General features: G+C 40.9%; 1 protein-coding gene and 1 long non-coding RNA gene across 4 annotated transcripts; one reads left to right on the top strand and one right to left on the bottom strand.

The window, feature by feature from the left end:
* Positions 1 to 22,258: 22,258 nt before the first annotated feature.
* LOC134295992 (uncharacterized) lies at positions 22,259 to 24,682 on the bottom strand. The gene is made up of 2 exons (XR_010002539.1): positions 24,241 to 24,682; positions 22,259 to 23,122 (listed from the first exon to the last, which is right to left on the bottom strand). It is a non-coding gene; the product is annotated as an uncharacterized LOC134295992 (long non-coding RNA).
* Positions 24,683 to 24,710: 28 nt separating this feature from the next.
* On the top strand, positions 24,711 to 60,420 carry eif4e3 (eukaryotic translation initiation factor 4E family member 3). Of its 3 annotated transcripts, none has more exons than XM_003217822.4 (7): positions 24,711 to 24,939; positions 48,161 to 48,233; positions 52,302 to 52,396; positions 53,823 to 53,883; positions 56,364 to 56,430; positions 58,094 to 58,249; positions 58,350 to 60,420. In XM_003217822.4, exons 1-7 carry the CDS (start codon positions 24,776 to 24,778, stop codon positions 58,394 to 58,396), a joined length of 663 nt encoding a protein of 220 aa, XP_003217870.1. In that variant the 5' UTR covers positions 24,711 to 24,775; the 3' UTR covers positions 58,397 to 60,420. The 3 variants fall into 3 exon arrangements, with proteins under 3 accessions (XP_003217870.1, XP_062825777.1, XP_008103576.2); XM_062969707.1 differs by lacking the exon at positions 24,711 to 24,939 and adding an exon at positions 38,827 to 38,978; XM_008105369.3 differs by lacking the exon at positions 24,711 to 24,939 and adding an exon at positions 38,833 to 39,193.
* Positions 60,421 to 72,089: the final 11,669 nt, after the last annotated feature.

The following is a 72,089-nucleotide window of genomic DNA, read 5'->3' as shown; positions in this document are numbered from 1 at the left end:
GGTTTTGTCCCTGAGAGTGATGCTGAAACTCCAGTGTGGGCAAACTTTGTTCCTGGAATATTTTAATAGCCCAGAAAAACTAATCCAGAAATGACCAGAAGTGAGTTCTGTTTGCTGCTTTCTACCTAGTTTGTCTGTGCAAATAGTAAAGGAATTAACATCATGCCCTGTTTCCTTCTGTAGAGAGGTCCACAGTATTTTCTTTCCTTCACATATTATATATTTGCAGCCAACAGGCCAAAGTCTTCTAGACATTATAACCACAGCAAATATGATATAATTGTGTTAAATTGGAAACTACAAAGAAGTTACAGTTAACTGAGTCAGATTGCAGCCAAGAGGTCCATCTAGGGCAATTTAGTCTAATCTGTCATGTAGCCTAAATAGGTTTCATTGACCCGCGGCTTTGTTCTATAGGCAGTCTTAGGTATTGCAAGTGTTACAAAAGTGGGAAAACCCTGCTAGCAAAATCAAAGATGATTTAATTCGCCCTTTTCTTTCATTCTTTCTGTTCATATATCCTGGCTGGCGTTACTTGTTAGGCTTCTCATCTACACACAGGCTTCATTCTGACAACGTGTTGCTACTGGGCCGATTAGGATTTGTGCAGCTTTGGAGGCATTTCACACCTTTTGCATGGTTACCCAAGTGCGTAGCAAACGTCATCTCTCTCTTCAGGCTAGATAGTTTTCCAAAGTTTTCCGAGTAAACAGTGCATTTCAGAGGTGATCCTCATAGCCCAACACTTCACATGTGGAAACCAGGTCACATATGGCTAGGCCACCTCTGAGCATGGCCAAAATGGCAAAAAGTATTACTGAAGAGGAACAGACAAGCAAGGAGAAAATTTGCTTTTGTCTAAGGCCCCTTCTACACTTCCATATAAAATCCAGATTATCTGGATTATATACCAGTGTAGAATCATATAATCCAGTTCAAAGCAGATAATGTGGATTGCCGGCTTTGGTCATCTGGATTATATGGCAGTGTTAAATGGGGGAACTAATACAGATATGCACACATACACCTTCTTAAACAAAACAAAAAAAGGACCACACCAGCAAAGCTAACATTTAAAATACTGGGAAAGAACCAGTTCTTGGTGGAACTGACCCAGGTTGCCCCATGAGTCAGGTTGTCCCTGCCAACTGGTTCCACTAATTCCTCTCTGGAACTCCATATCTATGCAGCCTCAACCTACCATAAAATCTGGATTTTCTGGAAAACTATGTGAAAGGCAAGGTTTTAAAAAACTGGATCAAAGCCCAAAGAACAAAGTTTCAAGTGACTTATGAAGAACAGTATGACTCCAGATTGAATGACTATGAGGTGATCAGTGTAGTATAGACAAGCCCTAAGGCTAAGAGGTGGTGTTTTATTTTTTTAATTGTGTCAGGATTTGGTTGCAATGTATTTGGATATCAATATTCTTCATCAGCAATGCTGCTCCTATTAAGTATCTCAAAAGCATCACAGAAGAAGCCCAAGAAAAGTCAAACACTGCGCTCAGAACAAAATATGCATATATAAATGCATTAAAATGTGTCCATTACATTAACATGGTCAATTTGCTTCATTCTGAATATTGTAATTTCCGTATGGTTTGGGATAATCTTACAGGCAGTTTTGTCCTGCAAATAGAGACTTGTAATTGTAGGATTTTCAGTGTAGGACTACAAAATACAGAGAAGCAGTGTACATGAAGGCAGAGAAACGTACTGTAAACGCTGGAGATTTTGTTTATGTTCACAGCCCTTGTACACATTCACTGTGGTTAGGAGCACAGACCCCCATGAAAGTGAAAAAACATGAATAAGGAAACAGCTAACGTTTATACCTGAGAAATCACCTCTCTGTGAATATTTTCTAGGTCTTCCAGCATGGTTCTGTGGTATCAACTGCTGCTGAAAGCTGATCAGAAAAAACATTGGAAGATCTAGAGATTCCAAGAGAGCTATTTTCTTTAGAGATCTCTAGCTCCTCCACATTTGCAATTTTGATTTCTGCAGATTAGGGTATTCCTGTATTTGATTTAAAATGATATCTCTAGGAATCTCTTAAGTCTTCCAGCATGACTGAAGGAAGTTGACCTGGAAGTCAAACTAGATGATATAAGGATTCCTACAGAGAACATTTTTAATGTGCAGGGCTCTGTGTGTATGTGTGTGTACACACCATTAGCATACTCTAGCGATTGGTTCCAGGACCCCCTTTAAATTCCAAAATGCATGGATACTCAAGTTTCATAATATACAATGGCATGGTAAAATAATAATAATAATAATAATAATAATAATAATAATAATAATAGATAGACCCTGAAGAAGGAGACAGAAGGCCTGATCCTTGCAGCCCAGGAGCAAGCCATCAGAACAAATGCAATTAAGGCCAAGATCGAAAAATCAGCTGATGACCCAAAATGCAGACTGTGCAAGGAAGCTGACGAAACCATTGATCATATCCTCAGCTGCTGTAAGAAAATTGCACAGACAGACTACAAACAGAGGCACAACTGTGTGGCCCAAATGATCCATTGGAACTTATGCCTCAAGTACCACCTGCCAGCAGCAAAGAACTGGTGGGATCACAAACCAGCAAAGGTCGTGGAAAATGAACACGCAAAGATACTGTGGGACTTCCGAATCCAGACTGACAACACACCAGACATCACAGTTGTGGAAAAGAACAAGGTTTGGATAATTGATGTTGCCATCCCAGGTGACAGTCGCATTGACGAAAAACTACAGGAAAAACTCAGCCGCTATCAGGACCTCAAGATTGAACTTCAAAGACTCTGGCAGAAACCAGTGCAGGTGGTCCCGGTGGTGATGGGCACACTGGGTGCCATGCCAAAAGATCTCAGCCGGCATTTGGAAACAATAGACATTGACAAAATTACGATCTGCCAACTGCAAAAGGCCACCCTGCTGTGATCTGCGCGCATCATCCGAAAATACATAACACAGTCCTAGACACTTGGGAAGTGTTCGACTTGTGATTTTGTGATATGAAATCCAGCATATCTATCTTGTTTGCTGTGTCATAAAATAATAATAATAATAATAATAATAATAATAATAATAATAATTTTATTTATTACCCCCCACACACCCTTGTGGCTCAAAGACATAGCTAAAAAGACATAATCATTATAAAATTATTAAATACACATATTCAAATGTGTTTCTACAAATACATATATTAAAATACACAGAACAAAGATTAAAATATAGTGAACAGAATGCACAAGTTTAAAATTCATTTAAAATAGTGTCCCTTATATAAAATACTAAGATAAGATTTACAAAATCAAGGTTTACTTTTTTTCCTTGGTTTAAAAAAATATATTTTCAAGCTGTTGATGGTTGAATCCCTGGATACAGAATATTTGGATACACACACACACACAAACACACACACACAAAGGACCTATCTATATATATATATATAAAAGAATGATGGCATCAGGGCAGCGGACAAAACAACAAAACTACAGTCCCCCCAACCTCGAAATTTGACAACACAACCCATCATCCACGGCTCTAGGTTGATACAACAAAAAGAAAAGAAAAATAAAGTCCTAATTACAGGGAGAGGAATAATTGTTTTTATCCAATTGCTGCCAGTTTGAATGCTAAGCTCCGCCCACTTGGTCTCCTAGCAACCTCCTCAGCCCAGGGGACAGGCACAGTTAGGCCTCACTTAGGCCTCTTCCACAGATTATCAGATTTGAACTGGGTTATATGGCAGTGTAGACTCAAGGCCCTTCCACACAGCTATATAACCCATTTAGAATCTTATATTATCTGCTTTGAACTGGATTATCTTGAGTCCACACTGCCATATAATCCACTTCAGTGTGCATACTAAACATAAAGACAACCATACAACAGACATTCAATACCACCACTACCTCAACAATTTCTCACCAACACCACCAGACAATGCCACAGCAAATGCATGGCCGGGCACAGCTAGTACTGTTATATAATATAGTTTGAAACTGCATTATATGGTCGGTGTAGACTTATATAATGCAGTTTAACTGCATTGAACTTCATTTTATGAGTATACACTGATCATATAATGCAGTTTCAAACTGCATTATATGGCAGTGTAGATGAGACCAAAGTGTCTCACTGCAATTGAGATGTATGTATAGCCATAAACTAATTGAAGATGCTAAAATAAGTTGATGCATCACAAAACAATGAGTAAAATAAAACAATTCAAACAACACATGCTGAGAATATTTTTATATTTCCCAAATTGCCACAAAACAACAAGATACAGACGTAGCCCTAAAAGAGATATACAGTATTACCTCTGTATATGCAGAAGATACTTTTATGGACTTTGCATGGATATGTGAAACTGGATAAAAGTGAGTCATATTTAACTGGACTTCCAGTTAAATACAATTCACTTTAGATTACCACAAAGTAATGCTAAAGGAAAATGCCGAGAGAGGGTGTATTTTTTCCGACATTGATAAATGAAACCACAGGTACCAGTCCCACAGCTGAGAAGAGGGGGACAGTAATACAGTAACTACATCTAATCAATACTGAGACCGACACCAGACCAATTTCCTGAGAAGAATGCATTTCCTTTGTAACCCTCCTTTCCCATAAAAGTCCTCTGGCATTAACAATTGTTAACATGCCCACAGCTCCCTAACTCATGGTAATCGTATGCATCACCTCCATCCCCCTGAAGCGCTTTAGCTTGGCAAGTAGATAGCTTGACACAGGGAAGCAGTTCAGTGTCATTTTTAATGAGAAAGTGCATGCAAGGATATGCAAGGCTGCTGTCATCACACGGTGGGTCTGCTGTCAGTGCGAATTAAGGCAACAGTTCTGAAACTACACCTCATCTAGACATTTCAGTGATTGTAGAAGGTGTATCATGCATGCACCTAAAGAAGTTAGCAGGGAAGCTGATCTGTGTCTGCCTTCGTGTGTTTTTTTCGGAATGCAAGGTAGGAGCCTGATGTAAAAAAATTAAAAGGAAAACCATACTCAAAGGTGTCATTCAACTAACCTTTGCCATGAGAAACATATGTTAGATCTACCCTGCCAAATAATGTAGTTTGAACTGCATTATATGGTCAGTATAGACCCATATAATGTCATTCAATGCAGTTCAAATTGCATTATATGGATCTACACTGATCATATCATGCAGTTCAGACTACATTATTTGGCAGTGCAGTTAACCATTTCGCCTGCGTAGTCACAACACTGTAGAGCACATTACACCATGGCAGAAGATTCTGGAGATTTTAAAAACAATACTATTATATAGTTTTTCTTGCTCCTCAACAGCTCTACTTCTTGGTAGGATTCAATATCTCCACCATGAAAAGGAATGGCATATTTTGTGCTTTCTTTTCTTTTTGGCAGCCTTTCCATTACAAAGCGTCTTTATGGCTGTTGCAGTTCCACATTTCCATTTTGCCATCTTCTGAAAGCTTTCATATTTTACGCAAATTGACAATGTCAAGTTGCAATTTCAGAGTAAGAAATATTGTCTACTTTTCTTTGCTTTTTGTTTTATTTTTATTGTATACAAGTGACAAGCATTAAGCACAAATTGTATTAACTAGCCAAACAGGTACATTGCAATATTTTAACACATCTTTTCACTCTTACCTCTCACTCATGAACCCACTACCCATGACCTCTGTCATTACACACTGTGAATCCCATAACAAATAAAATCTGCCCTTATAACTAATTTAGTAAATTCCCCTTGTGACTACTTTAAAGTCAACATTTGTCTTTCTTTCCAAATATTCAAAGGCCAACCTCCATTTTTAAGCAAATTCTTCATTATTTCCTCCTTGGATACCATTAGATAGCTTGGCCATTTGAATATAGTCTAATCACTTTTTTCTCAAATCCTTTTTAGATCGTTCTTTTTCACCTTTCCAAGATTCCATTATTGTCAATCTGGCTGCAACAAATTTCCTCATCTTCTTTACTAATTCTCTCCATAAATATTCCTAAAAGGCACATTTCTGGATTTCTCTTAACTGTATTGGTAATCATTTTATTTGTTTCCTTAATCACCTTTTTTCCAAAAATCTTGGAGGGCTATAACTTAAGATTTGGATGCCCTACTTATCTATGATACCCTGTTTCCCTGAAAATAAGACATCCCCGAAAAATAAGACCTAGTAGAAGTTTTGCTGAATTGCTAAATATAAGGCCTTCCCTGAAAGTAAGACCTAGCAAAGTTTTTGTTTGGAAGCATGCCCAGCACCTGTCAAACAGAACACCAGAGCATGCAGGATTGGTAAATGTACATACTAGTTGTACATGGAAATAGTGGTAATAACAAGAAATTCTTGATAGGATTCGCAGTTTGTCTGGTTATGTTGGTTTGTGATGACAACTACTGTAAAGTATATAATAAATGTTCATTTTTTGTTCAACAATAATGTGAATTCTTCTTCATAAAAAAACAAGACATCCCCTGAAAATAAGACCTAGCACATCTTTGGGAGCAAAAATTAATATAAGATACTGTCTTATTTTTGGGGAAACACGGTATGAAAAAGATAAAGTAAATAAAGAATCTAACATACATATAATAAGACATAGTCTCCTAGAAATTGGAAGAGATACAAGGAGGGGATGGAATTGAAAACCCCTCTCTGTGTGTGCCCACTGGAAGCAGTACTCAGGCCAACATGTAATGCGGAAAGAAGAACCTATAGGGAGTGACTAACTAAAGAAAAAAATCAATGAAAATCAAAAATGAGAGGAGAGATAGGGATAAGTGACTGGTTCCATTATCACCAATTACATGATTGATTCAGGAAAGATGTTAATGCAGGGTTTGCTAATAGAAAATTGACATTGGACTGAGAAGGGGAATAAGGACTTAATCTCTAGATTATATAAATATATCTTAGAATACAATTTAGAAGATAACCGAATAAATATTGCTATGATTTATTGGGCTAAAGACTTTGGGGTAAAATTGATCTGGAGAATTGGGAGCATCTATGGAGAAAAGGATTTAAATTTTCAATAACTGGCTCCATCAGAGGATATATATGTGTGTGTGTGTGTGTGTGTGTGTGTGTGTGTGTGTGTGTGTGTGTGTGTTATATAACACCAAAGGAAATAGCCAAAATGGGTAAATCACATTGAGGAGGTATAAGATGCAGAAAGGCACATTCTTAAAGGTTTGGTGGACTTGTAGGTTAGTACAAGAAATTGTGTCTTCTAACATCCTCTACAAGTAGAATTATTGGAACAGTTACGATCCTGAGGGATATTTTTCAACTTCAAATTGAGGCTTACACCCAGATCTGTTTTCCATCCCAAGCCAAGGAGGCTGACTTGGTTTTAAACCAGTGCTTGACATCAGTAATGGATGAGGTTAAACAAATTGAAACTTAATCCAGACAAGGCAGATGTGTTCTTAATCAATCAAAAGGTAAGCTAGGGAATAGGAATATATACTATATTGGATGGGATTACAGTGTTCTTGAAGACACAGGTTAGCAGTTTGGGTATTTGAGACCCAGGTTTCTCAAGTGACTAGGGGTTTCTTCACACATTTAAAGCTAGTGTGCCAACTGTGCAAGTTCCTTGAGATGCCATTTCTGGCCACAGTATAGTATGTGCCTTAGTTGTGTGTACTACCATTTGGACTACTAAACTGCACTTGTTTGAAACTGAACTTTTAATTTTTGGGGGGAAAAAATAGTTGCACTTTAGGCTTTTAACTAGAGATATATTGTGACCACAGTAGTTTAATTCTACTTTAATGTTTATTCTTAGTATTTTTAAAACTATTACTCTTTTAAACTGTTAGCCAGTTTGAGTCCCAGTTTTGTTGTTGCTGTTGTTGTTGTTGTTGTTGTTGTTGTTGTTGTTGTTGTTGTTATGACATGCAGTATCTGTCCTTTTAACAGCCATCCAAATTGCAATAGCAATCCCCTCTCCTTTGTGAGTGGGTGTGTTTCCTTAAAGATCTAGCTAAAAATAGTTGGAAGGCATCTTGTTTTTTAAAAAATAATAATAAACACATTACACCCTGTATCATGGGATTTCAAGATGGAATGCAATTATATCTATCTATTTAAAGTAGTAAAATGAATTTAAGGTTATCTATTTTTACACAGAGCCCAAATTCTATGTTGCTATGTTGACTGTTTAGCTGTTTATTTCTTATGACTTTGAGTCTTCCCCTGTTTTAAAAAGAAAATTCTTTGATTTCCAATGAAAGCTTTAGGCAGCAGCTTTACCACCCCAAACAAAAAAATTTCCAGTGCAGATCAACCCTCACATACTAACTCAAAGAATTTGTGCTTTGAGGCATTTTTCTTATATGTTGACTCAGAGTAAACACAAGAGGTGAACTCTAGTTTTTGACTCTTTAAAGAAAGAAAATAAAACATCACAAAACCTTAGTGGTGTCATAAGTCATAAACAACTTGAAGGCACACAACAACAAGAACATTGAACTTACTTTATTCTCTGCTGTTGAGAAAAGGATGGATAAATTGTTATAGCCTTAGTTCTCACTGCAAATGTATTAGAAAAAGGATACAAAATAAAGAAAACTTCCAATTTTGTAATGCCCTATACCAGGGATCCCCAAACTATGGCCAACAGGCCAGATGCAGCCCTCTAAGGTAATTAACGCCCTCCATGCTAAACTTTAGACTTGGGATCATCCTAAATCTGAAATGACCTGAAAGCACACAACCACAACAATTCTAATTAATCTTAGCAGCCAAAAACAGGCCCATATTTCCCATTGAAATACTGGTAATTTTTATTGGTTAAAATTGTTCATCATTTTAAATATTGTATTGTTCTTTCATGGTTTTTTGCAGTACAAATATGGTATGTGCAGTGTGCATAGGAATTCTTGTTTGTTTGGTTTTTTTTCCTTCAAACTACAGCCCGTCCCCCGTCCCCCCCAACAGTCTGAGGGACCCTGAACCAGCTCTCTGTTTAAAAAATCAGTGTTGTAATACTTATGTGGTTCTGGTCAAAAGGACATTGCAGAGCTGGCAAAGGTGCAGAAAGGGTAATCAAATTTATCAGATGGATAGAGTCATTAACCTAGGAGGAAGTGTTACAATAATTGTATATGTTTAGCTTAGAAGAACAACTATGCGTAAGAGGCTACATGAAATGACAGCACCATTTATAGATTCATACATAGTGTCAATTTGCTTTTTAAAAAGGAAAATAGCTGGGAATATGTGCCATGCGCACAGGATAGCATGCACAGAATCCACGCAAAAATCCAGTCACCCAGATAATATAGCAACCCTAATAGCATAGAAGGGCCCCTGGTGGTGGCACAGTGTGTTAAAGCACTGAGCTGCTGAACTTGCAGACCAAAAGGTCCCAGGTTCAAATCCCGGAGCGGAATGAGCGCCCGCTATTAGCCCCAGCTCCTGCCAACCTAGCAGTTTGAAAACATGCAAATGTGAGTATATCAATAGGTACCGCTCCGGTGGGAAGGTAACGGCGCTCCATGCAGTCATGCCGACCACATGACCTTGGAGGTGTCTACGGACAACGCCGGCTCTTCGGCCTAGAAATGGAGATGAGCATCAACCCCCAGAGTCGGTCACGACTGGACTTAACGTTAGGGGAAAACTTTTACCTTTTAATAACATAGAGAAAGTGTCTCCTTTCTTTTATGATACTCAGACATGTCACCTGGTGAAATGAAGACAGGATTCAGGACAGGAAAAAAAAACATTCTGCATGCTCAGTGTTTCGAGAAACTAAGGATTTCACAGCAACTTCAAATAAATTTATGGTGAAAGTCTATTGATGGATATTTCATTATGGCTATGCTGCATCCTCTAGAAGAGACAGTATTTTTCTGAATACCAGTAGCTGGAAACATTAACTGTTGTGCTTCTGTCCTGCTGTGCGCATCCCATATGTGCCTAGTTGACCATTATGGGAGATCATGCTGGACTAGATAAACTTTGGTCACTCCCAGCAGGGCTCTCCTTATGTGCTTATTTATTTCCCTGTTGCTAACAAGAAGCAAGTTAATAAGCCATACAAATCAGGATCAATCTTGTGCTGTGCGCAAAGAGACACGGTAATTGAACAACTTCACACGGTTGTCAGGGACGAAGCCTCCCATACTTAAAACACTATTTCTTTCATAACTCCTTCATTACAGAATACATTTACACAGCCATGATTCAGTTTGCCACTCACCCCAACTGATCTATTACTTCATTGGCCAATTATTTTTGTGGAACGCTAATGCTAAGCAAATCGCTAACGCTATAATTAGTTGGTACATTCTAACACAGTGACCATTTGAAACCTGACAATCTGAGAGGGGAAAGATCAAGTGATAGGAAAGAAACAAACAAAAAATGTGCTTGCAATTTGAAGTCACAGTCCCAATTCATTCGTTAATAGAATGATGTGTTTGCTGGAAGAAAGTGTCCTGTCTTATTCCCAAGTCAAACCATTTCTGGGGCCCATGTGATTTGAGCAAATTTGGATTCAGCTTGGTAAATCTCAGTTCCAACAAAAATTTCCCTGCATATTTCCATATCACCAAAAGACCATATTATACCCATATGTAAATTGGTCACATGTATAAGTCAAGGGCACATTTTGATATGACTTGTGGATAAGTCCGGGTTCATTCCAGCATTGCCTCAGAGGGCATACCGCCCCGGGCCTTCACCAACATTTTTCCATCAGGACATACAAAATGGCCAGAAGCAGCACCATGGTGGAGACAGAAAAGGCCAGAGTTTCTTTTAGATTCTCCCAGAATGGAGTAAGCTTTTGCTTTTTGCCACCCTACTCAGAGAAGGGGATGGTTCCTTTAAAAAAAAAGAAAGAAAAAAAAGAATTAAGGTACAATACTAACCTTGACTGATGGCTGAGTTGACCCTGGTTTTGGGGGACAATTTGTGGGCTATAATGTCTAGACATAAATGAAGTATTGGACTGTGGTCCATCCGCTTTGACTCTTAAGCAGCAACACATGAATTGAACTGTATTGTAAACTGAGCTCCATAAACAGCTTTGTCTTTGGGTGCACCCTGCCTTTTCTGTAATTATACCAGCTTTGCTTTGGATTTTACCTCGCTGATTTCTTAAAACCAATACTCTTTGCAATCCCCCTTCCTACTTTTATAACTATCTGATTCATAGAACTCCTTCTCTAAATCTTTTAATAGCAAAAACAGGGCTCCTATACATTCACCTGAACTAATTTAAACCAGAGGCCAGTGTAGTTAATAGCAAGCAATGGCCTGCAGCTAATAAGCTTGTGGAGATACAGAGTAAGCTTCTTAGTCCAGTTATAAGAAGCTTGCAGCTGTTAGAAGCTCTGCTGCTTTGCTCTAAAGCTATTATTCCTCTCACGTTAAATAAAATCCCATTCCCAGAATGAATCACATGTGTTACTCACATAAGCATACACCTCAGGACTAGGAATATTTTATGCATAGATGAGAAGAGAGTTTGAATATATTGCTACTGCAACAACATTGAGGATCCTCGGTCCTGTTTTATAATAAGATTCAATGTGATGGGCTATGGTGGGTTTGCAAACAGTGAAATGACAGACCACAATGGCTCAATCCTATTTTTATTTTAAACAAATATGGGAGATGACTGAATTTTAGTGACAAAAACACGCTTTATGGCCTGAGTGGGGTTCATTTGGTCCTCCAGATTTTGGATCCTGACATTTGTAACCATTGGCTATACAGAAGAGGGATTTCAAGAGAAGTCAATTAACATCCACCGTTTACCACTAAGATTAATGCCTAGGAAAGTTCAGTAAACAAGATCGCAAAGAGCCACTATTAATCATAGTAGAGGAGAAGGCAACCTGGTGTCCTGTAGATATGTTGGTCAACAGCTGTGGTTGTGGCTGGATCTACATGGCTGCATTATATAGCCGGTGGTCCCATATGAGGGAATATGAGTTTTAAAGGCCATTTTAGTGTATTTCTTGTATTTGAATTCTGTTTTTACCATAGTGTTACTATTTGTTTTTAAACTTTTGTATTGTACTCTTTAAACTTGTCTAGTGTGGACTGTTAGCCGCCTTGAGTCCCCACAGGAAGAAAAGCAGGGTATAAATAATTATGATGATGATAATGATGATAAGAATAAGAATAATAATACAATGAAAACACCCACATATATTTCTTAATGCCTTCAAAAACATCTTTAGCTAAGGTAGCATGCCTCCTCTGAATAAATGCTTGTAGGAGGTAATGGGCTGGATGAAGAAAAAACAAACTGAAACGGAATCCTGAAAAAAGAGATGTGCTGACTGTTAAGGGTGCTCACCTGGAGCTAGAGGTGTGTTAACCAATTCTGGGTAAGGTTAGACTCCCCTGATAGATTGTTTGCAGCTTGGGAGTGCTCCTGGATCCATCTCTCCAAATGTCAGCCCACGTAATGTGACAGTCAGAAGTGCGTGCATACCCTGTTTCAGCAGATCCACCAACTGAGCCCTTTCCTAGAATCAGAGGTCCTAAAGATGGTAGTGCACGCTCTAGTATAATGTATAATGATGGTTTTAATCTTATGTTTATGTATTTTTAATGTGTTTATGTGCATTTTTAGTTTTCTTTTTGTATTTTAATCTATGTTATACCCTTCTGGAGCCTCCGGTGGTGCAGCGGGTTAAACCGCTGAGCTGCTGAACTTGCTGACCGAAAGATTGGATAGTTCGAATCCGGGGAGCAGAGTGAGCTCCTGCTATTAGCCCCAGCTTCTGCCAAACTAGCAGTTAAAAAACATGTAAATGTGACAAGATCAATAGGTACCACTTCTGCAGGAAAGCAATGGTGCTCCATGCAGTCATGCTGGGCCACGTGACCTTGGAGGTCTCTATGGACAATGCTGGCTCTTCGACCTAGAAATGGAGATGAGCACCAACCCCCAGAGTCAGACGTGACTAGACTTAATGTCAGGGGAAACCCTTTACCTGTACCCTTCCTTGAGCCTTGAGAAAATGTGGATAAGAAATAAAATGTTATGTCATTGTTATTATTGTTTATTATTATTGGAAATATGGTCTACAAATTGTCTACCCCTATGAAACAGACAAATTATTTGACCTGGTCTAAAAAAGCTAATATTCTTAATGCTGTTGTGCACTCCTTCTGAATATCAACAATGCAAAGCTAAGAGCGCATTTGGGAACTGCAAGTCAACCAGCTGCAAATGTTTGATTTGGCTGTTATGGAATACAGGTAGAGTCAAGTAGCAGTTTTTTTCATAAAAATATTGTTATAGACAGTCCAAATTTCTCTCCCTTCCACTGTGCTTCTGAACCTGGACCAGGGAACCTGCTCAAAAGGGAAATGAATGGTAGGCAGAAAGGCCAGCATATAAACATGGCATATTGCATGTATATTTGAATTTTCCAAAACGTAATTTTAATGTTTTAATGTTTCATGTACAAATAATTGAATACAGGTTGAGTATATGAACATGGTAGCAAACATGATAACGTGATGATTCTTTTCAGATTACTGGTTTGTTGGGCATATGTTTTCATAAAGTGCATGTTGGTGTCAGAAGATGTCACGCTTAGTATTCTGAAATCTGACTTGTCTGTACAGGTACAGGAAATGATTGTTTTAGTAACTGTAAAATCTTGATGAAAGCCAGAGCAAGGAAGTCAGTTCTATGTCATCCTTTCCATTGATAAAATGATTGCGGCTCCCTCTAATGGCCAGTTTCTATAATAGTTTGTGCAAAGTTTGCTTTGCTTGGTGGCTCACTAGGGGAACTTTGCAATTTGGCTTGCCCTAAGACTAAGCCTTGAACTAGATATAATCCAGACGTCGCCATAGAAGGCAGTCCCAGCATGGCATGGAAACATAAAGTTTAATTAATAGCAGAACTGTTCAATTCTGAATTCTTTTTTCAAGATACATCTACATTTCTGGTACTCTGATCCAGGCCCCTTCCACACAGCTGAATAAAATCCCACATTTTCTGCTTTGAATTGGGATATATGGCAGTGTGGATTCAGGTAACTGAGTTCAAAGCAGGTATTGTTATATCATTTATTTTTGTTATAATGTTCCTGCTTTTATGTTTTTATGTTATTGTTTATGCACATATTATGTACTATGTATGTACTTTGTGTGTTCATATTTTATATTTTAACTATGTTGATTGGGCTTGTTCCCATGTAAGCCACCCCGAGTCCCTTTGGGGAGATGGAGGCGGGGTACAAAAATAAAGTTGTTATTATTATTATATTGTGGGATTTTCTGCCTTGATATTCTGGGTTATATGGCTGTGTGAAGGGCCCCTAGAGATAGGCTTTCTATGCTGAACAATTCTGTGGATGCTTGCCTGGAAAGATGTTTCAGTAGAGTCAAAACAACTTGGTCCCATACTACTAGTTGAATATCCATTATCTAAAATGCTTCATATCAGAAATGTTCTATTTCTTGGATTTTTTTTTAAATAGAGTACAGGAAACTTGTACATACATAATGAGATATCTTGAAGATGGAACCCAGGTCTAAACAAGTATGCATTAATGCTTCATATACACCTTATACCCATAGCCTGAAGGTAATATGATGCAATATTTTGTGCATAAAACAAAGTTTGCTTACATTGAATCATCAGAAAGTTGTCACTATCTCAGTCACCCCTGTGGGCAATTCTGGATTCCAGAGTATTTCGTATAACAGATACTAAACCTGTCAGTGTGTTTGAGATGGCAGATGAAGCCATTGATTCCAATAGTTTTAGATATTCCTGAATTGGCACAGTTTATGCCTCATAGAAGAAACTATTGAAATAAGAACCGGGAACAAAAACATAAGGAATTTGGAAAGTGTGTTAAGCAAGAATTAGACAAGATACCTGGAATTAATGTCAAGCTCATATTTGGATAGTTGAAGCAGCAAGTATGCTGTGCACATTGCTGTGAGCTGACCCAGGGAGTCTATTTGCCCATTGACATTTTTCATAAAGGTGTGCAAGCACTCAATTTACTTTATAAATAACTATAGCTATTTTATCTTCCCAGAAACTGGTTACTTCCTAATTTCAGTTCTAGCCCTAAGGTAAGAATATTATATTTTATTTTCAGCACACTATGGTAATGACTTATAAAACCAAATCAAAGTGAAGTGCAGCCTAAGAATGGCCGAGGGAGCAAATGCTGAAAAATGATGCAGTTCTCTGTGGTGGCAGTCTGAAGATATGAGAAATTCAAAAAGAGTTTTATCCATCATAGCCCAATGGCTCAATTGCTAACACCTCCAATCTTGAAGGGGATCAGGTAACACTTGTTCATGGCAGCTGTTGACTAAATCAGTTGTCCATTTTCTTGAGTCTCCAAAGGATGTTGGACTTCATCTCTTAGCCATTTCAGCTCCCATCACTAATGGGGCCGAGATGCTATAACTTAGTACCATCCAGTGGCCAAAGTTTCACAGAATCATAGTTGGAAGAGACTACAAGGGCCACCCAGTCCAATCTCCTGCCATGCAGGAACATACAATCAAAATACCCACAACAGATGACTTTTCCAGCCTCTGCTTTAAAACTTCCAGAGAAGGAGATTCCAGCATACTCCAAGGCAGTGAGTTCCACTGACGAACAGCTCTTACTCTCAGAATTTCTTCCTTAGGTTTAGGGGAAATCTTTTCCCCTGCAATTTGAATCTGTTGCTCTGTATCCAAGTCTCTAGAGCAGCAGAAAACAGCTTGACCCTTCCTCCATGTGACATTCCTTCACATATTCAAGCATGGCTACCAGGTCCCCTCTCCATCTTCTTTTCTCCAAGCTAAACATAGCTCCCTCAGCCGTTCTTCATAGGGCTCAGTTTACAAACCTTTGATTATTTTAGTTGCCCTTCTCTGGACACGTTCCAGCTTGTCAATATCCATCTTTAATTGTGATGCCCAGAACTGGACACAATATTCCAGGTGAGGTCTGACCAAAGCAGAATAGAGTGGGACTATGATTTCCCTTGATGTTGTTGACCTCATTGGAAACCAATGGCTAGTTTAGGAATGGGAAAGGTGTAGCCATCCAGATGTTCTTGCAAAACCCAATAGTGAATAGTCCAACACTCAATCGGTCCATGAGCCAGCATAGCCAGTGGAGAAGAATGCTAGTAGTTGCAGTTCAGCATTCGGTGGCTATGTGACTCTGGGCTAGATGCAAACATAGCTTCCTATTCTCCCATAATACAAACATGTTTGTGTCTCACTTATACGGCTATACATGCAAGTGAGACACAACTCACATGCAATTATAATTCCCAAAGTATATGAGATCTTTTTCTGTTTTCCTTTTTTAGTATTAAAGCTAACTTAAGAATTCTAGACTAGTGTGGTGCTGTGGCAAGTGAAAGAAATACAAGAAACCCGAAGAGTCTCTATATACAAATTGTATCTTGCAACTTATGTCCCAAAAAAGTCTAGTTATCTATGTCTATTTCCCTGGGATTACTTGTTGTCCAAGTCATATGCAAACAAAAGTCTTCATTAACCACGAAATCCAAATCCTTAAGCTCTATATTCTTGACCAATGACTGAATAATTTATTACGATCAACAAATCAGACAAGTTAATGACCATGATTCCAGAAGACGGCACTCCATGGGAAGGAGAGGAGTCAGCCTGCAACCTATTCTTTTGATGAAACCACTATAAAGTTTTAGATGCCTCAGGGCAGAATATAAATAAATCATGGTTTTGTAATACCCAGCTCTAACATGTGATGGAAAGAGCTGGCAAGGTTTTCAGACTGGGCCACCCTTGATCCAGCACATCCAGCTTGTTTACTGTATTCATTGCACCTTTTGTAACAACCGCTGAAGTTATGTAAGAGATGCTGTTATTAATAAACTCCTGCAATTAGAATGCACAAAGAATCTATTACATATCGGATATCGCACCTCACTCATGCTGATTACCAGTAAAGCCCATTCTGTTTCCATGACAACTTATCCCGAAAATCTTATTTGATATGAGATCTTCCCTGGATGGGGAAAATCCTGCAAAACAACTCTAGAACATGCCTGTGTGTGCATACACAAGTAAATAAATGCACCCTGGGATTATCTGAAGATATTTTGCTGTGTTAGGTGGAGCATGAATTTGCATAACACCTAAAGTCAGATGTGGCAGAAAATCCTACAGTCTTCTCCCATGTCCCAGTAAGAAAAAAAACCCAAATAATTATATAACTAACAATTTGCTGCCTTTCCATGACACCCAAAAATTTCTTCCTTGAGGCAGTCACTTTACTCTGACATGCCCTCCATTGACCTCATTCATCATAGTCCTTACGGCAGTGGTTCTCAACCTATGGGTCCCCAGGTGTTTTGGCCTACAGCTCCCAGAAATCTCAGTCAGTTTTCCAGCTGTTAGGAATTCTGGAAGTTGCAAAATAAAACATCTGGGGACCCACAGGTTGAGAACCACTGTCTTACAGCAAGATAGTTTAAGAATGATTTCTTGAATATGGTTCCACATTGTTTTTGACTTTGCTTTGGAACACACTAGAACCGCAAACCATTTTGCACTGGTGCCTTCAAACCACAATGCTTGGTCCATCATGAATTTTCTTCACCAGTTTATCCCCACAACATTGAAAACTATGTACTGGGTAAGCTAGCAGGAAGGGAGATACCCAAATGATATTCAGGAAGCTGAATTTCAAAATAGGGCTGAGAAGGAATCTGAGAGACCTTGTGTCCATCCATGTGGACAATACTAGGGCGCATCTACATGTTAGAATTAATGCAGTTTGACTCCACTTTAACTGCCAGAGTTCAATGCTATGGGATTATGTGGGTTATAGTTTTACAGGGTATTAGTCTTCCTTGCTAAAGAGTGCCGGTGACTCACCAAACTACAAATCATAAGATTCCATAATGTTGGGCCTTCCTGTTAAAGTCGTGTCAAACTGCATCGCTTCAACAATGTGTTGTTGTTGTTGTTGTTGTTGTTGTTGATGATGATGATTTATACCCCACTTTTTCTCTCCACAAAGGAGACTTAAAAAACCCCTGGATTAGAAGCACCACACTCTGATTCAACACTTTCTGTGTTCCCACGAACAAGCAACTCATTTTCTTTCCAGCTGGTTTCCCTATGCAAGATGAGTAAATAAACACTATGTGGAAAGGGGGTGGGTGACCTTCACCCCTATGTACAGATAAAAGTTCTTTTAGCAGGCAATCCACTTCAACTGCTGCTAAGTGGACTGAACAGCTGACTTGGCTAATTTCCAAGCTCTGACATGATCCCAAGCTCTGTTCAGGACACCCTGCAACTCACAAGGTATTCATGGAGACAGAAGGCATACGGTGTTTCCACACTGAAAAAATGCAACAGGAATTTCAACTCTTTCTTTATTTTAAATATTTACGTCCTGCCTTTCTGACTGATGACAGGCCCTCGGGGCTCCTGAGAACAAGTGAGAATGAATACATTATAACATATAATAAGATTATTTCAAAGGCAAGGCTACGAGGTGTGAATATTATGGGGGCATGCTGTTGGAAAATATCCATTTCCCAGGCCTCTGATATTACTTCTGATGCTGATGTGTCAACTGCTGCTCTTTCATGTATTCTTAGGCCCCACCTACGCTGCCATATAATGTAGTTTGAAACTATTACTGCCATCAAACAAAGCACAAATAGAGACAGAAATCTAGAGTTTTCCATATAACCACTATCTTATGCCTTCTATTTCAGGATGGGTAGATTTATTTTTGTAAAAAAATAAAAATAAAACCAGTGCTAAAGGTTTTATTCAATTGGGAAGTAATTACGATGCATCAGACAGTTATGATTTTGTTTACTTCCTCTGCTAACACTTTTTTTTTTCTTTTAGAGCTGGTTTATGGCCCTTTTTGTTGACTTTAGTATACGGTGCAAGAAAACACAGTTTTGTTGATGACTGCTTGGGGAAAAGGTATACAGGATATTGGCCACTTCACACTATATATTGCCAGAGTGTTATATTATTTATTGCTCACTACTGAAGTATTTTCAGGTACCCTGTGACCCTGCTGAAGCTGATTGAGTTACAATAGCGGGAATGGTGTTGGCAGCCATAATTGTTGAACAATGTACAGCAGGGAGTAATGCTTTTTGGGCTGACTGATAGGAGACATTAGTTTTCATTGTCGTCGTCATCATCAATTTAATTTGTTACCCACCTCTCCTCACAAGGTGAGGCCCAGCATAGCTAAAACACATCACCACAAAATACATAGCACAAAGTACATACATTAAAATACATAGATCAAGGATTAAAAAAACAACACAAGTATATTTAAAAATTAATAGAATGTAAATTTAAAATTCACCATTTAAAATTGACTGGGTATGTCTACCACAAGAGACAGATTTTCAGTATTCCAGGGAGCAACACTACATATATTACTAAAACTAAAGACTAAGGCTGAATACTAAAGTTAGGATGGCTCATGCCATCGTATTCCTTATCTCTATGTATGGTTGTGAAAACTGAGCCATGAAAAAAAAGCTGCTAGGAAGAAAAGCAACTCATTTGAGATGTAGTGATGGAGAAGGGTTCTGCAGATACTGTGGACTGCTAAAAGTACAAATAAATGGGTCCTAGAGCAAATCAGGCCATAGGTAGGTAAAGGTAAAGGTTTTCCCTTGACATTAAGTCTAGTCATGTCCGACTCTGAGGGTTGGTGCTCATCTCCATTTCTAAGCCGAAGAGCCGGTGTTGTCCATAGACACCTCCAAGGTCATGTGGCCAGCATGACTGCATGGAGCGCCGTTACCTTCCTGCCGGAGCGGTACCTATTGATCTACTCACATTTGCATGTTTTCAAACTGCTAGGTTGGCAGGAGCTGGGGCTAACAGCGGGCGCTCATTCCACTCCCGGGATTTGAACCTGGGACCTTTCGGTCTGCAAGTTCAGCAGCTCAGCTCTTTAACACACTGTGCCACCACCAGGGACCCCCAATCAGGCCATAGAAGAGTCAATAAATGCTTGATAAAGTAGATACTGGTCCCTTCTACACTGCCCTATATCCCAAGATCTGATTCTAGATTATTTGCTCTGAACTGGATTATATGAATCTACACTGCCAGATAACCTGGGATTAGCAGATGATCTGGGATGAGATCCTGGGATATAAGGACAGTGTAGAAGGGAGCACTGTTGTATTTTGAGCATATCATGAGGACTTGGCTCTCTAGAAAAGGCAATAATGCTTAGCTAGGTAGAAGCCATTAGGAAAAGATAGACTCAATCATGGAAACAACATACCTGAGTCTAGAAATCCTGAGCAAATCTGCTGAAGAAAGGGTGATTTAGACTCCATCTACACTGCCATATAAAATCCAGATTATCTGCTTTGAACTGGATTATATGGCAGTGTATATAATGTGGATTATATACTTTGATAATCTGGATTATAAATAGTGTATGAGGGTCTTTCCACACAGCTGTATAAAATCCACATTGAACTGCATTATATGACAGTCTGGACTCAGATAACCCAGTTTAAAGCAGATATTGTGGATTATCTGCCTTCCTATTCTGGGTTATAGGGCTGTGTGGAAGGCCTCTAAACTGCTAGATAATCTGGGATAAGAACAGAGCCAGCCTTAGGTATTTTTCAAGTGTAGGCGAACAGAATTTTGCCCCCCCCCCCAAACCAATCACTGAAAAATAAAAGCGTTGGATAAGTGAAAATGTTGGATAATAAGGAGGGATTAAGGAAAAGCCTATTAAACATCAAATTACATTAAGGTTTTACAAACTAAGCATCAAAACATCATGTTTTACAAGAAATCAACAGAAAAAGCAGTCTTGACTGCACCCCCCGTATGTTTTGCACCCCAAGCGACCGCTTAATTTGCCTCATTGTTGGACCGGCTCTGGATAAGAAGATAATCTGGGATCAGATCCTGGGATACGGGGCAGTGTAAAACGGCCCAAGACATATCTAATTGATAGGGTTACCAAAAATGCGACACAGACTTGAAGACAGTTACAATGACACTATGGGCCCCTTCCACATTGCCCCTATATCCCACGATCTGATCCCAGATTATCTTTTTATCCCAGATTATCTGGCAGTGGAGACTCATATATTCCAGTTTAAAGCAGATAATCTGGGATCAGATCCTGAAATATAGGGCAGTGTGGAAGGGCCCTATATTTGTGTCCATTGGCACAAATGTCTTTTTCCGGAAACTCACCAGGGACGAGAGTCAGACCAGGGAACACTACTTTGAATAGCATTGGTGTAAAGCATAACCTCCCCCCAAGTTGATGTATAGTACAGTTCCACAAAATCAAAGAAATGTAATATTCAATCAGAAATGGTAAAACGGAACTCTCAGGCCGAAATGTACTTGTTATCCCTAATTAGAACAGACCCATGGAAGCAAAGGGAATATGGCTAATTCAACACTTAGTGCTGTTAACACTTCAGTGCTAATACATTCATTGATGCAATGAATGCAAGTTAGATTTTGGCCTTAGAGATGGAGAAACTGCTTGCCTCTTCCCACGGATCAAATCTTGAAAGAAACAGAAAAATGGTCCTACCATTCCAACTGGCCAGCACCACACTCCAAGAACGGTGACTATGGAAGAGCAGAGAGATGCATTTGGCATCACCCTGTTTTTTATCTTGGAAAGTCTTCCCCTTCCTTCCCCTCAGTCCACTTGGCCATCCATCTTAATAGGCAGCAACCTCTCTGAAGACACCAGAACAACAAAGAATGACGCTAACAAAACAGCACTTGCTAAGAGAATAAACACACAAAAAAGAAGACAAATTGAATAGGTCAGGGGAAAATAGAGAAATCTATCAGCATATTCCTATAATGCACAAACATTTTATTTGTGTTACTATATATTTATCGGGTTGCTGTGAGTTTTCCGGGCTGTATGGCCATGTTCCAGAAGCATTCTCTCCTGACATTTTGCCCACATCTGTGGCAGGTATCCTCACAGGTTGTGGGGACTCTTGGAAACCAGACAAGTGGGGCTTATATATCTGTGGAATGTCCAGGGTGGGAGAAAGAACTCTTGTCTGTTGGAGGCAAGTGTGAATGTTGCAATTGGCCAGTTTTATTAGCATTGAATGGCCTGCAGCTTCAATGCCTGGATGCTTCCTGCTTGGATGAGCAGATGGCTGCTACTACCGGGTTTCCCCGAAAATATGACAGTGCCTTATATTAATTTTTGTCTTATTTTTCCATGAAGAAGAATTCACATTTATTATTGAACAAAATATTTGAACATTTATTATATACTGTACAGTAGTTGTCATCACAAACCAGCATAACCAGACAAACTGTGAATCCTGTCAAGAATTTCTTGTTACTACCATTATTTTCATGTACAATCTATGGTATGTACATTTACCGATCCTGCATGCTCTGGTGTTCTGTTTGGCGGGCATGCTTCCAAACAAAAACTTTGCTAGGTCTTACTTTCGGGGGAGGCCTTATATTTAGCAATTCAGCAAAACCTCTACTAGGTCTTATTTTCTGGGGATGTCTTATTTTAGGGGAAACAGGGTAGATGGCATATGTTCTGTATCTAAAACTAGAGCTGATGTGGTCTATCCAATGCAATTTTCTTTTCTTTTTTCAAAATCTTTATTAAGGGTTTTTTGCCTTACTCTAAGTGGGCGGAAGAGGAGGGGGAGAAGGGAGGGTGCAGGGATTTGAAAAATAGAGAGGGGGGGGGGGCTTGGCTACAGCCCTGATCAGAAAAACCCATGCTTGGCTGAAAACTTCTTGCTAATTTACAGTGGAAAACGTTTTAATCATCATCATGATAAAGGAAATCAGAAGTTAACTGAATGGCCACTAATAGCAACAATTCCACTTACAGTTAAAGTGCTCACCCACAGAAAACCATATTTAATAATCTAGAGCTGATGTGGCCTATCCAATGCAATTTTCTGAATCAGCACCCAAAATAACCCCAGGAACACATCTAAAAACGAAGACACCAAGGTGCCCCACTTCCAGGCACCACATGGACTGGCTCCTCTCAGGGGGAGGAAGGAGGAGGAGAAGCAGCAGTCAGGAGGTTTGTTGTCACACCTTTCATAGGTAGTCAGCCTCTCCCTGGAAGGAAGAGAAGAAGCAGCAGTGAGAAGGCTTGTTGTTGGCCTCTCCCCTCCTGACATCCCCATTGCCTCAGCACTATAAGAGGGTTTTGTGAGACCAGTCCCTCTCCTTGCAACGGTGTAGTAATAGTGAGGCTGCAGACAATATTTTAGTTCATGGGGAGCACTGATGGTTCACAGACCACAGGTTGGGAACCACTGGATTAGATGAGCCAGTGGGAGACACCTGTTTCCACTTGCAATCCAGGTCAACTCCCTCCCCCTCTACCTCATGCCTTAAGCTGCAGGCAGACCAGGCATGGGCAGACTTGGGTCCTCCAGGTATTTTGGACTTCAACTCCCACGATAGGCTGTTAGGAATTGTGGGAGTTGAAGTCCAAAACACCTGGAGGACCCAAGTTTACCCATGCCTGGGGCAGACCAACTTGGAGACTTCAATTAAGTCAGCTATTTCTGCTACTGAAATGTAAATTGGTAGACAAAAGGTAGGTAATGATAGTGTGAAATGAATAATCTAAATGGAGCCTCCGATGGCCTAGGGCAGGAGTCCTCAAACTTTTTAAGTGGAGGGCCAATTCACAGTCCCTCAGACTGTTAGGGGGCCGGACTATGATGAAATAGTCCAAAATTAGGATTGTTGTTTTTGTGTGCCTTCAAGTCATTTCAGACTTAGGTCAACCCTAAATAAAGTTTAGACAGAGGCCAGGTAAATGGACTTGGAGGGCCGCATCCGGCCCATGGACCTTAGTTTGGGGACCCCTGATCTAGACGATCTCATAAGACCATAGGTAAGCAAATAGACCTCCAAAGACCATCTAGACGGTCTCATAGGACCATAGGTAAGGAAAGTGACCTCCAAAAGCCATCTAGATGGTCTCATAAGGCCGTAGCTAAGCAAAGAGACCTTCAAAGACCTTCTAGACGATCTCATAAGACCACAGGTAAGCAAAAAAGACCTCCAAAGACCAGGTAGACTTAGGTCAACCCTAAGTCTAAAGTTTAGGACAGGGGCCTGGTAAATGACCTTGGAGGGCCGCATCCGGCCCCCGGGCCTTAGTTTGGGGACCCCTGGCCTAGGGGATAAAAGCCTCGTGACTTGAAGGTTGGGTTGCTGACCTGAAGGCTGCCAGGTTCGAATCCCACCTGGGGAGAGCGCGGATGAGCTCCCTCTATCAGCTCCAGCTCCGTGCGAGGACATGAGAGAAGCCTCCCACAAGGATGGTAAAAACATCAAGACATCCGGGCGTCCCCTTGCAGACGGCCAATTCTCTCACTCCAGAAGCAACTCCGGTTGCTCCTGACATGAAAAAAAAATCTAAATTTGGTTGAGATAGTGCTTGCAGTTCTTAATTTTTGCTTCTCATAGACTTGGCATGGGGATTTGGTTCACCGGGGAAAATTCATGAGCAAACCAGGTTGCTGTTTTGGTGGTGGTTTGAACCCCTAACCCGCCCCCTTGGCTACGGACTGGGAGGACACCTAAGATTCCCTAGCCTAGAGCCCTTGAAGTGGTGCGTGTGCGCCCTCCGAGGACCCCTGCTGGCCGGCGGCGGGGAATGCAGCGAGGCGGCGCTGACTCAGCCGGAGAGAGAAAGGAAGGGAGGGAGGGAGGAAGGGCGGGCGGTCGGTGGGTCGGACGGGCAGGCGGGCCATGGCGCTGAGCGGCCCCGAAAGGCAGCCGGAGCCCCCGCAAAGCAGCAGCGGCGCCGCCGAGGAGGCCGATCTGGACCCGCAGAGGCTCCGCGCCCTGGAGCCCGAGGACGGCGGCGCCCCCGGGATCCCGCTCCACTCGCCCTGGACCTTCTGGCTCGACAAGTGAGCCCCGCTTTGGGGTTGTTGGTGGGGGGCAGGGTGGGCGAGGAGCGGGGCCTTCCACGCCGACCCCCGGGCCGAAGAGGGGAGAGAGGAGAGGCCGGGCGGGAGGGGCTTTGTCTCCTTCCTTCCTTCCTTCCCTCCCCCCTCCCTATTCCTCCAGGCCTTATGGGGACTGCTTCTTGTTGTTGTTCCTGTTTCTCTTCCCTCTCTGTCATTCGCAGGCACATATGTACACACACATATATACACATACACACACACAGATATATATACATACACACATATATACACAGATATTTATATGCACACACATGCATATATACATACCCTTATACACACACCCATATACACATATATTTATATGCACACACATACTACACACACACATATATATACACACACACATACACACATCCAGTATATATATAAAAAGGTAAAGGTTTCCCCTGACGTTAAGTCTACATAATTGCAATCTTATCTTGGCAACAACAATCAAGTCTAGAAATCTGTCTGTAGAAAAATAAAGCTGGGATAATACTGGATTTTCCCATAGTATGGTACAGGTCAAAGCCAGTCCCAAGGTTCCTGATTGGTTAACTAGGATTGTCCTGTGAATGTGATGCACAGTTTTAATTGTGATGTGGTAAGGTGGATTCAAACTGATAAATGTTGTCACTGATTGGAATCCTCAGAGTTCTGCCCCTGGAAACTAATTTGTACAGGAATGGTATTTGCAATACTGTACATTGTTGTCCATATGTAATGATGAGGTACAGAGAGATGAAGGAATGCATGGAAAACCAGAAAAGTGGCACGGTATGAAATTAAGGTAAAGGTAAAGGTTTTCCCCTGACATTAAGTCTAGTCGTGTCTGACTCTGGGGGTTGGTGCTCATCTTCATTTCTAAGCCAAAGAGCCAGCGTTGTCCGTAGACACCTTCAAGGTCATGTGGCCCAGCATGACTGCATGGAGCACCATTACCTTCCCGTCGGAGCGGTACCTATTGATCTACTCACGTTGGCATGTTTTCGAACTGCTAGGTTGGCAGAAGCTGGGGCTAACAGCGGGTGCTCAGCCCGCTCCCAGGATTTGAACCTGGGACCTTTCGGTCTGCAAATTCAGCAGCTCAGTGCTTTAACACACTTCGTCACCGGGGCTCCGGTATATATACATACCCATATATACACACACACATATACATATATTTATATGCACACACATACTACAGACATATAACATATATTTATATATATGCACACACATATATGCACACACAAACAGATGTATATACATATCCATGTTTATACACAGATATATTTGTATGTACACACATATATACTACATAGACACAAATATATATAAACACACACCCATATACACAGATGTATATACATACATATACATAGCGTTATTATACACACATATATACACATATATTTATATGCACATGCATATACTACACCCATATGCACATATATATGCACACACATATACTACACACATATATGTATATGCACACTATATATATATATATATATATGCACACACTTATGCACATATACTTATGTGTACACATGTATATACTATACATATGCACATATATTTATACCTATAAACACACACATATATATACAGATTTATATACACACATATATTGTACATACACTATATATATATATATATATATATATATATATATATATAGAATCATAGAATCATAGAATCATAGAATAGTAGAGTTGGAAGAGACCTCAAGGGCCATCTAGTCCAACCCCCCGCTAAGAAGCAGGAAATCGCATTCAAAGCACCCCCGACAGATGGCCATCCAGCCTCTGCTTAAAAGCCTCCAAAGAAGGAGCCTCCACCACGGCCCGGGGGAGAGAGTTCCACTGCCGAACAGCCCTCACAGTGAGGAAGTTCTTCCTGATGTTCAGGTGGAATCTCCTTTCCTGTAGTTTGAAGCCATTGTTCCGTGTCCTAGTCTGCAGGGCAGCAGAAAATAAGCTTGCTCCCTCCTCCCTATGACTTCCCCTCACATATTTGTACATGGCTATCATGTCTCCTCTCAGCCTTCTCTTCTGCAGGCTAAACATGCCCAGCTCTTTAAGCCTCTCCTCATAGGGCTTGTTCTCCAGACCCTTAATCATTTTAGTTGCCCTCCTCTGGACGCTTTCCAGCTTGTCAGCATCTCCCTTCATCTGCGGTGCCCAAAACTGGACACAGTATTCCAGGTGTGGTCTGACCAAGGCAGAATAGAGGGGGAGCATGACTTCCCTGGATCTAGACGTTATTCCCCTATTGATGCAGGCCAAAATCCCATTGGCTTTTTTAGCTGCCGCATCACATTGTAGGCTCATGTTTAACTTGTTGTCCACGAGGACTCCAAGATCTTTTTCGCACACACTGCTGTCAAGCCAGGCGTCCCCCATTCTGTATCTTTGATTTCCATTTTTTCTGCCGAAGTGAAGTATCTTGCATTTGTCCCTGTTGAACTTCATTTTGTTAGTTTCGGCCCATCTCTCTAGTCTGTCAAGATCGTTTTGAATTCTGCTCCTGTCTTCTGGAGTGTTAGCTATCCCTCCGAGTTTGGTGTCATCTGCAAACTTGATGATCGTGCCTTCTAACCCTTCGTCTAAGTCGTTAATAAAGATGTTGAACAGAACCGGGCCCAGGACGGAGCCCTGCGGCACTCCACTTGTCACTTCTTTCCATGATGAAGACGACGCATTGGTGAGCACCCTTTGGGTTCGTTCGCTTAGCCAATTACAGATCCACCTAACCGTAGTTTTGTCTAGCCCACATTTTACTAGTTTGTTTGCCAGAAGGTCGTGGGGGACTTTGTCGAAGGCCTTACTGAAATCTAGATATGCTACATCCACGGCATTCCCTGTATCGACCCAACTCGTAACTCTATCGAAAAAAGAGATCAGATTAGTCTGGCATGACTTGTTTTTGGTAAATCCGTGTTGACTATTAGCAATGACCGCATTTGTTTCTAAGTGTTTGCAGACCACTTCCTTAATGATCTTTTCCAGAATCTTGCTTGGTATTGATGTGAGGCTGACCGGACGGTAATTGTTTGGGTCGTTCTTTTTTCCCTTCTTGAAGATAGGGACCACATTCGCCCTCCTCCAATCTGCTGGGACTTCTCCTGTTCTCCAAGAACTCTCGAAGATGATTGCCAGTGGTTCTGAAATAACTTCCGCTAGTTCCTTCAATACTCTTGGATGTAGCTGATCTGGCCCTGGGGACTTGAATTCGTTTAGAGTGGCCAGGTGTTCCTGGACAACTTGTTTCCCTATTTGGGGTTGGATTTCCCCCAATCCTTCGTCCATTCCATGTTGCTGAGGTTGAAGATGGCTTTCTTTTTGTGAGAAGACCGAGGCAAAGAAGGCATTAAGCAGTTCTGCCTTTTCCCTATCCCCTGTCACCATCACCCCATCTACTCCTTGCAGTGGCCCTATCGCCTCCTTTTTCTTCCTTTTTCTACCAACATAAGCAAAAAAACCTTTTTTGTTGTTTTTTATGTCCCTGGCAAGCCTGAGCTCATTTTGCGCTTTAGCCTTGCGAACCTTTTCCCTACAGGAGTTGGCTATACGTTTGAATTCTTCTTTGGTGATTTCTCCCCTTTTCCACTTCTTGTGCATGTCACTTTTGAGCTTTAGCTCAGTTAGAAGTTCTTTGGACATCCATTCTGGCTTCTTTGCACTTGTCTTATTTTTCTTCTTTGTTGGCACTGTCTGCATTTGCGCCTTGAGTATTTCACTTTTGAAAAACTCCCATCCATCCTTAACTCCCTTGTTTTTTAATATCGGCGTCCATGGAATGCCGCTCAGTAATTCCTTCATTTTTTGGAAGTCAGCTCTCTTAAAGTCCAGAATGCGTGTTTGACTTGTCTTAGTTTCAGCATTCCTTTGTATTGCAAACTGCAGGAGCACATGGTCACTTGCCCCTAAGGATCCAACCACTTCAACTGTATTGATCAGGTCTTCCACATTTGTTAAGATTAGATCAAGAGTTGCTGATCCCCTTGTTGCCTCTTCTACCTTCTGGACCATAAAATTATCTGCAAGGCAAGTGAGGAATTTGTTGGACTTTGTACTCTTGGCTGAGTTTGTTTTCCAGCAGATATCGGGATAATTGAAATCGCCCATGACTACTATATCTCTTCTTTGTGCCTGTTTGGTCAGCTGTTGACAGAAGGCTTCATCAAGTCCTTCATCCTGACTCGGAGGTCTGTAGTAGACACCCACGACAAGATCTTTTTGAGTCCCGGTTCCCTTGATTCTTATCCAGATGCTTTCAAGCTGGTTTCCCGGATTACAGTCTTGCATTTCTTCTGCAACGTAACTGTTTTTGACATATAAAGCTACTCCCCCTCCTCTCCCCTTTGTTCTATTTCTGTGAAAGAGGTTATAGCCCTCAATGGTTAAATTCCAGTGATGGGAGTCATCCCACCAGGTTTCAGTGATGCCTATGACATCGTATGTGTGTATATAAACACATATATACACACACTCATATACTACACCCATATACACACATACTATATATGCACACACATATACTACACACATGTACACATATTTATATGCATATATATATATATATATATTACACACATACACACATATATTTATATGCATACACATATATACTACACATATATAGTATACCCATGTACACATACACATATTTATATACACATTCACACAAGTATACACACTTATACGTATATGTATTAACACATAATACAGGCAGTCCCCAAGTTACAAACAAGATAGGTTCTGTAGGTTAGTTCTTAAGTTGAGTTTGTTTGTAAGTCAGAACAGGTACATTTTCGAAGTGTATTTCTAGCCATATTTATATATGTATATATATATAAAAGCTTTGGTTAGCAAAGGGAAGGGTTACACCTCTGTGGTTTTTGTTTGCTGTCTGTGCATCTGTTCAAAATATTGCACCTCACTTTCTGTCCCTTTGACAATTGGATTTTGAAAAATTGGGCTTGTTTTAGAAACAAGGATTAGTGATAAAGTTTCAGTGGAGACCCATTTCCCCCATGGTAACTCTGTCATGGGTGAATTTCCCTTCCAAGGGGTAGATTTCTCTCACTTCCTGTTGTCTCATGCCCATTCTTAAGTCGATTGTGAGTCAGATGTTTGTAACTCAGGGACTGCCTGTGTTTGTATGTATGTGTATATATGCTCTTGCACACACATATATACACATACTCATGTATATTTATATATACACACATGTATTTATATATACACACATACACACAAATATATACTCACAAAACTATATATACATACTCACACATACTTATTTATGCATACATGCACACACACGTGCACATATGTACACGTATGTGTCAATGTCTGCATGTATATACATGCACATGCATATAAACAAATCTATTCTCACACGTATATACATGTGTGCATATACATGCACACACAGGTACATATACACTTATCAATATACACACAGATTTATATATACATATACACATATAGATACATACATATGCACACACATATATATACATATATATACAGTACATGTGTACACTGGTACCTGCATACACACACACATAATATACGAGGGTTGAATGAAAATAATGCCTCCACCTTCGTTACTTGGGTTTGAATGGGAATATTTTAATAAATCAAATGCAGAAATAATCCTTAGAATGTGCTCTTTAACTACCACTATTCACTTTTCCACATAATCACCAGACAATTGGATACATTTCTGCCAACGATGAACAAGTTTTCTGAAGCTGTCACGGAAGAAGTGGACACTCTGTTTCCACAACCAGCGTTTCACAGTACCCATCGTGCACCTTACTCGCCCAACGACGCACAGTACTCACATCAACACAGTCTTAAACAGCTTGTATTCTCTGATGAATCTCCTTTGGGGTGATACGTTCTGCTGTCAAGAATTCAATGACTGCACATTGCTTAAGTCGCATTGACCGACCGTCTGCGCAGGGTTCCATACTTCACACTTTAACAACACAACCATTCAATGCTAAGGCTTCCCACCAAATGAAACTGTAGAGGAGAGTTTACTGAATAAGCCAGTACCTGCTGCATACCAGTACTGCCATCTGTTGAGGAGTTATGAAGGTGGAGGCATTACTTTTCATTCAACCCTCGTATACTCTCTCATTCACGCACATATACATACATACATTCACACACACATACACAAAGACATACATATCCTTCGCATCCACGGATTTTGCATCCACACAATCAACAATCCACAACTTGAAAATATTCCAAAAAGCAACCTGGATTTTTGCCTTTACTACAAGGGACCCTGTTTTCCCATGCCATTACATATAATGGGACCTGACCGTCATCTGATCTTAGTATCCACTGAAATTTTGAAACCAAACCCCACTCTTTTCTGTGTGTTTCCTCCGGTGTATTTGCACTGATTAATACGTACAATTCAACTCTGCTTTAACTGGCTCATGCCTCAAAGCTATGGAATTGTGGGAGTTGTAGCTTGGTGAAGCACCAGCACTTTTTTTTGGCAAAGAAGGCTAGAAAGCTTGTTAAACTACAACTCCCAGGATTCCATAGCATTGAGCCATGATAGTGAAAGTTGTTTCAAGCTGTATTAATGCTACAGTGTGGATGTATTCCAATTTGCCTTTTGGGGAGAATCGGATTCAGTTCTGAAATCGGATTCAGTTCTGAAGTTATGTGAGACAACACTGTTTAATGGGAACTGAGCAAAGGCTGACCTCTTCTGGGAAAAGGAAAAAAGAGAATCTTTTCAACTTTTTTGTGTCACCACTTTCGACAGTAATTAGTTTATTTGTCACATCCCAGTTATTCATTTATTTATTTTTATTTATTTATTTTTCAAACTTATATGCCGCCACTCCCCTAGGGCTCGGAGCGGCTTACAAGTTGGGGTGCAACTTCACTGTAGATTTAATGGAGTTTGACACCACTTTAACAACCAATGCTCAATGCTGTGGAATCATTGAAGCTGTTGTTTCACAAGGTCTTTAGCCTTTGTTGCACTGACCATAGTTTAACTGCATTGCGCTGTATTAGATGAGTCCACACTGCCATATAATGCCATTCAGTGCAGTTAAATTGCATTATGAAGTTGCATTATATGGCAGTGTAGATGGGGCCAAAGAATGCTGGTGCCTCAACAAACTACAACTCCCATGGCTCCGTAGCATTCAGCCACGGCAGATTAAGTGGTGCCAAACTATATTAATTCTGCAGTGTAAATGCACCCTTAGAACAGCCCACAAACACCTCTGGGGGGGGATATTTTTTGGAGCATGGGTACGTGAAATCATGGTTATTGAGTCTATGGATAACTTCATATTTATTTTCAGTAAGGCTACTAAAGGGGTGAGTAGAATCAACCTTCACACAAAAAAGGTTTATTCTTTTTCCTCTAAAGGAGAGTTGGGCAATCAAGATGCCATCCAGATGTTTTGGACTACAGTTTCCATCAGATCTAGCCAGCATAGCAAATGGCGAAGGATTATGGGACTTGTAGCTGCACAGAGAGGTTTAAAAGCTATATTGCAGGCCAAAATTCAGCAAATGATGATTACAGACAAAAGGTATAGATGTGTATACAAGTTATACAAGTTATCACTGACTCTGGGTTGTTGTGTGTTTTCTGGGCTGTATGGCCATGTTCCAGAAGTATTCTCTCCTGATCTTTCACCCACATCTATGGCAGGTACCTCACAACCTCTGAGGATGCCAGCCATAGATGTGGGTGAAACGTCAGGAGAGAATACTTCTGGAACATGGCCATACAGCCCGGAAAACACACAACAACCCTGTGATCCTGGCCATGAAAGCCTTCGACAACACATATCACTGTTTTCTGAAGAAATCTATTTCTGCTCCGTTCCCTTCCTTATTTAAAAAAACATGGCTCTTGCTATAGATATACTGTATATGCATACATGCCTTTGAATTGCTTCTGATATAGTCTTAATTTCTCTATATTTTGCAACCTGATCCCTTCCTACTTTCCTTTTTAATTCACAGCCTAAAAATAGAGCAGCCTGGAAATGTTTGGCTGCCTCTAGAGAGTTCTTGGTTTTAGAAATATTAACAGCAGTATAGTAGGCTCTCACTTAATCAGAACTGGAATTCTCAAGTAACTGGCAAAAAAGTTGAAGAAACAATACTTTAGATTTTGAAAAGCTGTTTTTATAATACAGTAAAACCTTAAGTTACATTTGTTTTTATTTGCTTTTAAAGACTGTATATCTATATGCTTGGTAGTGCAGCGAGTTAAACCGCTGAGCTGCTGAACTTGCTAAGAGGTGGGGAGCGGGGTGAGCTCTTGCTGTTAGCCCCAGCTTCTGCCAACCTAGCAGTTCTAAAACATACAAAGGAAGTAGATCAATAGGTACTGCTCTGGTAGGAAGGGTCATGCCAGCCATATGCACTTGGAGGTGTCTACAGACAATGCCGGTTCTTAGACTTAGAAATAGAGATGAGCACCAACCCCCAGAGTTGGACAGGACTAGACTTCATGTCAGGGGAAAACCTTTACCTTTACCTTACTGTAGTAAAGGTAAAGGTAAAGGTTTTCCTCTGAGAGATACCTATTGATCTACTCACATTTGCATGTTTTTGAACTGCTAGGTTGGCAGGAGCTGGGGCTAACAGCGGGCGCTCATTCCGCTCCCGGGATTTGAACCAGGGACCTTTTGGTCCTCAAGTTCAGCAGCTCAGCGCTTTAACACACTGTGCCACCAGGGGCCCCTATTACCTTACTGTATTTCAATATTAATATCCTGTTGATACAAAGTTTATGGTATAGTACAATAAGGGTTATAGCAGCCATGGGTAAACTTCGTCCATCCGGGTATTTTGGAGTACACAATTCCTAACAGCCTGGACGGATGAAGTTTGCTTATGCCTGGGCTATAGTATTAGTTGAACCTGTTTCTAATAGTAACTCTCAAGCAACCAGAAACAACACCTACTAATTCCTGTGAGTGCTGGTTAACTGAGAGTCTACTGTATTAAAATTGATTTCCCTCAATTTTTTGCTACAAAAACTATCCTTGTTTCTTTAAAAAGGAAATATCCTGACAGATTCAAAAAGTCGTATAGACTTATTCCCAAGTTTGTCACATTCAAACAGTAACAAAACACATGCCTGTTTGTACTGCCTCAAACTGCATTTTTAAAACTCTTTTTTGAACCCTGTGATTTCCCAGCACTTATCACTTGCACCCTCTCTAGTCCTCACATGTAATGGGTGCTTGGCTTGTTTTCCTGTAAAGATCTGGTTTTGTAACAGGAGAAACTGTCCCTGAAGTATAAACAACTTCCCCTGACAAATAGCTGAGGCCAGAAATCTTCTTGTGTTTTAAGAGCATTTCAAGAAACCTAAAACTACAGAGGGTTTTGGTAAAATAAATACTGGGAAACCAGGCTAGGTTTGGTGGTAGCATTTTGTGTGTGGAAGTGTGTGTGAACATGGAACTGCCCCAGTTTGTATAAATAACTGGAAATAAATTTGACGTTAACAGCAAAAGAGGCACACAGTATACTAATACCTGCTTCAAAGGCTTCAACTACACTTCCATATGATCCAGTTTCTGAATCCAGATTATCTGATTTGAGCTGGAGTGTATAGCAGTGTAGACTCGTGTAATCCAGTTCAAAGCAGATAATCTGGATTCAGAAACTGGACTATATATGGCAGTGTAGACCCATAATCTGCCAATTATACTCACCTCTTTGGCTGGTCAAAGTCACTTTGAGTTTTTAATCTGTCAGTTTTAACTGTGTTATACCCCACATTGAGCTGCAAAGAGAGGCAAGTAGAAACTATTATTACTATTATAGTTTAATGGTCTAATGTCACAAATGGTTTATTTGTTTTATTATGTTTATACAGTAGAGTCTCACTTATCCAACACTCGCTTATCCAACGTTCTGGATTATCCAACGCATTTTGGTAGTCAATGTTTTCAATACATCGTGATATTTTGGTGCTAAATTCATAAATACAGTAATTACTACATAGCATTACTGCGTATTGAACTACTTTTTCTGCCAAATTTGTTGTCTAACATGATGTTTTGGTGCTTCATTTGTAAAATCATAACCTAATTTGATGTTTAATAGGCTTTTCCTTAATCTCTCCTTATTATCCAACATATTCACTTATCCAACATTCTGCCGGCCCATTTATGTTGGATAAGTGAAACTCTACTGTACTTATATTTTAGGGAATTTACATTGTTTTAATTTTGTATTTTGTCGTGTTTATAATACAATAATAAGACCATTTATATTCCGCCCTATCTCCCTGAGGAGACTCAGAGCGGATTCCAACAGACAAAAAGGCAAACATTCAATGACTCAATACAACAACAATACAAATATGATAGCGCAAAATAACCCAACATATAAAGGCAAGTTATAACACATTTTTATTGTTAATTCCTGCGTCCCTATATGGAGAAAAAGCCGGGATAAAAATAAAGTAAATACTGTAAATAAACATGGTAGGGGCAAAAGGAGAAGATGGGAGAGACGTTTAGACAAAAATGAGTAGTGACATTCTACATTCCTTACCTACATTGCATCTACACTGTAAAATTAATGTAGTTTAACTCCACTGCCATGGCTCAATGCTGTGGAGTTACGAAATGAGACTGGGATCCTAACATTTCTATCTTTGCATTTGCTGGAGTTTGATTCCAGCACACACATACACACACACATCTGTATGTTCAAGTCCCAATCAAATACAACAGCATAATAAAATTGCATTTCTTATCTAAAATAGAATTTTAAAATATATATGTTTTTAAACTAGGAATGGCTGAATTCCTGGATGAAAAATATAGAGGGCCAACTGTAAATGTCTGTGTTTTGATTACTTATGTATTGGGCTATTGAAATTTGAAATTTTATTCTAGTTTCCCCTCTTAACTTTGAAAATGAGTCCAATTTAAAAAGTAGATTTAAATAGAAGAACGTGGAGAAGGAGACAGTCAGTTCAGAAACCTTCACAAACTACATTTTGCTCCTTTTAAACTGAAAATCACATTCTTGAGTTTGGTGCTTGGAATCGGATTCTGTGCCCCCTTCTTTTTCACAATATAATATGCCCCACAGAGCCCTCTAGATGCTTAGTTAGAAGCTTGACTTTCAGTTGGTAAGGTCTCATAAAATGTGCTTTTCTTTCTTCTTTTTTTCCTTTCCTTTGTTCACCTCACTTTTTTATCTTATTGGAAAATCCGTGTTTAATAAAAAGTATATTTTTAAAAATAAAATAAAATTGTGGTTAAGGCAATAATGAAAGGTACCTCAAGTACAACTTATAGAGTTACCACCAAAACCAGTAGGACTTACAAGTGGAGTGCTTTGCAATTTTGACTGGTAAAGTTGTTGAGCAGCCATTCCCAACCTGTGGCCTTCTCTATATGTTAGACTATAGTTTCCATCATTCTAGTTCATCATGCCCATGGTGGCAACAGACAATGATGCTTTGAATCCAGCATACTTAGAAGGCAACAGGATGAGGGCAGCTGCTGTACAGATCAACTTGAACACCAGAGAGGCCCCCTTGAATCATATTGTCTTCTAAACAGAAGGCCTGACTTGCATAGGAGAGGCTGTTAATTTGCTTTCTGTTCACCCTCAATTAAAACCTGGACCAAGGGTGCATCTACACCATAGAATTAATGCAGTTTTACACCATTTTAACTACCATAGCTCAAGGTTATGGAATTGCTTGGTGGGCCATTGGCACTCTTTCACAAATAAGGCCTAAGACCCTTGTAAAACTGCAACCCCCATGATCCCGTAGCATTGAGCCTTCAATCAAAGTGATGCCAAACTGTATTCTTTCTACAGTGTAAATACATCCTAAAGCTACGTTTTTGAAAAGAAACACCCTGACGTTATAGCAATAAACCCACCTTACTTCTACGACAATAGAGCAGGTCAACTGGGTTCCTTCTGAAGATGCCGATTATTTCAATAATAATTGAATGTAGGAATCAACAGCAGGATAAGAGTTGGGGTTAGGACTTCCTCTTCTGCCTCCAGCCCTTTTCCAGCTGCATGATATGAACACAAATAGGCCCTTCTTTTGAAATGTTCCCCATAATAGTCTTGCAGTCAAAGGTTTAGAGTAGTAAAACTAGTCAATTTGGGACATGAAAGAAGGAAGGATGAAAATTGCTGAATCAGCCCCAGGGGCCCTCTGTTCTGCTTAAGTAATAACCAGTCAGATGCCTGTACGAAGGACAACAAAGCAACCTCAGTCTGGGATGCCTCAGGATTCGATCCTCTCCTCCATCCTATTCATAATCAACATAAAACTATAGGGAGAGGTTTCCTGGAGATTTGGGGTTTGGTTTCATCAGCAGCTGATGACACCCAACTGTTCCTTCTTTCCACCAGATGCAAAGAAAGTATATCTTGGTTCTGAACTAGCATCAGGAATGGACTGGGTGAGATCTAACAAATTAAAGCTCAGTCCAGTCAAAAAACAGATCAGGGAACAGAAATTTGGGCTATTCTGGTGGGGTTACACTCTGAGAAATGCAGTTTTGTAATGTGGGTATATTTTTGCCTTTTCCCCCATACAGCTTATGCGCAAGCTATTTTAAAGACCGAGAGTGCATTTACCCTATTGAATTAATGCAATTTCATATCACATTAATTGCAATGGCTCCATCCTATGGATTCGTGGAAGTTTTAGTTTGGTGAGGCAGCAGCATTCTGGCAGAGAAGGCTAAAAATCTTGAAAAATTACAACTCTCATGATTTCATAGCATTGAGCCACGAATTAGGGTTGTCAAACTGGCATAAAAAGCAGGATGAATGAGTAGGATATAGGTAGGGTCCTTTCTCATGCCAGTTTGACACAACTAGAACTGCAATTTAGGAAAGACGGGGTAGATTTTTTGTGGGGAGTTCTTTCACTGTCCTAGTTCCACAATCATGGATGGAAAGTCAAAATATGATGGCAAAATATGATTCTGACTAGCATTCATCTATATTTCTTTATAATTGTGGATCAAACTTAATTCCTTCATATCTGCTCTTCCAAGACCAAGTCTTCTTCTGAGTTCAGGGTCTGGCCTTTGTCTTTGTAATTTCCAAGGAGATTAACAAAAGCTGCGTGGAGCAAACTGCTTTTCAGGATTAACTTGCTGGCAATCCATAGGTTGTGTCTTCATTGAAAGATTTCCTATTTTATGTGAGACCATTGTGGAAACATGTAACAAAAATTATCAATTTCTCACAGACCTGGAGCTTGCAACAAAATAGCTTAAATATTCACCATGATCTCAGCTTTGCTGGCTTATTGAAACTTTTGGAGATTCTTTTTGTCCCATGGAGGCACCAGACAGTGTTACTCTACTATTGTTGCCAACACAGCAATATTAGATTAGCTGTAAAATATTATTCTGTTTTTCTAACTCTTCTGAATTTCCTTAAACCCATTGCTGCTTCGGAGTGTGGTGGAGTCTCCTTTTCTGGAGGTTTTTAACCAGAGGCTAGATGGCCAGGATCCATTCAGTGTTTCTGTGATAAACACTAGGCTTGCTCAAATAATTCGATTTCCCCGTTACCCGTTATTAATTCGTTACTTTCGTTAGTTTTGAAGCAATATACGGCCTTGATTGTCCACACGTCTGGATATCGCGGTTTCGAACCGCGAGAGGCCGTTTTTTGTTATGTCGTCGTTTTTTTCGTTAGGAAAAAAAGCTTTTGCAAATCACCCAAACTCCCACCATTCAGGCCCTTTCCTTTTGCCCCTCAGCAAAAGGGGCGTCACGGGCTCAGCCAATGGGAGGGGGCGAGGGGGAAGGAGGCCGAGGAGGAGGAGGAAGACGGAGGGGGGAAATGGCCGCCGCCGCCTCGCCTCAGCTCAGGCCTGGTGTCTCTCTGTGAGGCGGGAAGGCGGCGGATGGAGCCGGGAATGGAGAGACCGAGAGAGACAGAGACACGCAGAGATGGAGGCTGGCGCGGGGCCCGGCGGTGAGGAGGAAGAGGCCCGGGATGTGAGGGGGTGTGGGCCAGGCCCGTCCTCGGCTGCTCCCGGGGAGGGAGGGAGGGAGGACTACGACTCCCAGGGGCCCAGATTCGCACCCTCCCTCCCCCCAATACAGGTCTCCATACGACGCTACATGAACTTGAATGGATACTGTGGTTGTGTTGTCGAAAGCTTTCATGGCCGGGATCACACTGTTGTGGTATGTATTCCGGGCTCTATGGCCATGTGCCAGAAGCATTCTCTCCTGACATTTCACCCACATCTGTGGCAGACATACTCAGAGGTTTTGACGTCTGTGCGAAGCTAGGCAAGTGGGGTTTATATATCTGTGGAAGGTCCAGGGTGGGAGAAAGAACTCTTGTCTGTGGGAGGCAAGTGTGAATGTTGCAATTGGTCACCTTGATTAGCATTGAATAGCCTTGCAGCTTCAAAGCCTGGCTGCTTCCTACCTGGGGGAATCCTTTGTTGGGAGGTATTAGCTGGCCCTGATTGTTTCCTGTCTGGAATTCCCATTTTCTGGGTGTTGTTCTTTTACTGTCCTGATTTTAGCTTTTCTGTAGCTAAAAATGCATATAAAATTGATTCTATAGGGAGGATAAATGATTGGATTTCAACTCCTACAGCTTAGCTTTCTCTGCCAATAATGGTACCATACCAAACTAAACCTCCCAAGATTCTGTAGCAGTGAGCCATCTTGGATATTGTAAGGGATTTATTATTATTATTATTATTATTATTATTATTATTATTATTATTATTATTATTAGACCTTGCTCCCAGGAAGGTGCCTTCGCTGTGGCTCCCAATTTATCTATCTACCTTTCCACATATTCTCCACATTGTGTGTATGTGTATGTATATTATATATACATGAGCCCCGATGGCGAAGTGTGTTAAAGCACTGAGCTGCTGAACTTGCAGACCGAAAGGTCCCAGGTTCAAATCCCGGGAGCAGAGTGAGTGCCTGCTGTTAGCTCCAGCTTCTGCCAACCTAGCAGCTTGAAAACATGCCAATGTGAGTAGATCAATAGGTACCGCTCTGGCGGGAAGGTAATGGCACTCCATGTAGTCATGCCGGCCACATGACCTTGGAGGTGTCTATGGACAACACTGGCTCTTGGGCTTAGAAATGGAGATGAGCACCAACCCCCAGAGTCAGACATGACTGAACTTAACGTCAAGGGATACCTTTACCTTTACCTATACACACACAAACACACACATATGCAGGGACTATATATATATATATATACATACATACATACAGTATATATCACACACACACCAATTTAACAAAGTTTCAGCCACAAAAACAAAGTTTCTGAGGTAGAACAATGACTTTCACAGTAAAGACAACCCAATTTAACAGGAAATAAGACTTTCAAACCAGGAACAGATTTCTGCAATTATTAAAAAATGGTTTATTATAAAAGCTATGAAAATTCGCCAAAAATCAGAGGATAAGGGAAACGTTCCAAATTTTGGTGAGCTATCAGTGTTAAATGTCTTCTACCACTGTACCAAGTTTGAAGAAGATCACTCAAAAAATGAGGGCGGGAGAGTCCTGTAAAATCTCCCCTCGTGCTGTTTTTTTTTGGCCACTGCGCATGCGCGTCCGCCATTAACGAATTAATTTAGAAAATAACGAATTTTCGTTAATTTCGAATTTTTTGGGGGGCAAAATTCGGAAATGACATCAGAAACGAAACGCTGGCGCCCCCTGCTTTTGAAACTAGTTTAGAATCAATTTTTTCATGGATTGCTCAAGCCTAATAAACACATTAGAAGTTGAAAATGATAATGTGGTACTTCTGTTATACTTATTCCATGAACTTAAGGTGTGCTTATACCTGAGAGCATAACTTTCCTTCGCTTTGTAGGATTCTGTCTATTTGAATACATACCTGGTCCCCGGGCACATACTTTACTAAAGTTGTTTACCTATTTTTACATACAGTCTGTGCTGGTGATGGTCACACTACAGCTGATGTCTTTCTTTTTTGGGAGAAGACTGACCTGGCCACAGTAATTCAGACTTGTAATCTCCACAACAGAGATAGGAATCATGTAGCCTGCATGGGACTGCAGCCCTTCCTCATCCTCATAATAATTTTTCTAAATTTTATTACTCACCTCTCCTTTCACCTCAAGGCAGGGCATAACATAATGTGCTGGTAATGCTGAGACCTCCAGTTCAACAACATCTGGAGCACTACATGTTCTTCAGCCCTCTCTTAAGACACAGTGTTCATGCAGTAGGAGTCACCATTGTGGGCAGTACAGTGGACCCTTAGTCTCCACTGGGCTTTATACCAGGACCCCTATGGATACCAAAATCTAAAGATTCTCAAGTCACATTATATACAATGGCATAATCAAGCCGTAGATGGTTGAATCCATGGATGCAGGACACGGAGGACCAACTATGGTCTGATGTGATTCAGTGATCTTTGAGATATAAATACCCAACATATCTGGGGAAAGAGAGACTAGACATATTTACTTAACCCTATTAGTTTTCAGTGTATGTGGGATTTATATCCAATATTTTAGCCCCACTTACTGTTCTTAATAGTACAGTTCACCATGTTAAATGTAAATTTTAGTTAATTATATCATAATAAACATTTCAGAATTATACTTCTCTGGGCTGCCAATTATAATAAAATCAAAGGTGGGAATAACATTTAAAGGGCTGGGACAAATAACTGTCTATATCACACTCCAAAATTGTCAAAAACTAAAGTGGTTGCTGGAGACTGGTACAATAATTGCTATTAATGACCATTAAAGCTCTTCTCCAAACCTGTCCTGTTCAAAGAATGAGTAGGCACTGTTGTTGCTCCTGTTGTTGTTAGGAGGTCATGGTGCCTTCAAGTCCTTTCTCAACTATGGTGACCCAAAGGTGTCCCTGTTTGGGGTTTCCTTGGCAGGATTTGTTCAGAGGAAGATTTGCCTTTGCCTTTCCCTAATGCAGAGAGTGTGTGATTTGTCCAAGATCAGAGGACTTCTATGGCTGAGCAGAGATTTGGCTCCCGGTCTCCCAAAATCCTAGTCCAGCACTGAAAATACCACACCATGTTGGCCAAGTAGAACCTTCTAAATAGGGGTTAATGATATCACAACTTTCTTCCAGATACCCTCTCCTTGTCATTTCTATGTATGACTTAAATGGGTCTGAAAAATCAAAGTCTCTTATGTTTCTTATAATGCTATAGCTGACATGAGCATGTCTCAACTATTACTGTTACTAAACTGATCTCATGTAAACACTCTGCTTCTTATGCCTTACAACTGATGTCTGCAGAGCATGCTGTGGGATCATGTGATCCCATTACTGTCTCTCTGTTCTTCCTTTTGGTTCCTTCCCAAACACTGAGCAATTTTCCCAGGGAGAATACACACCCATCACCAACCCATCCAACTATTCCTGCATTAAGGTCTCCCATAGTTGGTATGGTAGGGTTCAAAATGTCTTACTATCTGTAGCTTTAATCTATTTGGTAGTGTTAGACCCACCCAAGCAATTGGAACGTGATGAGTCAACACTTATTAAAATTCTCAGTGGTTCTATTCTAATTGGGTCTAAAAATGGATTTAAGCCTATAGCATCTCAAGCTGGAACCACTTGGAATCAGAATACTCTGGATGAGTCATTAGCCTCCACTAGTAAAGTTCATTTTGAGTTCAAACATTTGTCCTATTTACGTCAACATATGTCATTAAAGCCTTCAATTCATATTTTAAAATATATTATTTTTAATGCTTTTCCAAGATTTTTGTATTTTTTGTTATGTTTATAAAACACACTAATCTGTTGCAACACACTGTTTGGAAAGCTCAAAACTATTTACTAAGCTATTGCAAATCTACCCAATAATAATAATAGTAATAGTAATAATAATAATAATATATTCATAACTTTATTTTTGTACCCTGCTTCCATCTCCCCGAAGGGACTTGGGGCGGTTTACATGGGGACAACCCCAACAACACAGTAAAAATGCATTAGATAATAAAACAGCAGAATAAAACAGTCACAAAGTAACAAAATATAAGCATCGAAGTAAGCATCGAGCCAACGAGTTTAAACCTGAAGTAATAATCCATTCCTGGGCACAAGTGGGCGTACTGGTGCAAGTCGATTTTAAGGATAGAGCTGGTGGATAAAGTGCGTCAATCAAACGGTAAAAATAGGGATGGAGGGCAATGTAAAATGGAGCATAATATCTTTGGGTAGAGAACAGTAGTAAAGTGCAAAGATAAGATTTTATGTCCTAGTTGGGGCCAGGCTATCTGTGGGATTGTCTAGTCAAAAGCATAGCAGAACATCTACGTTTTTAGATCTTTACGGAAGGTGGATAAGGCGGGTTCTAGCCTAATATTTATATGTTTTTATCTTGACAATTCTGGGTGCAATAAATGCTGTGAGAACAGATATGGCAAACATATCATTCTCATGAAATACTTTTTTCAGTATGAATCCATTTTCTCTTTTAGAGTAATATTACTTTGAGGGAAGACAAAAAGTTCCTATCAGTAGGTTCACTGTCTTCCTATATTTTCTACAATTCTTACCTAAGCTGTTGTTACTTCTGCAGCTAAATCCTTTTAAAATGCCAGTCAAGTTGAATTCACATTACTAACTCTTTCTCAGTGAGACATTTAGTACAGAAGGAATAGTTCTGATATAGTTCAGGAGGCTGCAGCATCCCTTAGTTCCAGTACTACTCTTTTCAGCTCGCTAAATCAATTTTAGTTCATTTGCAGAGGAGATGTACTAATGCAATTTTAGTTCATCTGGAGAGATATAGTAATGCTGAGACAAATATGTGTTCCGTTCCTGCTTTAAATAAAAAATAGCTCTGGGAGTAGACTAACAAGGGATAATAACCATCGGATGGAGAGTGGCTCGTACATCTTTTTTGTTTCTTTGTTTTGTGTGTGTTTCATTTTGTCTTTCTTTTTTTTAAACAGTCACTTAATTGTAGTAGACAGTTATGTAGTTTTAAATATCTAAAAACTTATCTTTGTGAAAAAAATGGCTTAAAAATAGTCTGATAGGTTTCTACCATCTACAAATGTGTCGAATTTATTTTGCTAGCCAACAGAAGATGGAACCCGGGAGGAGGAGAATAGGCTCAATTTTGCAAAATGTCCATATGACAGTGAGCTGGGTTTGAGTCTAGACTGGCTTTTTTTTTTTGCCAAAAGAAAGGTAAATTCAGCCTAGTCACCTCAACCATCCTTTTTTATAGGTTTGAATTGTGGTCTGTTTTTTGCCTGATTGCATTTTTAAATATAGCCAATGTAATGATTAATCCTGACTACTGCAAATACTCAAGAAGGGGGTGTTGCAGAATCTGTGTATTTTAAAATATAGCCAATATAATGATTAATCCTGACTACTGCAAACACTCAAGAAGGGGATGTTGCAGAATCCTTGTATTTGTTCAGAATATTTAAGCATTATCTCTCCAACTGTGTTGCAATGATTATGCAACTGGTTGCCAGGACATTGCTTTAAGTACACATTTCTCTTCTGGTTAAGAAAGATAATATTATCTTTTCCCCACCTGGAGTCTGGTGATATGTGTATCTTTTGAAGTACAACTAGTACCACGTGCTGTACTGTTCATCTCTAGAACTTCGGGGATATAATGTGCTTTAAAATCTACTTGCTCATTCTTACAACAAGTTTCAGGTGTTCCCACAATATAGGCTTTAGCAGTAATAGCAAACTTGTAGGCATGGAGTAATTCTGTAGCTCAGAAGAAATTGATCCCATGCCTAATAGCCTTATCTCTTAATTCAGTGGTGTATATCAGATCTGACATCAGTGAGGTGACTGAATCTATTCCAGGTCTTAGGGTGCATCTACACTGTAGGATTAACACAGTTTGACACCATTTTAACTGCCATGTGTAATCAAAGTATCTGTAGATTCACAAGGTTTATATAATCTTCTCTGCCAAAGAATGCTGATGCCACGGTGGTGCAGTGGGTTAAACCCTTGTGCTGGCTGAACTGCTGACCTGAAGGTTGGGTTGCTGACCTGGAGGTTGCCGGTTCGAATCCCAGCGACAGGGTGAGCTCCCATCTGTCTAGCTCTAGCTTGCGGGGACATGAGAGAAGCCTCCCAGCTAACACATCTGGGCGTCCCCTGGGCAACGTCTCTGTAGACAGCGAATTCTCTCACTCCAGAAGTGACTTGCAGTATGTTCTCAGGTTGCTTCTGACACGATAAAAAACAAAGTGCAACTTCCATGATTCCGTAGCATTGAGCCATGGCAGTTAATGTGGTGCCAAACTGCATTAATTCTACAGTGTAGAATTAGTACAAGATGTAGTGGAACTATCCAAGGTGCTGAAGTCAGTTTGGCATCTTGAATGGTTACATTAAAGCTCAACAGATATTTTTTTTTGCCCCTTTGGCATTGGAGCCTCTAATCTACCACTGACTTTACTTTTCTACTACTCTCTTCATGCTTGGTGAACCAGCCCATTTTGCTGTTAACTGTAACCTCATTGATATAGGTTACTGGTGCACCTATGTTCCTGTAAAAATCAGTAGTTTTTATATCCATTTATCCTATAAGATGTTGTTCAGATGAGTCAGTTGGAAATAGTCTTTAAAATATAAAGGGGGTTATCTATGCCTCTGAGTAAACGTCAGTGCTCTTATCATTCAGCGTTAGTAGAAAAATGTAGGTTGAAAATCTCTTGACAGTTTTCCATTTTCAGTATTTGCATGAAATAAAGAATGTGACAGCTAAATAAACTAGTCATTATTTAACAAGTGTGAGCTTCTGGGCTTGGATTTCTGCCACTATAAGGAACCTTGTAAAGTTTATAGGAGGTTGCCATCTAGTGGTATCAAAGTACAATACAACATGAAATTTAACATTTTTTTAAAAATCCATATATGTTTAATCTATGTTTGTTTAATACAGAACTTTCCAGTGTATCACGACATGTTAGTATGTCAGCACGTCATGCAAATGTAACAAGAATCATTTGAATCTATATGAAATAACAACAATAAATTGGATATCTTTAAATATATAAGTGAAAAGTTTTCATGCAATATGTTGTGTCCCTGTAAAAACATTTCATTATTATAATTTATCTACATGCCCACATCTCTTATAATGGGCTGGTTTAACCTCCAGTTTGCTAGTAAAACTGAATTACTGTATCACGAAAAGATGCATGTCTAAATGAAGCATGTCTAAGTAGTGTGTCACCAAAATGAAATGTTTGGAAAGCTTTGGTTTGATCTGAATGACCCTGCAAATAGTCCATGTGGTAAAATCAGGGTTGGAAGTAAACACTTAAAAATGTTAATGAATATTGACAGGGATAAACAATGAGAAACCTATGACCCCTGGATATTTATAAGCGTTAAGTTTTTTATTGTATATTGTACCGTGAGATTGGGAAAAATATGACTTTTAAAGGCCATTTTAGTGTACTTACTGTATTTTAATTTTGTTTTTACCACACTGTTACTATTTAATTGTTTTTAATTTTTTATTGCACCTTTTAAACTTGTCTAATGTGGAGTGTTAGCTGCCTTGAGTCCTCAAGGGAAGAAAGTTGTGGTATAACTAAAGATGATAACAACAACAACAACAACAACAGATTGCTGTGAGTTTTCCAGGCAGTATGGCCATGTTCCAGAAGCATTCTCTCCTGATGTTTCATCCACATCTATGGCAGGCATCCTCAGAGGTTATGAGGTCTGTTAGAAACTAAGCAACCTGCTGTGTCCAGGTTGGTTCATCAAACATATTATTTGAGCATATTATCTGAGAAAGAAATGCTGGACCACTCTAACAACCACCATGTCCGACTACACAGAGAAGCCACTGAAATCCACAAGCATGTGGACAATTTCAACAGGAGGGAGGAAACCATGAAAATCTGGCTACCAGTATTAAAAAAAACTCTAAAATCAGGACAGTAAATAAAGAACAACACTGAAAACAGGGGAAATCCAGACAGGAATCAATCAGGGCCAGCCAACACCGCCCAACAAAGGATTCCCCAGACAGGAAGCAGCCAGGCTTTGAAGCTGCAAAGCCATTCAATGCTAATCAAGTTGGCCAGTTACAACATTCATACTTGCCTCCAACAGACAAAAGTTATTTCTCCCATCCTGGACATTCCACATACATATAAACCCCACTTGCCTAGTTTCCAACAGAGCTCACAACCTCTGAGGATGCCTGCCATAGATGCAGGTGAAACATCAGGAGAGAATGCTTCAGAAACATGGCCATACAGCCTGGAAAATTCACAGCAACCCAGTGATTCCGGCCATGAAGCCTTCAACATCACAATAATAATAATGATAACAACAACAACAATAAATGTTCTCTAACTGCAGTTCAGTAGAGCTAAGGGATAGAAATGCTGTGAGTTGTTCTATTTTCAAAGTAGAGATCAGTTGGTGAATGCATATCAACACTTATGTAAATTCCAGTGATTAAATTGATCTAGTTTAGTTGGGATTAGCAGTTGGATTTAGCCCAAGGATTTCTGTACACCTGGCACTGTTCAGCATTTGAGTGAAATTGTGCAGTTACAATGGCACTTACTGTGTGAGTGGGGCTTATTTGAAAGTAAATGTGCGTAGGATTACTACCTTAGGCTGCCTAAATCTGACTCAATTCAATGGGAAGTGTAAAAGGTTGGCAGGATTTACATATTTTTCTGTAACAAAAGGAGATGCCTGCATCTCACTTACTGTACATTATTTTTCCCCTTCTATCTGCCAGCATTTTTAGTAGAAGGATGTGAAAAATGAGGAGCACACAAGAAAATCCACAGAAGAATCTGGAGACTCATCTCAAGGTGTTCAATAAATGAGTGATTCCTCAGTAAATAAATAATTTGTCAATAAAACATTAATTTATTGAGCGCCTTTAGATATGTATCCTGATTCCACTGGGTGTTTAATCCAAACAGACTTAATAAATTCATGATTCTCAAATATGGCTTCTGAGTTGGATAACTACAGAAGTGTGATTAAATATTTGTTTTCCATTTCCATATAAGGTTGATAGTGCTTGTTTGTATTAAGCATGGGAAATGCTTTTGAATTCTCAATATTTTTTATTCTCAAATGTGTTAGGGTCCCTTTCTTTCTGTTACTTTTCAGGTCACTTCCTGGCACCACAGCAGCTGAATGTGCATCAAATTTGAAGAAGATCTACACAGTACAAACTGTACAGGTAAAAAAAAAAACCAAAACCAATTCATTAGCACATTTGATTAATGCTATAAGATGGAAGGTTTAGGTATTGGTTAATGTCCCTAAATAAAACGGCCACTGTGTTGTCGAAGGCTTTCATGGCCGGAATCATAGGGTTGCTGAGCATTTTCTGGGCTGTATGGCCATGTTCCAGAAGCATTCTCTCCTGATGTTTCACTCACATCTATGGCAGGCATCCTCAGAAGTTGTGAGGTCTGTTGGAAACTAGGCAGGTGGGGTTTATATATCTGTGGAATGTCCAAGGTGGGAGAAAGAACTCTTGTCTATTTGAGGCAAGTGTGAATGCTGCACCTTGATTACTATTGAATGGCCTTGCAGCTTCAAAGACTGCTGCGTCCTGCCTGGGGGAATCCTTTGTTGGGAGGTGATGAACCAACATGGACACAGCATATTATCTGAGAACACAGAAATGCTGGACCACTCTAACAACCACTATGTCAGACTACACAGAGAAACCATTGAAATCCTCAGGCATGTAGGCAATTTCAACAGAAAGGAGGAAACCATGAAAATGAACAAAATTTGGCTACCAGTATTTTAAAAAAACTCTAAAATCAGGACAGTAAATTAAGAGCAACACTCAAACGGGAATTCCAGACAGGAAACAATCAGGGCCAGCTAGCACCTTTCAACAAAGGATTCCCCCATGCAGGAAGCAGCCAGGCTTTGAAGCTGCAAGGCCATTAAATGCTAATCAAGGTGGCCAATTGCAATAATAATAATAATAACAATAATAAAACTTTATTTATACCCCGCCACCATCTCCCCAATGGGGACTCGGGGCGGCTTACATGGGGCCATGCCCAAAACAATACAATGTAAACAGCATATAAAAGAACAGCACAACACAATACAATAAACAATACAGTAAGTAATATCCATTACAAAATAAAACAAGGAGACAATAAAAACAAGGGCAGACCACATGAACATTAAGTTAAAACTCGGGGTGAGAAAGACATAAAAATAAAAACCACAGCAAACAGGGTCATAAGGGAGTGGGGTATTCTGGAAGATAGATATTAGGGGGAGCAACGGAAAAGAAATATAAAATGGTTACTCTTCAAAAGCGCAGCGAAAGAGCCATGTTTTCAAGTCTTTCTTGAAGGCTGCTAGTGTGGGGGCTTGCCTAATCTCTGCGGGCAGAGAATTCCACAATCGGGGGGCCACAGCAGAAAAGGCCCTCTCCCTTGTTCCCACAAGGCGGGTCTCGGATATCGGGAGTGGGGACAGGAGAGCTTCCCCTGATGAGCGAAGGGATCGTGTAGGCTTGTGGTAGGAGATACGGTCACGAAGGTAGGTGGGTCCCAAACCGTTTAGGGCTTTATATGTGATGGTATACACCTTGAATTGGGACCGGAAAATAAAAGGCAGCCAGTGGAGCTCCTTGAACAGGGGAGTAGATCTCTCCCTGTAACTCGCCCCCGTAATTAACCTGGCAGCCGAGCGCTGGACCAATTGTAGTTTCCGGGCCGTCTTCAAGGGAAGCCCCACGTAGAGCGCATTACAGTAGTCCAGTCTAGAGATAACTAAGGCATGCACCACCGTGGTCAAGTCAGACTTCACGAGGTATGGTCGCAGTTGGCGCACAAGTTTGAGTTGTGCGAAGGCCCTCCCGGCCACCGCCGACACCTGAGCCTCAAGCGTCAGCGCTGAGTCCAGGAGGACCCCCAAACTGCGGACCTGTGATTTCAGGGGGAGTGCGACCCCGTCCAGCACAGGTTGCCACCCAATACCCCGATCCGACGCGCGACTGACCAGGAGGGCCTCTGTCTTGTCAGGATTGATCCTCAGCTGTTCCTCCTCATCCAGTCCGCCACAGCTGCCAAGCACTGGTTCATCATCCGAGGGGCTTCCTTGGAGTCAGATGGGAACGAGTAGTGGATTTGCGTGTCATCTGCGTAGAGATGGCAACACCCTCCAAAACTCCGGATGACCTCTCCCAGCGGTTTCATGTAGATGTTAAATAGCATGGGGGATAGAATAGACCCTTGCGGGACCCCACAGGTGGTCGCCCTCACAGACCCAAGAATCCCCTCCACGTCATCAGGAAGAACAAGCCGGAAAGAATCCCACAAGATCGGACAGACAGGTACCTCGGTTACCTCCGCTGGAACTACAGTTAAGCTGGAGTCCAACTCACGGCGTATCTGAGCAACTTTGCCTGCAAAATGGTGCGCGAAATCGCTGCACCGAGTTGCCAAGTCATCAGGAAGCCCCTGGGTCTCGGGAGGCCGCAGGAGCTCCCCAACAACTCGGAACAACTCCGATGGCCTGTTGGCTGCAGACGCTATGCGGGCAGTCGTGAAAGCTTTCCTGGCCTTAATAGCGGCTTTAGCCCGTGCTTGGTCAGACACATCCTGAGATTTCCTCCAGATGCACTCTAGTCCCCTCCTCGCACGCTTCATCACAGCCAGCTCCTCAGTGAACCAAGGAGTCGACGTGACTCTACGAAGCGAGAGGGGACGTTCGGGAGCAATCGTGTCAAGTGCCCTAGCCAGCTCACTATTATAGCGATCAGCCAGGACATCGACAGGATCGCCAATCTCCAGAACAGGAAGATCCCCAAGAGACCTCAGAAGTCCATCCGGATCCATCAGCCTCCTGGGGCGGACCATCTTAGTGGGTCCACCACCCCTGCGGAGGTTAGAAGACATGGCGAAACTTAAACAGACCAGATGATGGTCAGACCATGACAATGGAAGGATATTTTGCTCTTCCACTCTGACTGTCCCATCGTCCACAATAAAGACAAGGTCCAGCGTGTGTCCTGCCTGATGTGTGGGCCCAGATATAACTTGAGTCAGCCCCATGGTCGTCATGGCAACCATGAAATCCTGAGCTGCACCAGTCAATGTGGTCTCGGCATGGATGTTAAAGTCTCCCAAAACTATGAGTTGTTGGGAGACCAGGGCCGAATTGGAGACCACTTCTGCTAGCTCAGACAGAGAGACTGCTGGGTCGCGGGGTGGACGGTACACCACCAGAATCCCCAAGCTGTCTCGGGCTCCCACCTTCAAGAAGACACACTCGAACCTCGAAGATTGCGGAACGGCGCATCTGATCAGGGCAATGGACTGCCGAAAGATCACCGCGACTCCTCCTCCCCCACCCCCCAGCCCTGGCCTGCTGATGCACCCCAAAACCCGGTAGACACAGCTGGGTGAGATTCACTCCACCCAGCTCGTCCAACCACGTCTCGGTGATGCATGCCAGATCCGCCCCCTCATCCAGGATCAAATCCTGAATGACAGCTGTCTTACCGTTGACGGATCTGGCGTTCAAAAGCAGAACCTTAAGACCAGGGGGTCTGTCCTGGAGACTACCACACCTATTCCTCTCCAGGGTCGCAAGAACTCTGTTGCGCTTCTCCCTGGGCAGCAAGTGACCGATCTTCCCCACACCACCTCCCCCAACACTCACACTTGCTGTCCACCATACAAGAGTTCTTTCTCCCACCCTGGACATTACACATACATATGAACCTCACTTGCCTAGTTTCCAACAGACCTTGAAACCTCTGAGGATGCCTGCCATAGATGTGGGCGAAACGTCAGGAGAGAGTGCTTCTGGAACATGGTCATACAGCTCAAAAATCTCACAGCAACAAAATGGCCACGGTAATTTTGGAAACTTCAACGAACAGTTAACACTCAAGGACTCTTTGAAGTATGTCCAGGAACAAACCAATTATGTACATTACAGTATGATTCCAGTAACCACAGGATTGGTGTCCACAGTTTCATTTTTCCACATCTAACAAAATATGTCATCTCTAAGAATTTTTTAAGTACTCCAGCATTACTCGGATGATATTCCTGAGCCAGAGGTCCATCCCTTTATTAGAGTTCACTGTAATTCATGGTTTTATGTATCCATAAGATGCTTGGGACAGTATTCCCCACAAATAACAGGGTCATTCTGTATTGTTACGTTTAAGTATGAATTAATCGTCTCCTTGTGGGGAGATAAAGTGGGGTATAAATAAACATAATATTAATAATAGCCATGCAATCATTCTTCCTAGATCTTTTGGAGTGTTTATAATAATATTCCTCCTGTGACAAACCTGCCTCTGAGATGTAGCTATCATTTAATGCGTGGAGAAAGACGGCCACTATGGTAATGTATATTCACATTATTACTCCAGACACCGACTATAATTCTTAAATCTGAAGAAATAAATTATAGAAACAAAAAAGTGTTCGTTAAAGAGGGTTTAAAAAAAATACATGAGCAATTGCAACAAATGCTATCGAAACAAGGCCATACTCCAGTTAAAACTGAACCAGCAATTCTGTTTACTCAGCTGGTGGCCTTGCAATAACATTTCTTGGGGGGGGGGGGTGACCACTTTGTCACGTGATCATTTCTGAGCTTTGGAAACATTACTTTTTGGATGATAAGTTTCAGAATCCGCCTAGTAGCATTCCACATTCATGCTAAATTCCCTCTTGTGCCAGGCTATAAATGAAAGCCTATCCAAAGCGACCAGTGGTCCAGCAGGTTAAACTGCTAAGCTGCTGAACTTGCTGACTGAAAGGTCAGCAGTTCAAATACAGGGAGCAGGGTGAGCTCCTCTGGTAGCCCCAGCTTCTGCCAACCTAGCAGTTCAAAAACATGCAAATCTGAGTAGATCAATAGGTACTGCTCAGGTGGGAAGGTAATGGCGTTCCATGCAGTCATGCCAGTCACATGATCTTCAAGGTGTCTAAGGACAACGCTGGCTCTTCGGCTTAGAAATGGAGATGAGCACAGAGACAGACATGACTAGACTTAATGTCAGGGGAAAATCTTTACCTTTACCTTATCCAGAGCGCCACCATTGTCTTATCCTAAAATGCCTATGGATAATCAGTGCTACAAAAAGCCTGTTCTAAAATTACTTGCAACTTCTATTGGTGTATGGAATGAACAAACCTTTTCTTTTTTCATTGTACAGTAGAGTCTCACTTATCCAACATTTGCTTATCCAACGTTCTGGATTATCCAACGCATTTTTGTAGTCAATGTTTTCAATACATCGTGATATTTTGGTGCTAAATTCGTAAATACAGTAATTACTACGTAGCATTACTGCATATTGAACTGCTTTTTCTGTCAATTTGTTGTATAACATAATGGTTTTGGTGCTTAATTTGTAAAATCATAACCTAATTTGATATTTAATAGGCTTCTCCTTAATCTCTCCTTGTTATCCAACGTATTCGCTTATCCAACGTTCTTCTAGCCCGTTTATGTTGGATAAGTGAGACTCTACTGTATTTACTCTGCTGGTCTCGACTGGAGCTGAAGAACTCTACAAGGCACTAAGTTCCAGAATTTTGGCCGCCAAAAATCCTGTACGGTTCTCCTCTGCCTTCCCAAAATTCTTCCTATTACCACATACTTCAGAAGATCTAAAATACTGCTTTTTAAAATCTTTAAATGATTTTAGTCTCCTGTGCCATACGCCCAGCACCAAACTGTTTCTTTGCATGATGCTTCCATAGGGTAATAGTAGCCCTACAGTCACACAAATATGCAATCTATTTCCTTCTTAAATTAGGGAAGAAGAAAGCAATGCCAAAGGAGGTGTGTGGAAAATGAAGATCCCCAAAGACAATACGGTATGTATCACCAGGTCTTGTTCAATAACAATAAACAGCACACTATCCATGAAGTACCTTATAATTATAACTATAAAGTACTTTGTGGATAGTGTGCTGTTTGTTGTTGTTTTTGGATGACTCACTTCAAACTTCCTGTTCTGTGAGCTGTGAGACAGTGTGTGGGAGCAACAGAAAGAAATTAAGAAGGAAGGAACGAGGAGAGATGAGAGGGAGATGTTCAGTGCATTTAACTTTACATGATCTAAGGTCTGCTCATGGGATAGTACCTCCTTTGCTTTGCTTTCCACTTACACACTCCTACGTATTCCCAAGATCTGCTCGGAGTTATTCTTTTTAGTTCATCAGGATAGAATTTGGGGAAACGCATGTGGGTGAAGCAGTCTTGTTTTGCCACAGGTGTCTGTTCTTCCGATAGATTAATACCTCCCCGAGTTGCCTTGCTCTGTAGAGTTGGCCCTTTTGTGGGTTTAATTTTTACAGGTTAGATCATTCAGAAATTTGGTTAATATACCCTTTCTAGGAATCTCTAGGTCCTCCGATGTGAATCTTTCACTATAAGAATTGTGCTGAATGACCTAAATCAGAGCTTTCCAAACATTTCATGTTGGTGACGTCCTTTTCATGACACAGTAATTTAGTTTTGCTAGATACCAGAGGTTAAACCAACCCCTTATAATACGTATAGACACATACATAAATTATGTTAACAAAATGTATGGGGATACAACATATCTCATGAACACCTGTCATTTATAATTTTTTTAAATGTATGATTTGTAAAATAACAACATACATTTTCAAGATTTTGTCATTTTTGAGTAACAATATGTAAATTTCTTTAAAATTTCTGCATTTGCGCAACAAATTTACACCCTGCAGCTAACACGCAAACATGTTGTGACACATATATTGCAAAGCTCTGATCTAGATAGAAAGAGTAGTACTCCAGAGATTTGTAGGTCCTCCCGTGTGACTCTGTGTTCAACTTCCAATAGAAGTTGAGCATAGAGTCGTGCTGGAGAAGTTAGTTTCCTTGAGATATATTCTTTCAGGTTAAAAAAAATAGTAGTGTCTTTTTATTTGTGGTTTTTCCACTTTGGTGTGTGTCCTGTGCCCCTAGCCCCATTGAATATGAAGGGATGTATATTTTAAGTTTGGGTTTCTCATTCCAGTTGCCACTTGATACGTAACAGCTTCAGTGGACTCTGCAGAAGATGCTTCAGCTGTGCTTCATAAAAAAAGTCAATTAGACTGCTTAACAAGCCTTGCAAATACTGATTTACTGTCAGTAAATGTTTAGTTTGTATACCTATTTTATATCCCTGAGATTATGTAAACATTTCTCAGGCCAAAAGGGGTCTCAAGTGGAAAAGTTTAAGAAGACCATCGTAAGGGTTTGGTTGAAAAGTTTTTTAAAAGTTACCAGCAGTGGAACTCTTAACTATTTCCACTCTCCAGAAGTGCATATATTTGGGCTTAAGCCTTTGCATCTTCAGGGAAAGGGAGCTCCATATTTAATAGGCCACCACTAAGACCATACTGCAAGGACACAGTGATAGATCGGTTCAGAAATAGTAAGAGCAGGTGTATTGAAGTGCTAGGCTAGTATCCATGGGCAACCAGGAATTACAAGAAGGCAACTTCATGGAATGACATGTATTCATCAAGTAAGCAAGTTAACAGAAGAGAGCAGGGAGTATTTCGTGGAAGCCAAGCATAAAAACACCTGCCCCCTTTCCTCCGCATCCAAAAAAGAAATGCAACACTCTGCAGGCAGGTATTTTTTTCCTGTGTCTTTGGTGTACTATTTACCAGGCTGCCTAATAGGATTTGTTTTTCTTGCAGATAGGAAACTTGAGTCTTGAACATAATGGATTTGCACATAATACTAAAGAAACCTATTTTGTCTCTGGGGTGCAACTGCACTGTAGAATTAATGCAGTTTGACAGCGCTTTTACTGTCATGGATCAATTCTATGGAATCCTGGTAGCTGTAGTTTGATGAGTCACCAGTATTCATTGGCAGAGAAAGTTAAAGGCCTTGTAAAGCTACAACTCCCATGTTTCTGTAGCACTGAGCCACTGCAGTTCAAGTGGTGTCGAACGGATTAATTCTACAGTGTAGATGCCCTTTATTGTCTTGCTCTCTTCTGAAACAGAACCACAGTAATTCCTGTAGGTAGAATGAATCTCATGGGCTGTTCTTAGGAAGGTGGATTTTAGAAGAAAATATTGGGCGGTGGGACAGAGGACATTTCTCTGGTACTTACGGTTATGTTTGAATAAACCACAGAAATTCAAGTTAAAATATCCAATCGTTTAGATGGCTTTTCTGCAGTTAATTGAAACTAAGATGTTCAGTTTGAATACTTTAGTAGCTATTTCTCAATGTATATTAAATTTCAAAGTGCAAATGCCATCTTCTCCTTTTGTTTGTTTTAAAAGAGCAATTTCTTAATTTTTCCTGTCTTTGGTAGGCTTCCGTTTGGAAAGAACTGTTGCTGGCTACCATTGGGGAACAGTTTGCTGACCGCTGTGCAGGAGGTAAGAATTTGTTTTATTTATTTGTTTGCTTTTAAAGTATTTCTTGCTCAAATATAAAGCTAGTATAAATACGACATCTCTTTGCTGACTGATCTGGAACATCCTAAGGAATTTCGGGAGAGGTATTAGAATCCTAAGGCAGAGAGTTTGATTCCTTCACTAATCTACGAATCCCAAGATTCTGTAGAATATTGCCATGACATAGCGCTATATTTGCATGGTGTGAAAGGACCCAAGGTTAATCATCTCTTTGCTTACTCCTGATACTCAAACTTTGTTGAAGGAACCTCTGCAACCCAGGAGAAAAAATAACTGGTTTTTCAGAAAAGAATTTCAGTGCCTGAACCAGTGGTACGACATAGAGGATTCAGCTACAGTTTCTACATTGTAGAATCAATGTAGTTTGACATGGTATTAAGTGCTATAGCACAGGGCAATGAAAACACAGCAAGTTGTTTTATAAGGTCTTTGGACTTTTTTGGGCAAATAGTTCCGGTAAGGTAAAGGTAAAGGTTCTCCCCTAACATTAAGTCTAGTCGTGTCCGACTCTGGGGGTTGGTGCTCATCTCCATTTCTAAGCCGAAGAGCCAGCATTGTCCGTAGTCACCTCCAAGGTCATGTGGCTGGCATGACTTCATGAAGCGCCGTTACTTTCTCGCAGAAGTGGTACCTATTGATCTACTCACATTTTCATGTTTTCGAACTGTTAGGTGAGAAGAAGCTAGGGTTAACAGCGGGAGCTGATCCCACTCCCCGGATTTGAACTGCCGACCTTTCAGTCAGCAAGTTCAGCAGCTCAGCGGTTTCATCCGCTGCACCACCGAGGACTCTGGTGCCAGTACCTCACCAAAATACAACTCCTTGATTCCATGCCTTGATCCATGGCAGCTAAAGTGGTGTCAAACTGAATTCATTCTACACTGTAGATGCACCCAAACCCTATTAGCCATACTTACTTTGTCTGAATTTGATAGGCACAATGTGGAATCATAGTTAGAATAGACCTGTGCAAAGGAAAAAATGGGGGAAATGACCTCTGGGAGATTGGATCTTGCGCCATTGTTGGTCAGTGCAGGGGAAAGATTCAATATCCACCTGCTGCTAAAAGGGAGCATGTCTCCTTAGCCAAGTCAAAACAAATAAAGAATAAGAGAGCACTCTCAGTTTGGAAAGCAAAAAAGAAATGCTTTCCTAATGCCTGTTTGCAAACTGTAGGGAGAATTGCATCATGGTGTGGCTCTGGTAATAAAACTTGTCTGAATGCCCATTGCTCCTCCTTCCACTCTTTGTAAAAACCCTACAGCATTGGAGTACTTTCTTTCATAACTCTATATCTCATGCTTGCCATAAACAAGCCTACAGCCACAAAGTTTCAATTGAGTGATAATCTCTGAGTTCTCTAGCAATTAACTCTACTGCTAAAGCAGATATGTATCTTGCAGTGGCTAATTGGTTTCCAGTAGCAGGAGTGAATTAGAATTTGTAATGACTGAATTTAAAAAGGACATACAGTACTCTTTCCTTTTCAACATGCCGTGTAGCCAAGTTTTCTTGACTCGTTTAATGTGTTCTTCTTTTAATTGGAGAGTGATGATTAAGAGTCTCAAGTACATTCTAATAACTTGATGATGATGATGATGATGATGATGCTCCTTCTTCACAGGTGATGAAGTAATAGGGGTTAGTGTCAGTGTTCGGGACCGGGAAGATGTCGTCCAAGTCTGGAATGTCAATGCATCGCTAGCGAGCGAAGCGACGGTTTTAGAAAAGATCTATGAACTTCTGCCACACATGTCTTTTAAAGCCGTTTTTTACAAACGTAAGTGCTGCTTTGCACTCTGTATAAATAGACCGCAAAAGCCGTACGACTTCGTCACTAAAATGTACTACATACTTATGTGGTGTCTTGTCTTTTTCAGCTCACAAAGAACATCATGCCTTCGAAGGTGGACGTGGGAGACATTAACAGGACTGAACTCATACATTGTAATTTTTCTTCTTTTTTCAAGATCAACGTAATGGGAAAATGGACAGAAGCACCGCAATCACCGTTTCATTTTAGATCTTTTTCTATTCCTCTTGAGCCACTGTTTTACCCAAAAAGCAAGGAGAATCGCACCTCTGTTTCTGATCGTGAGGTTTATTTTGACTTCTCAATGCAAAAAAGCCTCTCCTATTTAATTATTGCTTTCCTTTGATGGTAGAGGACTTTGTGGTTAAGTATTTTGCTGTATGTAGTTTTTAAGGCAGATGTGCACAGGCATGATATATGCTCCATTTTTAAAGATTCACTGCACCTCAGGAGTGAATGGCTTTGTTGACCCATGGTTTGCTTTTCTGCTTCGTATTGTTTGCTTTGAGACATTCCTGTCAAGCAAAGATCTACTCTCTTTGAAATTTGCACTGTTGTAGTATGCATTAACAGAAACCCTGCTCAGCCTCCATGGGAATGAATGGAGCTTGCACAGCAGTGGGGCTGTCCAGGTTGCCTTCAGTCATGCCCCACTTATGCACTGATAATGCCCCTACTGTAAGTTAAAATCACTGGGCAGAGCCTGTGAACCCTGAATATATTTCTGTTTTAACTTATTCTCAAGACAGAAACCCTTCAACAGGCATTGATTTGGGATACACTTGATGGGGGCCCACAATCGGGGTGAGTGTAACCATTGGCCAAACTGCAAACCAAACCAGGTTGTGCACAAATACCATATTCCTTCTCTTCTAAGATGCCACCCGTTGAAAGATGCCCACTCATTTCATTTCCAACAACAGAAAAATGCTTTATTTATATATACAAAGAAGCATCCACGATTCCAAGATGCACCCCATTTTTAGAGATGTTTATAGTGAGGGAAGTGTGTCATAGAGTTGAAGAAATATGGTAAAATTTCAGTTGGTGATCCATTGTAATTTCTGGTATCATAGCAGTACTTGAGCTGTTGCAGTTAAAGCTCAGGGAGGTTATTTTTCAACTATGGAATTATAGTCTGAAAAGTCACTTTTTTTTAGCTTTAGCCACAGTTGCGCAAAGGAAGCTCAAGAAAGTTCTTTTTCAACTATGAAAAGTAACTTTTTTCTGCGCTCTGGCCACAGTTGCGCTAAGAAAGTTTAATAAGTTATTTTTGGTCTATGGAACTGAAGCCTAAAAAGTCACTTTACTGAGCTCTGGCCACAGTTGTGGTCATTATATTGTAAAAGTTACCCATCAAATACAGAGCAGTAATTTTTTTGTATCAGCATTGATTTTTTTTCTGACTACTTTAGAAATCTTTTTAAGAAAAATGAATGATTTTTCAATAGGAAACCATGGATTCTCTATTTTGAAAGTGGCTGATTTTGATTTTAAGAAAAGTGGTCTTACGAAATTTCAGAAAACGAATCTTTAAAAATCTCTGCTGTGGTCTCCCTTATAATAGGAACCTTTACCTGCATACTTTTAGCACACTTGTTATAAAACAGATCTTTCCTATCCACCAACTCATTCTGATCATATCCCATTGAAGCCAATATCAAGTGCATTGTAGTTTTATTGTAAAATGCAATACAACTGTGTGTAGTTGCAAGCTATCATGGCGCCTTAAGTACATTTTTTCAATGTAGAAAAAAGTCCATTACACTTTAAAGCATGAATGTGAAAATGTTCAGCATTCAGTTGGTGTCGTTTCCTCTCCATACTGATTTATTGGAGGTTTTGGTATATTTTATTACAGTACCAAAGATTTATTTAGTTCCTCACGAGGGGATGCCAATGGGGTAGAGAAATAGTGCATCTACCTAGGCTGAATTGCTAGATTAGTATTAGTATTCTTAAAATGGTTCTGACTGCACTGATATCAACCCGTTTAATTTCACAAGAGGTGGCCATTGGAATTCAGCTCATTTCTAAGTAAATCAATTTTCCCTTTTTAATTTTTGTACTAGTTCATCTGTATTTATGAATTAAACTTGTGCATTTAACGAGCATTATTAAAAAGTTTTATAAACTCATATTATTGGGCTCATTGTTCTTGTGAAGCCAGGCTGTTCTCTGAAATCCTAATCACGACAATTCATATAGCAATAAACATTTACCATATTCTATAGTGCTTTCAAAAATGTATGAATGCAACATGATGATCAATTATATTATTATTGTTGTGGTTGTTACATTTTTCTCCCACTTGTCTTCCAGTACGAGATTCAAGGCAGCTTAATAGCCAAAGTATGACTTTAAAAACATTAATATAAAAGGTTTTTTTAAAAAAAGAAGAACAATAATTATGTTAAAAACATAAATTAAAAGCAGTTTTAAAATGCTTTTAAAACATAATAAAACACAAACATGACACAAACCAGTAAAAGTTCCATCTTCTCCAAAAAGTTAATTTGACTTAAGCACTCCTAGCCAAAGGCTGGCAACATTATCCATGGGCTGCTGTGAGTTTTCCGGGCTGTATGGCCATGTTTCAGAAGCATTCTCTCCTGACGTTTCACCCACATCTATGGCAAGCATCCTCAGAGGTTAGTGGGGTCTCAACCTCTGAGGATGCCTCAACCTCTGAGAATACCTGACATATATGTGGGTGAAACATTAGGAGAGAATGCTTCTGGAACATGCTCATACAGCCCAGAAAACTCACCTTAACCCAGTGATTCTGGCCATGAAAGCCTTTGACAAAATATTATCCATGTTCTGGTAACATTTGGTTTGGACTCCTGATAACTTTGATGACTGAAAGAACAATTGGGTAATATATCTTAGGTCTAGCATTTTGCTCCTTTAATAGCCCAGAAGGAATCAGTACAAGAAGAACACAAATTACCAGGAACTGGACTCAGAGGCATACAACAATTTCTTTAGAATGCATTCGGCCCTCCATATCCATGGAATCTTCATCCATGGATTCAGTGATCCACAGCTTTAAAATAAATCCAGAAAGCAAACCTTGATTTGTTCTTTTATATTAGGAACACCATTTTACTCTGTCATTATATATAATAGGACTCAAGCAGCCACTGATTTAGGTATCAATGGGGAGGTGGAGGTAATTATTATCGTGACTACTTCGTTGAAGCACAACTCAAGATGTTGAGCTTGACCTATGAGGCTCCAAAGAGCATTGGATCAAGATGTCTAAAGGACCTGTCTGATCTTTAAAACTTCATCAGAGGAGCAGCTTCATGCTCCCTCCCTTTTGGGAGGCAATGTCCTTGTTAAAGAATACCTTCTACCCATGAGCGCTCAGCAGGTACCACCTCTCTCCCTTGTAGGCGGTGGATGAAAATTATGCTCCCCAAGCTTTTAATTAGATGGTGTATTTTTGTCTGTTTTGACACTTCGGGGCCTCTATGCAACGGATTCTATTTTTGGCTTGTGGGTGTCATTTGTGTATGAGTGGGTAAGTTTTTGTTAACTTCACTGAAGTGCCTGTCTTACAAATGTTCCAAAATGTGTGTAACATAGAAAGCTGGGTGAAAAAACAGATCAGCCTCGTACTTAGGGGTGAGCGTGAACAACACAACCAGCTCCAGTCCAGATCCTTTGTCTACACAGACCAGCATCGCCATCGCTTTCTCCATGCACTCATTGGCACAGGAAAGAAGGGAATGGATCAGGCCCCTGTCACCTCCCCCCATTCCCGTATTCTCCATTCCCTTCTCTCTGGTTTCATGGATGACTTTGTTGATGTCAGCAAAGGCATCAGCATGGAGCTCCAAGGTCATCTGGGCTGTGGCGCAGCTGGCTAGCAGCTGGGCCGGGCTGTGGCGCAGCTGGCTTAGTAACCAGCTGCTATAAATCACTACTGACCGAGAGGTCATGAGTTCGAAGCCCGGGTCGGGTTAAGCCTCCGACCATAAAAAAAAATAGCCCCGGCTTGCTGTTGACCTAGCAGCCCCGAAAGACAGTTGCATCTGTCAAGTAGGGAAAATTTAGGGACGCTTTATGCGGGAGGCTAATTTAACTAATCTACAACACCATAAAAACTGCTCACGAGGAAAAGAAGAGGAAGAACAGCCACCAATGGACGGTGAAGCAACAGCTCCCCCTGTGGCCGGAATCGTGAAGCTGGAAAGATGTTAAAAATGCCTCTGTGTCTGTCTAAAACTGAATGTTGTTTGTCTGTTGGCATTGAATGTTTGCCATATATGTGTTCATTGTAATCCGCCCTGAGTCCCCTTCGGGGTGAGAAGGGCGGAATATAAATACTGTAAATAAATCTGGCATCAGTGACTAATGGTGCAACTTTAAAGGTGCGACTACACTGCAAAATGAGTGCAATTATGTAACCCTGGAAGCTGTAGTTTGGTGAGGAACCAGCACTCTGACAGATAAGGTTAAAGTCCTTCCCAAGTCTCAACTTCCATGCTTCAATATAAGCAGCAAGGAGCTTTCTAAGCCCATGTTCTCATAGCATTGAACCATGGCAGTTAAACTGGAGTCAAACTGTATTCATTCTACAGTGTAGATGCACCCAAGGAGAGTAGAGGTAAGGTGATGGTCCAGTAGGGCTGAACTGGTTTCAGACCTAATGCATAGCCAGGACTCTGTCCTGCCACCTCTGTGGTGTGCTCATAGAGAGTGGAGCTGACCCTAGAGTTTAGTGTAGATGTACATAAGCCCCCGGTTAGTTAATTTCCCTTGTTTTGTTTTAAATGCTAGGGATGTGGCACAATTCTGTTTCATCATATGGGATTCGGGGAAATTTGGTAGCCCAGAAGCTGGATCGCTGCAAACGGACCCCACCCCCACCCCCCAGCCCAGCTCTCCCAGATGGGCCTGCAATGCGGCCCCAACGCAAAAACGTTTGCTCATGCCTGCTCTAAACCATCATCCAAGTCATTAATAAAGATGTTGAACAGACCTGGGCCCAGGACCAAACCCTGCGGCACTCCACTGCTCACTTCTTTCCAGGATGAAGAGGAAGCCCTGGTGCGCACCCTTTGGGTTTGGTCGCTTAACCAATTCTGTATTTACCCAGACATATGTTCCCATTTGAACTCAATGAGCCTACTTCACTTCTAAATAAATATGCTTAGGATTGTGCCATTCAAGTGCTCAGCAATTCCACCTCTAGTCTTGTGCCAGCAGGAGTTGCTCCATACATGGCTCTCATGCCCACTCTGCTTTATGCCAGCTGCTGCTCTTGCCATAAACACAAAAAGAGCTTTGTCTGTGTTAGCACAGCTTCCTACGGAGATGGGCCTTTTTTCCAGCAGCACAAAGGATTGCATAGCTCCTCAGAGAACAGCATTACAATTAACACAATAGGTTTTAATTGTAAATTCCTCTTAATAGGGATAAAAGACTAACCACTGGGGCATCCTAATTAAAGAGACTACTACAGTCGTAATTACACAGAAGTCTGCTGCACACAGTTCATCTAAAGAAATAGTTGAAGATGTCAGAATTTGGAAAGGGCCAAATGTATTGTAACTTCAGACTCTCTTATCTTTTATTTCTTCCACTGAAATATTTATTTCTCTTGCTTTCTTTTTCCTTCTTAAATGCCACATATTTTCTTAGCACATGTATTTATCTGTCTATCTACCTATCTATTTATGGAAACCTGGAAAATTAACATTTTATCTTCCCACCCATGACCAAAACTGAATATGATACTATTTAAATCTTTTCTCAGTTTATGGATATAGGGATATGCTTTCTTAATTGGGGGTGCATCTGGCGCAGTCTGGCTTTAGGCCAGGACATGGAACTGAAACAGTCTTGGTTGTCTTAGTCGATGATCTGCGTAGGAATCTAGACAGGGGGAGTGTGACTTCCCTTGAACTTCTCAGCGGCCTTTGATACCATAGACCATGGTATCCTCCTGGGGTGCCTCGCGGGAATGGGTCTTGGAGGTACTGTTCTACAGTGGTTCCAGTCCTTTTTGGAGGGTCATACCCAGGAGGTGTTGCTGGGGGACACCTGCTCAGGCCCTCAGCCATTGACTTGTGATGTCCCGCAGGGCTCAATACTGTCCCCCATGTTGTTTAACATATACACGAAGTCACTGGGAGAGATCACATGGGGTTTTGGAGTTGGGTGTCTTCTGTACACAGATGACATCCAACTATCACTTCTTTCCACCTGCTGCTAAGGAGGCTGTTCAGGTCCTGAACCAGTGTTTGGCCACTGTGACAGTCTGGATGAGAGTGAACAAATTGAAATTGAATCCAGGCAAGACAGAGGTACTCCTGGTCAATTGCAAGGCTGAATAGGGTGTGGGGTTATAACCTGTGTTGGATGGGGTTACATTCCCCTTGAAGACACAGGTCCGTTGTCTGGGAGTGATTCTGGACTCATCATTGAGCCTGGAGCCCCAGGCTTCAGTGATGGTCAGGGAAACTTTTGCACAACTAAAACTTGTGTGCCAGCTGCACCCATACCTTGGGAAGTCTGACTTGGCCCTGATAGTCCATGCTCTGGTTACATCCTGGATAGATTACTGCAATGCACTCTACATGGGGTTGTCTCTGAAGACTGGTCAGAAGCTTCAACTAGTCCAATGTATGGCTGCCAGATTGCTAACTGGAGCGGGGTACAGGGAGCATACAACTCTTGTGGTCAGAGAGGGAGAAATTCCAACAGCATTGAAAGATATGGCAACAACCTTCCTGCTGGGTAATGTGAACTAGAGACTAGGATTAAAACACATAATCCAATATGATTAATGCTGTAAAGGGTCATTCTTTTTAATGAACTCACACAGCAGTAGAAACTGGTGAATCTGATACCAATGAGGAATGCAACACCATTACAGATTTTAATAGACATTTTAAGAAGCTCCTTTAATTCAGACTATAATCTCGAGCAGATCCACCACTACTAAACAGTCACCTCCCTCCAGTACCAACTATGGCTGGTTTTAAACCTTGTGGAAACCACAGAAATGTCAATTAAAAGAGCCACATTCTTCACTTCTGTTGCAACAAGTAGCTCTGGCATTCTCTCCTGGTTGTGAACTACAAGTACTTCTGATTTGTCAGTTCTATGTCAACGAGACAATTGTTTCAAAGTATGTTAAAGTGAATTGGCACAGGTGAGATGATATTATATCATGATACAGTTAATGCCAGTAATGTTAGTTCATGTTTTTAAGTGAATACACAAAAGACATCTATAATACATGGTCTGATACCAGTTTGTCATCTCTCCATCCAATGAAGTCATGGGATTTGTAGTTTAGTAGTGTAATAATTAGAGTTCTTTGATAGTCCACTTACTTGAACTGCAAACTAGACCAGAGGTTCCCAACCTGTGGTCCGTGGATCACCAGTGGTCCCCAAGAACTAAAATATGGTCCACAGCCCCACTGTTACTACACCATTGAAACAAGAGCGACTAGACTTGTGAAACCATCTTACAGTGCTGAGGCAACAGGGATGCTGGGAGGGGAGAGGCTGACTACCCACAAAAGGTGCGACAACAAGCCTTCTGACAGCTTCTCCTCCTCCCTCCCCCTGGGCAGAGCCATTCTATGTGGCGCCTGGAAGCAGGGGTATCCATGTATTATAGATGTCTTTTGTGTATTTTTAGGTCTGTTCCTGGGGTTATTTGGGGTGATGATTCAGAAAATTGCATTGGATAGGCCACATCAGCTCTAGATTATTAAATATGGCTTTCTGTGGGCTAGCAGATGGCGATTACTGGATGGCATATGTTCTATATCAGAAACTAGAGTTGATGTGGCCTATCCAATGCAATTTTCTGAATCAGCACCCCAAATAACCAAACTGAATGTAAAGTTGACCAAAAACTGATTTGTAATCCTTTTGGTATGAATGTTGGAGAGTAGTCCCTGGTCAAAGTGGTCCCTGGTCAGGTGGCCCCTGGTCAAAAAAAGGTTGGGAAACACTGCACTAGAGCAACGTACACCAAACTATAAATCTCAAGATCACATAAGATGGAGCTATTGCAGTTAAATGTCATACTTAATGTCTATAACTGTATAGTCCCTACATCGGGAGAAAGGCAAGGTAAAAATAAATTAATCAATGAAAAATTTAGTCAAGAAACATTGTCACACACAAATTGCAATGTCTTCATTGGTCCAAAGAGGAATTATTCCTGTTCAGAGTACCATTTTGTTTAATCTATCTCCTTCAACTCAGTTGCACTTGCACTGAAATTTCTCAATTTGCTTGTATGGTGGGGTGGCTTCCATGTCTGCGGGCTTATCATCAAACAACATCTTGATGTAAAATTGGAATTTTCATATTCCTGAGAGAAATGAACAAAAAACCAAGACAAAAGATACACAGATATAAAAGTATAGTGTTGATCATCACCTTATTGCCTGGATGCAGACAATGAGGTAGTTCATTGTACTGTTTGTATGTTTTGTGATGCTTTCTTCCTTTCTCTTTGGCTCACTTCTCTCTAAGGAAGAAAGAGAAGACAGCAAAGGACAACCAATGTCTCCTAACAGATGAAGAGTCTCATTCTGAGTCCTTGAAGGCTGCCACTTCCTGTTAGCCAACAAACTCCATTTTATTTTTCCTTGTGCCGCTGAATTCCCCAGCCTGTGGCTCTCATTGGGGTGACTTGGGGAATGTGTGTAAGTTGTTGCTTAGTAAAAATGTTCAAAACATTGTTATATTTCTGCAATTCCAAGCATGCCTCCACTTTATTTTTAATGAAAATATTTATACCCCACCCTTTGGTGGCCCCTGGTGGTGCAGTGGATTAAACTTGTTGATCGAAAGGTCAGAGGTTCAAATCTGGAGAATGGGGTGAGCTCCCGCTCTTAGCCCCAGCTTCTGCCAACCTAGCAGTTCAAAAACCTGCAAATGTGAGTAGATCAATAGGTACCACTTCAGCAGGAAGATAATGACGCTCCATGCAGTCATGCTGTCCACATGGCCTTGGAGGTGTCTATGGACAATGCCGGCTCTTTGGCTTTGTAATGAAGATGAGCATCAATCCCCAGAGTCAGACACGACTAGACTTAATGTCAGGGGAAAACCTTTACCTTTACCTACTCCACTCTTTATTGTGGGATTTCAAGGTGACATTCAGATAAACAGTTGTGAATTAAAATCGTAATTAGATTTAAGGATAAAAAGTTAAAAACATCCTAAAGGCTGCAACCATACACATGTACATTTAAAGTAAATTAAGCCCTAAGGGTTTTGATAAAGAGTAATGTCTTGACTTGGTACAAGATAGGAACTAATGTTGCTACCAATCAAAACTCCGAAGGCGGGGAGGACATCCCACAATTTGGGGGCTCTGGCTTAGCTGACCCTCTCCTGTAGTCCTTCAAGACGACATTGCTTCCACTGGTAGGACACATAGGCCCCTCTAGTCTATGTTGCCCTCAAGTTTGCTCAGTATCATTGTAGTAGATACAAAGCTGTTGACATTCAGAACCTTGGACAGCATTAGGAGTGGTGGTTTCATCACTCAGATTTTGTAACTTTTGAACTGTATTATACTGTTTAGTACGGATATTTTGTGCATTGTAACTAAGGAACAAAATAAAACCCTTATTTTTTTTCTCTCACTTTACCTCACATTACATAATATCAATACTATCCATTAAATCAATTTTGTATTAATGGTTCCCCTCCTAGCAATTATAACCCTATAAAGCTTTGTAGAATCATAGTGTTGGAAAAGACCCCAAGGGCCATACAGTCCAACCCCCAGCCATGCAGAAACACACAATCAAAGCACTCCAGACATATTCTGCTTAAAAATCTCGAAAGGACACTTCATCACACTCCAAAGCGGCACAATCCATTATTTAACAGTTCTTACCATCTACAGGTTTATGCAGAATATTTTTTCCTATTGTTTGAATATATTGCTCAGTTTCCTAGTCTTTGGAGTAGAAGAAAACAAGACTGCTATTATCCAGCACAATGTTCTTATTCAAGGATTGGGGAGACCATGCCCTCCCCAGATATAATGGAATACAGCTTCCAAAAGCCAGCAAATGAAAGGTAGGATCCCACACTGTGGATCGTGAGTCAGTTGAGCGAGTCAATTGATGATGCGGTCAGTTTTTGTCAGTGAAACTAAACAAGTCAACAATTCCCACTCTGTGAGGTCTCTGTAAAGCCTCAAGTTTGCTTCAAAGGGCTGGGAAGTTTTTGGTCAATTCAGAGGGTTCAATGGCAGAAAGAGAGGGGAAGAAAAAAGTTATTGTCTTCTCCTCTTTCTTCCCTTCCTCCCCCTTCCTGCCGTTACTACTACTATTACCCTCTCTCTCTATATATACACACACACACACACACACACACACACACACACACACACACTACTATAACCCTATACATAAAATGCAATTTTCGGTGTAGTTTCTACACCAAGGAGCCCCCGGTGGCTCAGCAGATTAAATATGCTTTACAAAGTGAGATTGGTTGTCCATCTAGTCCAGTGGTTCCCAACCTTTTTTTGACCAGGAACCATTGACCAGGGACCACTTTGACCAGGCCCACTCTCCAACATTAGTACCAAAAGGGTTACGAATCAGTTTTTGGTCAACTTTAGATTTTGTCTAAATCTAAATCTATCTGGGGTGCTGATTCAGAAATTTGTATTGGATACACCACATCAGCTTTAGTTTCTGGTACAGAACATATGTCATCCACTAGTCACCATCTGCTCAGTCACAGAAAACCATATTTAATCATCTAGAGCTGTGATCTATCCAATGCAATTTTCTGAATAAGCACCCCAAATAAACCCAGGAACAGGCCTAAAAATGAAGACACCAAGGCACCCCTGTTTCCACATGTAACAGGAGGAGGAGGAGAAGCAGTAGTCAGGAGGCTTGTTGTCGCGCCTTTTGTGGGAGTCAGCCTCTCACCTCCTGAAATCCCGGTTGCCTCGGCAGACCAGTGGTTCTTGTTGCAATAGTGTAGCAATGGTGAGACCGCGGACCACATTTCAGTTCTTGGTGACCACTGGTGGTCCACAGACCACAGGTTTGGAACCACTGATCTAGTCCATCCTATCTTACTTTGAGTGATAGCAGTACTCTAAGGATGTCAAGGGGAGACAGAATTTGGAAAGTTATGGTTTTGAGGTACAGCTCCCAGATCCCTCCTCCCAGCCAGTTTAAGAAATGGCTGAGAGATTCCAGGAGCTGCAGCCTCCAAAAGTAAAATTTCTAAGGTCTTGGCAGGTCTCTTCCTTCCCCTGTTGAATTCCACAAAAGCCTACATCATTAAATAATTTATGGACATAAAATGGGAGGTAATTGCTGTACTTCAATTAGAGTGAGTGCAGTGTCTTCTGGTTTATGAGTAGTCATTCACTTGCACTTAATCCAACTCTTGTCATGTAACCATATTGGCACACTGCATGTTTTAGAACAATTTCGGGTGATGTGAAGTTTTTGACAGAATTTCATTCTTCATTAACTTGTCAAATTAGGAAATTAGGAGATCTGTCAGAGTAAAGTCTAGTTAAGATTGACGATGACTTTTAGATCAAAATTTTGGATATCCCTTGCCTCTTTCTTATGATTTCCCTCATCTCCTCCTTTCCTCCTCCAGCATCCTAGGAGAAATGCTTCCAAGATGAACTGTTTCGCGCTCAAAACTGTTCATTATACTTTTTTTTGTTAAAGATTAAGAAAGAATCAATTTGACATTTAGGTACATGTGAAAATGTTTATACAAGTAATTCAGGATGTCAGTTATTGTGTCTCTTCCTCACCTTCAGAGGTATTTGCATTGTGACACGTCTGCTCCTCCTCTTGTTTGCCTCTTCATAGCTCTTCAAGTTGATCCCCTGGCAGGAGGAGGAACACATGCAAGCAGTTCTCCTCTGTACGTCTTCCATTTGGCAGAAACGGTGCCTTGACAGAGCCCTTGGGGAGCTTGTTGCTCCTTTGTACCCACCGTGTACGGAGACAACATTTAATTAATTGGCACTGATAGAAACGTGTGATCTCTTTGGAGCTTTCCTTTGAAGGGTATGTAAGACATGGGATTCAGGCAATGAGTGAAGAAGAACTCGGGAGCTGAAACGGATACAGGCCCTTGATCTACTGTCTCTCAAATAGCAGGTTCCTCTCTTCTGATTATTTTTCCCTCCCGGGCTGCTTCTGTCTCTTTTAACAGCTAAATCCTCTTATCCCAGGCAGCAGTGCTTCATCCCCTGCCTTGCTGCAGTGGGACCCATCATTAGTTCTTGGCATTCAGCGAGTCTTGAGCCAGATGGTTGTGAACAGGCAATAGCGGAAGTTGTAGCGAATAATCAGCTGCTGGTACTGGCAGTGAACTTGAAGAACCGGCTTGACTTTCAAGGCAAGAGGTTTTCTGAAAATACTGAAAACATTTTATTATTTAGAAAGCGAATGAACGTTTTGATTAAAATGTGATGGTTACTTGCACGTTAGATCATGTGAACTCAAACAGAATACATTAACCAGATCCCTCATTATGTAGAAAAAGAAGAAAGTTGTGCTTGTTAAGAATTAAGGGCTCAGCAACATGTTTCATTAAAGATGTTATAATTACAGTTTGGGAAAGCCTAAACTTTGGGGTCAAATTCCTCTCTTTCTTTGAAATGTGGAAAAGAAAAGTAAAATGGGGTTGGTTCTAGAGCTTGGGGAAATTACTTTTCGTACAACAGCTTCCCAAATTTTCCATTCACCACAGCTACAGGTGGAGATTTCAAATATGGTTAGGCAAACGCATCAAGTAGAAATCATTCAGTGGCTACTAGTAGTGATGGCTACATGAAATTTGTTTCCAAGGTCTGAGTCCATTGGCTAGGAAAAGCCTACCTGCAGGTTCTAGGGCACACATGGGCATACTTTTTTGCCTTGGGGCTCAGCCAGGAGAGCCGGGCCAGGAGAAAGAAGGGGCATCTGCCTGCTGGCCGGGGCAGGCTTGCAAGGGGTAGGTCCCGGAAGGGGGGCTGCTTGCCCCATCCTTATGCCAGGAGGAAGGCGGGACATGCGGCGACTGCCCCAATCCTCCTCCCCTGATCTTTGGGCTGTCCTGTTGGTATTATGCCAGGAGAAGGGTAAGACATGTGGCAGCTGAGAGTGCTCCCAAGGGCTCTCAGCCACCATGTGCCTTCCTTGAGCTGTCCTCGCGGCATAAGGATGGGGCTGCTCGCACTCTCCTTATGCCTGGAAGGGGGTGAGATACATGGTGACTGAGAATGCTCCAAAGGGCTGTCAGCTGCTGCATATCTGCCTCTCCCATGCCACTGTGTCCGTATCCGGCCCCTGGGCCTTAGTTTGCTCATGCCTGTTCTATGGCAATATTTTGGCAATCTCTTTCATAGTAAAATACTTATGCCCTTGCCTTGCCATCTGAAATCTCCAAACTTCTAATCTCTTTAAGATTTTTTTTAGCTGATTTCAGCCTGCAGCAGATCCTAGGAACCAAAAAATAGTCCCTTAGGCCTATGAGTTTCCACCTTTATAATAATAACACTTTATTTATATTCTTCCCTATCTCCCCAAGGGGACTCAGGGTAGATCACAGTACACACACACGGCAAACATTTAATGCCTTTTGGACAGATAGGACAGAACAGAACAGAACAGACAGAAAGGATGTATATTGTGTTTGAAGTCCAGCTTCAGTGCCTTGGAGGTTGTGCCCGGATTCAGCCGCGGGGGGTACTGTTGCTCCATTCTCCATGATGAAGAGCCATCAGGACTTCCTCCGTTCTTTTGGTCACCAGCATTTTATGGTGTCGT

The sequence above is a fragment of the Anolis carolinensis genome, chromosome 2, assembly GCF_035594765.1.
Source record: "Anolis carolinensis isolate JA03-04 chromosome 2, rAnoCar3.1.pri, whole genome shotgun sequence".
NCBI lineage: Eukaryota > Metazoa > Chordata > Lepidosauria > Squamata > Dactyloidae > Anolis > Anolis carolinensis.
The sequence above is the reverse complement of the archived record's forward strand: the minus strand, read 5'-3'. Positions and strand labels throughout refer to the sequence as shown.

Coding starts and splice junctions, on each gene's coding strand:
- eif4e3 (XM_003217822.4), top strand. CDS start 24,776: ATGGCGCTGAGCGGCCCCGAAAGGCAGCCGGAGCCCCCGCAAAGCAGC. Junction 24,940..48,160: donor TGGACCTTCTGGCTCGACAA/GTGAGCCCCGCT, acceptor GTTACTTTTCAG/GTCACTTCCTGGCACCACAG. Junction 48,234..52,301: donor ACACAGTACAAACTGTACAG/GTAAAAAAAAAA, acceptor CATTCTTCCTAG/ATCTTTTGGAGTGTTTATAA.